The following is a 54921-nucleotide window of genomic DNA, read 5'->3' as shown; positions in this document are numbered from 1 at the left end:
GAAAATAAATATATGTATTTGTATAATTTTATGGTAATAATATGGTGTATATAATATTAGTCATATTTAAATAATTATGTATATCATATCACATTATTATAATTAGGTGTCATAAGTTATTTTGTTTAAAAACCTTATAGGCTTTTATACTTGTCGTATCCCTTACCGGGAGTGTGGGATGTCGTCTTAACATCCTCCCAGGATTTATAACAAGTTTTTGAAAAAATTATTTTTGTTATTTCTAATAATAACATTATATTATATATTAAATATATAAACAATAAATAAATAACAGTAAAATAAATATTATTACTTTTGTTACTTTTTTTTCTGTTCGGAGCTTGGAAAAATATGGAGGACTTTTAGAGCTTCGTGCTGATAACGTGTTGTGAAAAAGTAAAAATTTACGGTAAAAAGTAAAAATCTCAAACTCTTAAAATTATCACACTACACACTTTATAATATTTTTCTCTCAACTCAATTGTGTTTTTTTTCACAAATGAGAGATCTATTTATAGAAAATTTTTACAAATAATCCAAAAATAAAATATATCATTACCTACATCATCACACACTAATTTTCAACATTCAACACCTAATTTTACCTAATTTTCAACATTCAACATTCACATTTTCAACACAAATATTTTTCACATTTTTAAATAATTTTTCAACAAATAGTTTCTTCTATGATTTTCTTTCTTTTCTTATCTTTGCAGTCGCACACGTTGCTTATGCATTTGCAATGGCGGCTTTAAATTTACGCCAACTCACCCCTTTGTCCCCCTATTTATATTCTCTCGCAAAGCGACCCCGTAACTTATCATATTTACCCTTTCTCCCCATTTCTCGCAGTCGAACCAGAAGCTTCTCACTTTCGACCATGGCTTCCGTTGCTAAAAAGGTAACAACTTTTTCATCACTCCAATTGTTGTATCGTGTTTCACTGTGACTCTGTTGTTTCGTGTGTAGGTGTTGGTTCCGGTGGCGAATGGAACGGAGCCTCTGGAGGCGGTTGTGATGATAGATGTGCTGCGAAGAGCCGGCGCCGATGTGACGGTGGCTTCGGTGGAGAAGCAGCTACGCGTTGATGCTTGCCACGGTGTCAAATTAGTCGCCGATGCTCTCATTTCGGATTGTCACGATACTGCTTTCGATCTGATATCTCTTCCCGTACGCTATTATTTTCTGTTCTTTTACTCTGTGTGTGTGTGGGCGCGCGCGCTCGCGCCAACAAGGAAACAATCGTTTTGTGTAACTACTGTTGGTGCCGTGTTCCATTTCATTGTTTTTTTTTGTTCATCTGTTTTGAAGATCCCAAAATGGTGGTGAAACAAATGGCATTAGATACCTAAGTGCGCTTTCCTTTATTTCTCATTGGTTCGCAGCAGCCATTTATTTTCATCATAACTTGATAATTTGTTTCCTGAAATTTAGTACCAATGATATGGCATAGGGAGGAATGCCTGGTGCAGCCGCTCTTAGGGATAGCAAAACTTTGAAAAGTTTGGTCGAAAAGCAGTCTGAAGAAGGTCGGCCATATGCTGCAATATGTGCTGCTCCTGCTGTTGCACTAGGGTCGTGGGGCCTGTTGAAGGAGTTGAAGGTATCAAAATGTCAAATAATATGTCTGTTGCCATACTTCTACAGTTTATGTGGAAGACGTTCTCTAATGATTGCAACTCTTTATTCTTTTGGCAGGCAACTTGTTATCCACTGTTTATGGATCAATTATCATCCAAAGTTGCCGTTGAATCCAGAGTGCAGCAAGATGGCAAAGTTGTGACTAGTCGTGGACCTGGAACTGCATTCGAGTATGCTGTTGTGCTGGTTGAACTGTTATATGGGAAGGAAAAGGCTGATGAAGTTTCAAAGCCTCTGGTATTGCTACTTTGCCTTCTGATCTATGTTATTGAAAAGGTTGAACAATGAATAATTGGGTTGTAAATCACAGATAGCATAAGTTGAAGGTTTCTATTACTGATACAGAAAATTTCTAAGATACAAGGAAAGCGCTTTTTGCAAGTGTTAGGTACAATGCGTTGCTAATGTTGATGAGTTGTTAAAGTTTATGGTGGCCGTCCGAATTTATTTATATATGCTTGGCACTTCGGATAGTGTTATTTGGTCATTTATAGGTTGGTGTTAAGTTGATCCTCGCTAAGAAATTCTCTCTTGCCACCCCCAGCTTTGAGTCTGAACTCATTTAATGGTTTGTAACTTCTCATAGTACATTTTTGTGGCTTTGTGGGATATGATGCATTGATGCTTGCTGTAAGGAATAGCTGAAGCAAACAATGCTTTTTACAAGTAAAAAATTATACTCAAATTGGGCTGCAATAAACAGTGCTAATTTACGATAGATAAATTTTAAACGTAAAACTTTTGTCGTAATGTCTTCATTATTGTATTACAGAGTTTTAAATTGTATTTCATTTTTAAGTTACGCTCTTTTTGGCTAAATTCGTTTTCTGATTCATTAACTTGAGCAAATAAGTTTGTTGTACAGCATTTATAAACTTTTTTTTTGAAACTGATGGCTTCTACTTTTCCATTTAAAGGGAGTTTATAGTGAATAATATAATCTGGACTGTTTTCTCTGTTAATTTTTAATGAATTCTTTTGCATCGGAATGTCCAAAACTCCAATTGCTAGGACTTAAAAATGATCTTGACGTGTTTATGCTTGAATACTGTGCAACCAATAATTTGTGCTGCTGGTTTATTCCACATTCATCCCAGCAGCTCTAATTACTAACTTCAGATCTTTACAAGTAAAGAGTGCCTAGCTAGTAAGTAGGCACATGGTCTGGGGGTTTTACCAAAATTTGTGATATATTTCTAAGACAGCTAACTCATTTTTTTATCCAGGTCTTGCTTAGCAATCATGGGGATGAATATACCTTTACTGAGATAAATTCAGTCAAATGGACGTTTAATAATTCTCCCAAGGTAGCTAATATTGTATTTTATGTTGTATATTATACATATATCCCATGGTTCTATCTATTTGTTTATATTTTTATTTTTGTGTTAAATTAATGATACCTTACAGATATATCTTGAAAAGATGAGCAATAAAATACAATCTCTGAATGTGAATCTGCAGCTTACTGGTTAGGTTAGAGTTGCTCTGGGAACTGTTGGTCTGGTTGTTAAAACCATTATTTTATGTTGTATTTTGCATGATGCGACGAGATGGCATGCTATCCATCATAGTGAATGATGTAGTTTATACTTTTTTCTTCTCTCTTTTGAATCACTTGTGATTGGAGATTAGGGGAGAAGAAGAAATGTTACAGAGAGCCGCATATGGAGAGGCTCCAAAGATAAAACTGGAGGCATAATTTACTTCATGAACAATAGTCTAGCTCAGAAATTTATTTCCATATTCCCTAACAGATTCTTGTACCCATCGCTAATGGAACTGAGGAGATGGAAGCTGTTATTATAATTGATGTACTCCGACGAGCAAAAGCTGAGGTGGTGGTGGCCTCTGTTGAAGACAAACTGGAGATTTTAGCTTCAAGGAATGTTAAACTAGTTGCTGATGTACTTCTAGATGAAGTCATAAGTCATTCATATGACCTTGTTGTTTTACCTGTAAGTTGGCCATTAAACCACATTTATCAGATTTATGCTGCAAAACACGGTATAAATGTTTTAAATCTGCCATTCGAACAGGGGGGACTTGGTGGTGCTGAATCTTTTGCAAAGTCAGCGAAGCTGGTAAATTTGCTGAAGAAACGGAGAGAATCAAACAAATTATATGGAGCAATATGTGCTTCTCCAGCTTTGGTTCTTGAGCCTCACGGTTTGCTGAAGGTAATGTGTTAAGATACTCAGGACAGAACCTAGAGGGGAGGGGAGAGCTTTTGGCAGTTATCGCTACTCAATTTTTTTTAAATTAATGTTTTCGGTTGGAGTTTCTTTGTCATTTTCCAATCAATTACTTTAGGGTGTTTGGTAGGCTTCGCGGCAATATAAACTCTCCTAAAATAGTTTGCATAGTTCCAGTTAATTTCCTCATAAATCTTTGCTGGATGTCTCTCAGGGTAAGAAAGCTACCGCCTTTCCGGCTCTGTGCCACAAACTCTCGGACCCGAGTGAAATTGAAAACCGGGTGGTGATTGATGGAAATCTGATCACTAGCAGAGGACCAGGAACTGCAATGGAATTTTCGTTGGCTATTGCCGAAAAGTTTTTCGGAAGAGATAAAGCCCTCGAGGTTGCCAAGACCATGCTGTTTGTGCAGCACTAGAGTTCTTAGCGGCCATGACAATGTTTTGTGATGTATGTGGCCTGACGGCTGAACTGTATTACCGATAACTAGTTCAGAGCAATCAGAATTACGGTGAGATTCCCGTGTGATGTACATTGAAAAATAAAAAAATCTTGTGTGTTTATATTATCCGGTTGTGCAGAGTGTGTCTATTTTAATTATTGGTGTAGATAAAGTTGAAATTTTCAAATTGAGGGTGAAAGGAACAAAAAAATAACTTGGAAATACTTATAATTCCGTAGTGAATATGGATAGTATTGGTTGGACTATATTTCAATTTTAAATTGTGATAAATTTAGCGTACAAGTATGTATCAAAGATAAGTTTCTTGAATTTTGACATATTTACGTGATATTGCTGGGTTCATAATTTTAGTGTTTGGAGTGAAGCATTTTTTTACTTCAGATCAAGAACTAACCGATTTGGAAGTTTGTCTTTTCCGCATGTTTGTCTATGTCGGATTGACTATGTTGATCAACACTGTTAAATTGCTTTGGAATTTTTTCACCTGATTATAGGTGAAATATCGGAAGTACACTTGTTTATTGAAAATTAAATTGGTATCTTATACTTTTAACTTTTATAAAAGTACACGAAAACTTTCTCCATCAGAAAATCTGGTTAGTTGATGCATTTTAATGATATTTCGTATATCAATGATTAAAATATCAACGAACAAAACATTTAGAAATAAAATTCAATTTATTACAAATCATATTTCAGTTTGTAATTTATTCTAAATGAATGTTGTTGTTTCATCCAGTTGGATCTTACAAAATCCAATTAACATAAGTAATCAATATTTTATTAAAAATCATGATCAATATTCTTCATCTTCTTCGTGAAAAATAATATTTGGATATAAAGACATGACATTATCTCTACTCAAAATCTCAAAAACAATTATTATACTAATGATGATTTATGAAGAGTTAAAATTTTACAATATTTTATTCAGAATTTTTTTGTATATTAAATTATTTATTATTTTTTAATTATGGTAACTATTTATCCATTCTAAAAAAGGGTGGTTTCTGAAGAATTAAAATTTTACAATATTTTTTCCAGGAATTTTTTGCAGATTAAATTATTCACTATTTTTTAATTATGCAACCAGCTGTAATTTGTAGGTAGCTCTGGGGTATTCGACGCACAGACCTAAAACCCTCTTCTCACACCGACTTGTACGGTATCGCCAGGGTTTATCGAAAGCAAAATGACCACTATCTATGTGTCTCGATCACTGCGCTCCACCACCGCGCAATCTTTCGCCGCCCTTCTCCGCCGTTCCTGCGCCACCTTGCGCCCGCTTGTCTCAGCGTCGTCCAACTCCCATTTTCTCCACCTTTCTCCACGGTTTTCCGCCAGATGCTTCTCAACTAGACGGACCGCTTCTTCTCTCAACGATCCGAACCCTAACTGGTCGAACCGCCCGCCGAAGGAAACGATATTGCTCGATGGATGTGATTTCGAGCACTGGCTTGTGGTGGTGGAAAAGCCAGAAGGCGAACCTACTAGAGATGAGATCATAGACAGTTACATCAAAACACTTGCTACGGTGGTTGGCAGGTTTGACTTCTTGTTTTTCTGAATTTATTTTTTTTTTAAATTTATTTTGAAAGTTTGAAATAAAATTTGATTTTTTGAGGCTCAGGATAAGTTTATAGCCGATACATCGTTCAATCGTTAAGCTTTTGGCCACTGTTAGCTTGCTGGTGGTGTGGATGAAATGAATTAGAGATTATAAAATGAAGTAATTTGTAGTATGGATAAGTTTATAGCCGATACATCGTTCAATCGTTAAGCTTTTGGCCACTGTTAGCTTGCTGGTGGTGTGGATGAAATGAATTAGAGATTATAAAATGAAGTAATTTGTAGTATGTAACCACTGTAGACATGGGGATTTGTTTTATGGCAACTTACTATATTTTAGGGCAAAAACTATTCTTTTCCCCGTGGAGAAAGAATTTTTGTTCTCTCGAGCTGTCGCTTACTATGTTACTTGTTAAACTTTCGGACAAAAAGACACCATTCATGACAAGAGTTTATGATAACTAGTTGCTTCTGAAGAACATGGCGTGTGAAAATGTACTTTATATGGTTCTGAGCTGTTATGTCAAAGCCAACTCCGTGTTAATTTGAAATGGCGAACAGTTTTGGTTAATACCCTCTCAAGCTTGTGTCTTTTGGTTGATTTTGTTATGTTGTTTTGAAAGTTATGAAGCATGAGTTTCCTTGCGACCAAGCAGTTTGAATTTGCCATATGAGAAGATTTGTTCAATTAATTTTATTCCGTCCGTGTTTCATATCTGTGCTTATGTATGTATAAATTGTGATATCGGTGCTCATTTTTTCTTTTGTGGTGTATAATGTTTTCACTTATGAACTTTTCAGCGAGGAAGAGGCTAGGATGAAAATATACTCAGTTTCTACTAGGCATTACTTTGCATTTGGAGCCCTTGTCTCGGAAGAACTTTCATACAAGTTAAAAGGTGATATGAGTTTTATCAGAGTTGTTGGGTTGATGAGATTTTTGGGTTTTGCCTGAATTAGATTTTTATTTTTGGTCCAGAATTGCCGAAAGTTAGATGGGTGCTACCCGATTCATACTTGGATGTGAAGAACAAGGATTATGGAGGTACAAAGTTTGTGATGTTTGTGGCTTCACTTGGATGTTCTATGTTTATTGAATTTCTTTGTTGTTTATCTGGTCATGGTTGTCACTCTTATAATTTTTTTTTTCAATTCCTAATGGTTCCAGACATTGTTTTATGAAAGCTTAATCCCCTTTTTTCCTTTTTGAATAAGCCATTTATATCCAGTAGTCATTCTGGTAAATTTTCTTGGCTTCCAAAGCATGGACAGTCGCACACAATCACAAATATGCATATTGTTGATTTTATGTCTATATTTTCTTATGGATAGCATTTATCTGTTGGTCATCATCGTGCATTCAGGATAACATATACAAAGCCCCCAAAGCTTTGACTTTTTTTGGTGGTATATCAATCTACGGAGAGTCATGAAGAAGCTTCTTGAAGATTTTTCTGGTTGTCTTGTGTCCGTAGTACTCTTCCTAGAACATGTTCTGTTTTGCTAGCTAAGGTTGTGTCAAATGCTTTGATGTTTCTAATTCTGAACTTTTGTCCTCATACGTGTATTGCCTCTTGAAGGTTGGTACTTTGGTTTTCTGCCTTGCATATGTGATGATATTCAAATATGATCTCATAACTTTCACGTTTTGGTTAATGCAGGAGAGCCTTTTATCAATGGAGTAGCTGTTCCCTATGATCCTAAATATCATGAAGAGTGGGTAAGGAACAATGCGAGGGCAAATGAAAGGAACAGGCGCAATGACAGGCCTAGAAACTTTGACAGGTCTAGAAATTTTGAGCGACGAAGAGACATGCTAGTGAGTAATCAGAGCCCCGTAACCAATGTTGGAGGGCCAATAGGTAACATGGGAGGTTCTCAAAACATGTCTGCACCACCACCTAATGAGCCCAATATTGGTTCGCAACCGAACATGCACAACTATCCTAATAACATGGGAGGACAATCAAACTATGGGGGAGGCACGCCACCAAACTATAGGGCAGGGATGCCTCCTAGTAACATGGGAAGAGAGCCAAATTACGCCGGACGTGAATCTCCACTAATGGGAGGAGGGCCAACAGGTAACATGGGAGGTTCTCAAAACATGTCTGTACCACCACCTAATGAGCCCAATATTGGTTCGCAACCAAACATGCACAACTATCCTAATAACATGGGAGGACAATCAAACTATGGGGGAGGCACACCACCAAACTATAGGGCAGGGATGCCTCCTAGTAACATGGGAAGAGAGCCAAATTACGCCGGACGTGAATCTCCACTAATGGGAGGAGGGCCAACAGGTAACATGGGAGGTTCTCAAAACATGTCTGTACCACCACCTAATGAGCCCAATATTGGTTCGCAACCAAACATGCACAACTATCCTAATAACATGGGAGGACAATCAAACTATGGGGGAGGCACACCACCAAACTATGGGGGAGGCACACCTCCTAGTAACATGGGAAGAGAGCCAAATTATGCCGGACGTGAATCTCCACTAATGGGAGGAGGGCCAACAGGTAACATGGGAGGTTCTCAAAACATGTCTGCACCACCACCTAATGAGCCCAATATTGGTTCGCAACCGAACATGCACAACTATCCTAATAACATGGGAGGACAATCAAACTATGGGGGAGGCACGCCACCAAACTATAGGGCAGGGATGCCTCCTAGTAACATTGGAAGAGAGCCAAATTACGCCGGACGTGAATCTCCACTAATGGGAGGAGGGCCAACAGGTAACATGGGAGGTTCTCAAAACATGTCTGTACCACCACCTAATGAGCCCAATATTGGTTCGCAACCGAACATGCACAACTATCCTAATAACATGGGAGGACAATCAAACTATGGGGGAGGCACACCACCAAACTATAGGGCAGGGATGCCTCCTAGTAACATGGGAAGAGAGCCAAATTATGCCGGACATGAATCTCCACTAATGGGAGGACAACCAAATTACATGGGCGGACAGCCGAACTACGGGGGAGGCGCACCTCCACCCAATATCGGAGGGCAGCCGAACTACGGGGGAGGAGCACCTCGACCCAATATCGGAGGGCATCCAAACTACAGTGGAGGCATGCCTCCGAGCAACACAGGAAGCTATCCACCGAATAATTTCAGAGGAGTGCCCAATAATGCTTCGAACTCTCAGTATGCAACTAACAACGGAGGAATGCCATATCAATCTGGTCCAGGAACAAGTCATAACAACTTTGCTCCTCGTACAGGATCTGATCCAGGACAAAATGATAAAAGTTTTACCCCTGATATTGGATACAGTGCCGAGCAAAATCAGAACTCCACTCCAAATATCAGACCACCTGGTCCGGGACATCAGAATGGCAGTACTCCAATCACGGGTGGTGGAAATCCTTACCAAAACCAGAATCTACCTGGAAGAGACATACCTCCGCCTACAAACTATTGAGATATTAGTAGCGATCGAGGATGGAATTCCCAAGAACGAAGATTTTTGTTGTAGTTCAGAGGTTTTTGTGAGAAGCCTAGAATGTTTTATACTCTGATTGATACTGATATATAACTTGGTCAATGAAACTGAGATTTTGCGGTCCTTTGTTTTGCTAGGTGTCTGTCCTTTGGTGCCCTTTTCTGCAATTATGTATCTGCACACTGAATTCTTGTATTATTTTTGTTTAATTTTGTGAGAGAAGTCTTCGGTATTTAATGTGCATAAGTGCATGAATGGCTACTGTATTCGTCAGAAGCCAATACATGAATAGAAGTTACCTTGTATCTTGACCTGTGTAGTTGCCCCTGTGCTAAGTTTGTCATGGAGTTTTAGGTTAATACAGTTTCAATACGTTGCAAGGAAGTCTTACAAACCTGTAGAACTAAATGCATTAAGCCTGATAACAATTCCAAAATCTGTAGTTTGGGATCTAAAATGAGAGGCAAAATGGAAATTGAATCACTTGGATACAGTTCGGTTACGACTCAAATCGACCCACGAAAGAGTTGAACTATGATCTGTTCCAATGCCTGCTATCTTATTTGAACGACATACATGCATCAAGAAACTATGTTAGGAGCTTTTAAGGCTAAATCTTGTCTTGAAATTTGTGTTTGTTTTAGGTGACTGATGCTTTGTATGATTACGAGTCTAGCATTTCCATGCGCGATCTTCCCACGTTAAACAGTTGAGGGCTTAAAATTTGTCAGCCAAAACAAGAAAATGAAGGTGGCATTTGACGTATAAAGTTCTTCCTGGCTTTTCAAGTTTCTTCACAAAAAACAAATAAAAGGGTCTTTTTTGGGAGTACCTGTTAGAAATTAAAAAGAAACAGACAAAATATAAACGAGGCATCATTTATATTTTTGTAAAAATTACAATAGTTTATGCTTTTACGAGTTTAATTTATCAAAATTATTTTAATTAATAATTAATAAATTATTATCTATATTTTCTTTACAAATATATTTATATATAAGAACAGTATTGATTTGTTTTTTTTTATTATTTAAACATATCTATATATGTCCAATTTAATATATGTTAATATAATTTTAATAATTCAATTTTTGTAAACCTTGTAAATAAATTTTCCCCGTGGACTGTTATTTATTATCACTTTTAATTAAGGTAACTAATTTTTAGGTTGATTGTGAAGTCCTTTTTGCTTGACCTAAAATACTCTCATTATTTTTAAACTTTTTTCCCAATAGAGAAACAAAGATTAATAATTATTTTTAAAGTTATTTAAAATAATCCATCACTTAAAATTTTATTTTATTTATTTCTAATATTAATTTTTTAGTTTTTTTTTCAATTGATTTAAAGATTGTAAAAAATAAAAATATGAATTTAAATATATAAATTTATATTATATCTACTAGTTTTTACACGTACAACGTGTATAAAGAAAAAATACTAGTTATATAATGATAAAGAAAAAAATACTAATTATATAAGTCTCTGAGTATCCATTCAAACCTGATACCAGTACAGATAACACATCTAGAACTATGCTGGGGGCAGGGGTCTCTTGCCCAATTTAAATTTTGTTCATTTTTGTCAAAATATAAACGATGCCTCGTCTATAAAACCGACAGATGGAAGTGTAGGCAGTGGCGGAACCACATGCATGTATATTCGGGCTGTCCAATTTTTTTTTAAAAAATTTATATGTCAATTTTGTATAATTTTGGAATAATATGATATTAACCCGGATAGATTAATTTAAAATATTAAAACATTTTAGAGCTTAAAATTTTAATGCGGACAGAGTCATATTTCTGGCTCAGTGATAACCCAGAAAATAACTTTGAGCTCTGGACAAATGAGAAGAAATGAGCTTTGGCCCAACATGCATGTACATAAAACCGACAGATGGAACTTGATTAAGTTTTTGGTTATTAAGAAATCACTCCTTGCATGAATAGTCATGGAGAGCGGTTGTGGAGTATGGACATCATGGAGGAATCCGACTGTCGGAGAATCAGCATAACAAAAAGAACGAGGATCAATTAAAGAGGAGGAAACTCATCATTCTGCCGGCACTCTCCAGACAAAACCTGCAGAATTTTTGTTTAAGCGATCTTTTTAGTTTACTTAATTTGTATAATTGTAATTTCACTTATCTTCCCTAACTTTATAGTTTCAGTCCTTGGAATTTATTTCATAATCTTTGTTGTAAAACAGGTTCTTGTTATCTCTTATTGGCATAATTTCGTACTCATTCGTTTAAGAAGTTGTGTTTTCATTTCTTATATTTAAAGTCTTGCATTGCGTACGTAGCACACCCGCAAAATTCGAAGCAAATAATTTGGCACGTGAGGTGATCAGACCAAAAGATGCATCCAAGTCAAGTAGGTTTATGAACAATTGGAAGGAAATGCACTAAGTGGATACTCGAAATGAAGAATATATGATTTCGGATTTTTCAGATTCATATAATGATCTTTTACAAGATGAGATATATGGATTTCTCATGCAACGTTTTCACAAAAAAGATAGAAGGAAGATGTTGAATACTACTGAGATGTTACTACATCAACATGATGCACAAATAAATCCTTGAAACATGGAGAATATGTTAATCTTATTTCTTCATGTTTATATGGTGGATGAGAAATGCGTTTGTCAGACCTCTTTTACAGAGGAAATGAAGCAAAACATAGGTGAAAGATATAACAAAAAGATGAATTTAGAAGAATGAAATGCATTGTTTGATACTTGAGAATACATGGTTTCTGATTTTTCAAATCCATATGATTATGTTGTAGAATAAGAAATATGGGTTTCACATGAAGGACTAAAACAAGGATATAAAGAACAAGAAAGAACACTTGGATGAATCTTTCATGACACAGTGAAATACCAAAAAGAGCATCCCAAAAAAATTTCAGAGGAACCCTCAGTTCCTCATGTTAGACTTGGAGTACAATAAAAGAATCGAGAAATTGGATTTGAATATGTCAAGTGTCATGAAACTTATAGACGAAACCATGAGTTGCATGACAGAAAAGGTGAGCAAGATCATATCTATCACAATTAGTGGACTGAAAGAGGCTATGGAAATTTAGCAGAATTCTGCCAAGGCAAAGAAGGCTAGAATAGTGAGAAAGACCAGAATAGTGGCCACAAAAAATGTAGGGATAGGAGAATTATCAGGGAATTCTCATCACCTCTTTATCAATTCATTTCCATGGCACACAAATGTAGAGGAGGATTTCCACCACTTAGGAGATATAAAACACATTAATAATATGAAGGATAATTTATCTAAAAAATATGGTATAACAGTAGAGTTGTCACTTTCCAAGCCTGTATTTAAAAATATGGGTTGTTGGAAAATTTTGATACTTAATGAATGAAAGAAAATTAATCAATGTGTTTGATTAGAAAAATTCGAAATGAAGAACGAAGCTTAATGAACGAATATTAAGTTCGGTGGTTCTGAATTAAACTCGAAACAAGTTCATTGAATGTTGAAAGAACTTCAAACGAGTAGTCGGAACATGTAAGGGACGGAAACGAAAAAGAAAAAGAAAAAGAAAAAAAAAGGTTGTGAACAGTAGCAGGCGCGCACCTACGCGCGGATTTGCGTGCAGAGCAGGCGCGCGCCTGTCGAGAGATCTCAGCTGGTGCTGCCGAGAGCGCCCGACAGCGCGCGCGCGGGCGCCTGCACGTGTCCCTTTGCGTTTTTTCATGTCCCTTCGGATTTTTCTGATATTTTTTCATTTCCTTAACATTGTTTGATGATTGTAGTCAGTTACAATGGCCAAAGGACACCACTATGAATGAAAGATCATGTCCTTTTACATGAAAAACATTAAATGTTTGATTATTGAAAATCAAACACACATAACATCATTTTGCATATTTTCTTCTTCCTTCTTCCACAAGAGAGAGTTCCTTCATTTCTTTGTTATAGAACTTGAATATTTGAGTGCTCATTATTCAAGAGTTGTAGTTGTATCTTGGGAGAAGATTGCCACAAACCTCTAGCATATTGTGAGGGGCAAATTCTTCTTAAGGAAAAAGTGTTCAACACTTGCCTCTACAATCCATTTTCTTTGTTTTCTTCTTGCTTTTCCTCTCAAATTTGAATACCACATCAAACAATCTTAAGAAGAATTTTCAATGGCTTCATCGTCTACAACACAACATGCAACTGTTGCATCAGGAGAGAAACCAGAAAAGTTTTCCGGCGCAGATTTCAAAAGATGGCAACAAAAGATGCTCTTCTATCTCACAACCTTGAGTGTGTCAAGGTTCTTGAAGGAGGATCCTCCCACCGTTGCTGAAGACGCGACAGACACCAACAAGAGGGCCGCTTTGGATGCATGGAATCATAGTGAATTTCTGTGCAAGAACTACATCCTCAATGGACTTGACAATGCATTGTACAATGTGTATTGTCAAGTCAAGACCGCCAAAGAACTTTGGGATATGCTTGACAAGAAATACAGGGCGGAGGATGCGGGTTTGAAGAAGTTCATTGTTGGGAGATTTTTGGACTTCAAGATGGTGGACTCAAAATCTGTGATGAGTCAAGTGCAAGAATGACAACTTCTCTTGCACGAGATTCATGCGAAAGGAATGAGTCTAAGTGAGTCCTTCCAAGTTGTTGCTTTGATCAAGAAACTCCCTCCATTGTGGAAGGATTTCAAGAATTATTTGAAGCACAAAAGAAGGGAGATGGGATTGGAGGATCTCATTGTGAGATTGAGGATAGAAGAGGACAACAAGAGCACCGAGGCCAAGGCAAGTAAGATGGCAACAAGGGTGAATATTGTTGAAGCGAGTTTCAAGGGGAAGAAAAGAAAGTTTGAGAAGCAACTACAACAAGGCCAACAACCACCAAATAAAAAGAAGTTTAAAGGCACTTGTTATAACTGCGGAAAACCAAATCACATGGCTAAGGATTGTAGGAAGTCAAAGAAGGGAAATCCTCAAGCCAACGTAGTTCAAGAAAGGTCGGTACCATTTGATTTTTCTGAACTTGATTTATCTGCAGTTATTTTAGAAACAAATTTGGTGGAAAACCCCAATGAGTGGTGGGTTGATACTGGAGCAACTCGACACATATGCTTCAACAAGGGGTTGTTCTCCACATACACTCCATCGACCGGGAGAAAACTATACATGGAGAACTCCGCTACATCTGAGGTGGTGGGCACCAAAACTGTGGTACTGAAGATGACATCGGGTTTGGAAGTAGTACTTGTTGATGCACTTCATGTACCGGATATAAGAAAGAACCTCGTTTCGGGGTCTCTATTGGTCAAACATGGGTTTAGACTAGTATTTGAGTCTAACAACTTGTATTGACCAAGAATGGTCATTTTATTGGAAAAGGATATCTCGATGAGAACATTTTCAAGTTGAATGTAATGGGTATAAGCCAAAATATTGTTGAAAGCAATAAAGACAAAAGTTCTATTTACTTGCTTGAGTGTTCTCATTTATGGCATGTTCGTTTAGGACACGTAACTTTTAATACCTTGCAACGTTTAATGAAACTGGAATTATTGCCTAAACACAACGTCGATCCAACACACAAATGCGAGATATGTGTTGAAGCAAAAATGAACAAAATGCCTTACCACTCGATTGAAAGATGTACAACTCCTCTAGAACTAATACACACCGATCTTGGTGAATTAAAGTTTGTACAAACTAGAGGAGGGAAAAGATACTACGTGACATTCATTGATGATCATACGAGGTACTGTTACGTATATCTTTTGAGGTCTAAAGATGAAGCTCTTGAAGCATTCAAAGGTTATAAGACCGAAGTTGAGAATCAACTAGGCAAACAAATAAAAAGGGTTCGAAGCGATAGAGGAGGCGAATACGGAGCACCGTTTGATGAATTTTGCACATCTGTGGGCATAATACATGAAACAACTGCTCTTTATTCACCCAAATCGAATGGCATTGCCGAAAGAAAGAATCGAACTCTGAAAGATATGGTGAATGCTATGTTAATAAGTTCAGGACTACCCCAAAACTTGTGGGGGGAAGCAATACTATCGGCTAATCACATCTTGAACAAGATACCCCACAAGAAAAATGTCAAGTCACATTACGAATTGTGGAAAGGTCATAAGCCTTCTAACAAGTACCTCAAAGTGTGAGAGTGTCTAGCTAATGTTGAAATACCAAAGCCTAAACAAGAGCGAATTGGACCAAAGACGGTCGACTGCATATGCATCGGATATGCACATAATAGTAGTGCCTATATGTTTATTGTGCACAAATCTGAAAATGCAGAAATGAATACGGGCATGAAAATCGAGTCAAGAAATGCAGTATTTTTTGAAAATATATTTCCTTATAAAGAAAGGAAAGAAAGTGGCTCTAGCAAACGAAAACTTGAGACGGAGAATGCAAGTCAAGTACCTACACATGACCCAACTCTAAATGAAAATGCTACACCATTGGAAAGTTCTTCAAAGGAGCAAGAGCCAAGAAGAAGCAAAAGGGCTAGAATCACAATGTTTTTTGGTCCAGACTTCCATACTTTTATGTTGGAGAATGAACCAAAGGACATACAAGATGCTTTGGCTAGTCCTGAAGCTCCTTATTGGAAAGAAGCCATCAACGCTGAAATGGATTCCATTTTGCAAAACCATACTTGGGAACTAGTGGATCTTCTACCAGGTACCAAGCCATTGGGATGCAAATAGATATTGAAAAAGAAAACTAGAATTGATGGAAGTAATGAAAAATACAAAGCCAGACTTGTGGCCAAAGGCTATAGACAAAGAGAAGGTCATGATTTCTTCGACACGTATTCACCAGTTTCAAGAATAACGTCCATTCGTGTACTCATTGCCATTGCAGCTTTGCATAACCTAGAGATACATCAAATGGATGTCAAAACGGCATTTTTAAATGGTTAACTTGAAGAAGAAATATATATGGAGCAATCTGAAGGCTTCATTGTTAAAGGACAAGAAAGAAAGGTCTGTCGTTTAATTAAGTCACTATATGGACTTAAACAAGCGCCCAAGCAGTGGCACGAAAAATTTGACAATGTAGTATTGTCAAATGGATTTAAGATTAATGAGTGTGACAAATGTGTTTACATTGAAGGCACTCGAGAATCTTATGTGATAGTATGTCTATATGTGGATGACATGCTAATAATGGAGAATAGCCAAGAGTTGATTAAGGGTACAAAGAAAATGTTGACAAAACATTTTGATATGAAAGATATGGGTATTGCTGATGTAATTTTATGGATTAAAATCTTTAGAACTACAGAAGCAATAGTCTTATCTCAGTCTCATTATGTAGAAACAGTATTGAAGAAGTTTAATGCTTATGAATCTACCCCAGTAAAAACGCCTTTAGACATGAATGTCCATTTGACGAAGAATCGTGGAGAACCAGTTTCTCAATTGGAATACTCCATAATTATTGGAAGCCTTATGCACATCACTAAGTGTACTAGACCTGACATCGCTTGTGCGGTTAACAAGTTAAGTTGGTTTACAAGTAATCCTAGTGATGCACACTGGAAGGCGTGGAGAAGGGTGCTTAGATATTTAAAGCATACCTCAGAATATGGACTAAATTACACAAGGTAGCCTGCAGTACTTGAAGGATACTGTGATGCAAATTGGATTTCTGACACCAAGAACTCCAAATCCACCAGCGGCTATGTATTTAGCATTGGTGGAGGAGCAGTCTCTTTGAGGTCATCGAAACAAACTTGCATTGCTAGATCTATTATGGAATCGTAGTTCATAGCGCTAGATAAAGCTGCAGAAGAAGCTGAATGGCTTCGCAACTTTCTAGAGGACATTCCATGTTGGACAAGTCCAGTGCCAGCAATCTTGATACATTGCAACAGTCAGTCGGCAATTGCAAGGGCACAAAACAGTATGTACAATGACAAGTCTCGACACATTCGTCGAAGACATAATACTGTGCGACAGTTGATCTCTAATGGAATTATATCTGTTGATTATATTAAATCAAAGGATAACTTAGCGGATCCGCTTACAAAAGCATTAAATAGAGATCAAATGTACTGTCTTTCAAGATGAATGAGTTTAAAACCTACCAAATAAAGTTTTCATAGTGGCAATCCAATCTTGTTGATTGGAGATTTCAAGATCTTGGTTCAATGGGACAACTAAATTATGAGAATTTGAAGAATCACTCCTCGTTCCTAAGACGATGAGTGAAGTTGCCTACAAAGGTAGTGAGGTTAAGTATTGTATTTTTAATGATTCCGTAGCTTGCAAAAGCGGAGTAAGTAGGATACCCTTTCCATGGCCAAAACGGACACAACCGATAAAACAAAATGGAAATAGAAGAAAGGTTATCATGTGGGTACAGTTGTCTGGGTTTACATGAACCGCCAAGAAGTTAAAGACATCAAGTTCACTTCGTGGCTTAGTAAATCCGATTGTATTCCACTAGGGAAGGTTCCAAGCCAAAAGCCACCTCTCCTGATGTGATAATTTTTCGTATATACGCTCTCTTATGCATCACGAGCATTCATGCATTAATTTTATTCATGTGGGGGATTGTTGGAAAATTTTGATGCTTAATGAATGAAATTTAAGCAAATTAATCAATGTGTTTGATTAGAAAAATTCGAAACGAAGAACGAAGCTTAATGAACGAATATTAAGTTCGGTGTTTCTGAATTAAACTCGAAACAAGTTCATCGAATGTTGAAAGAACTTCAAACGAGTAGTCGGAACATGTAAGGGACGGAAACGAAAAAGAAAAAGAAAAAGAAAAAGAAAAAGAAAAGGTCGTGAACAGTAGTATGTGCGCGCGGATCTGCGCGCAGGCGCGCGCGCCTGCCGAGAGCGCGCGCGCGAGCGCCTGCACATGTCCCTTCGCGTTTTTTCGTGTCTCTTCGGATTTTTCTGATATTTTTTCATTTCCTTGGCATTGTTTGATGATTGTAGTCAGTTACAATGGCCAAATGACACCACTATGAATGAAAGATCATGTCCTTTCACATGAAAAACATTAAATGTTTGATTATTGAAAATCAAACACACATAACATCATTTTGCATATTTTCTTCCTCCTTCTTCAACAAGAGAGAGTTCCTTCATTTCTTTGTTATAGAACTTGAATATTTGAGTGCTCATTATTCAAGAGTTGTAGTTGTATCTTGGGAAAAGATTGCCACAAACCTATAGCACATTGTGAGGGCAAATTATTCTTAAGGAGAAAGTGTTCAACACTTCCTCTACAATCCATTTTCTTTGTTTTCTTCTAGCTTTTCCTCTCAAATTTGAATACCACATCAAACATGATCGTGGGGCAAAATAGAAGAACATGATATCTTGATTAATCAAGGGAAAAAAATAAAAATAAAAGCAGAGATAAGAAGGTGAGAAGAATAAAACAAAGAAAATGACTAAAAAGTATTGAATTTTTAAAGATATGATATTTGATATAAAAATTTGTTCCCAAATATGAAGAAAAAGAATCACCTCAAAGAAGCCATAAAGGGATTTTTGGGTATCAAAGAACAACATTTTTTAAATGAATTATAAATACTAACGAAATTTAGTAGAGAGAATAAATTTTACGAGAAGATGAATGCTAATTATGACAAGGTGTCTTCGATACATTATATGAGTCACCATTCATGGCGTCAAGGCCTAACAACCAAGACATTAATCATAAAGTCAAGAAACCAAAAATACCTGCAACCAAAGATCAATGCCCGAAAGATTGAGGATTGCTATTTATAGCGGGGATAAATGGGCTAGAAAGTTGAGGGATCGTCATCACAGAGGTTGGGGAATCCACAATCACTTCAAAGGAATCCTGAAAGTGTTAATCATACCCCCTCCGCAGTCCCTATGGAAAATGGAAGATGGTTGAACCTAGGAAATTCTCTCCACCACTTACTAAATTACAAAAAAACGAGGCTTTTTGAGTATGCTAATTTTCTCTTCAAATTTTTTGAGAAATGTTTCATTTTAGATCTCCATATGACCATAATCCCTTCACAGATTTAAGATTTGTTAATCACAAGGTATTATTACTTACTTTGATTTTGAATCTTTATTATGATGAAGTGGTGCCAACACATATTAAACTTAGGGTTATGTCACTTTTTATCTTCTTTTTTTTTTGAATTTTCTTGTTTTATTGGATTATACAATATATTTGTATCACTGTATGGTTGACTGTTAAATTTTGGGGTATTCCCAATTCCCGGATGTGTGCAATTGCTTTATTTTATTTGTTGTACATCAAGCGTTCGATGACATGTCAATGAGACAATTCTTGGTTTTGTTGAACAACTAAAACATTGCAACTTTCATGTTTCTGTCCGACTTCACAATTTGACCTTTGGAGTTTGTTCAAAATCATTGCTTTCGTGATGATTGCATTTCTAGTTCACTTGGATCATATACTAAAATATTGATTTTGAATATTAGATTGTTTTTCTCTATCTCTCCAGTAGGTTGTGCTCATTTTTTTTTTTTTTTTACATTCCTCTCCTATTTAAGTGGCTGTTGTGAAGGTTCAGAGCTACTATTTTTTTACATGATGCAATGTTAGTTTGACGTCTTCTTGTGAAGTTTCTTGAGGAGATTGAGCACACAAATTTGTTGGAAAATTAATGGATCATTTTTCAAAGGAAATTTCAGGAAAAATTTAATGATGGTAGGTGGCATGTATGTAGATGAAAGATTGACAGCTGAACATTAAAGATTGCAAATTTGACAAAGACAACATATTATTCATGTGTTCAGACGAACAAGGCATATTCCTTAATGGATTAATGCATCTCATTCTCGAGTTGAGAATTAATTTTTAAGTTTCTCTTTTCTCACATCTCAAATAATTTGAGAGTTTCTATAATATTTGTAAGTTGTTTGTTCTCATGTGTTAAAAGAGTGTTTTTGGAAATACAGTGAGTATTCGTACATCATAAAGTATTATAGTGAAATTCTTTTCATCTTACTCGTGGTTTTTATCCTAATAATTTTTAAGTTTTCCACATAAATCACTATGTCGAATTTTATTATTTATTTTTTATATTTATATATCAAGATTCTGCACCTGAGACCAACAAGTGGTATCAGAACCTTGATTTAAAATTTCTTAAAATTCTCAGTATACTCTGTGGTAGCAGCCTAGACTGATCTTCCACATTAGAAATATTTTTTTGAGATTTTTTATTAAGACGAGATTATTTTGTTCAGTCTACTAAATTGTTATAGACATAATGGCGGGCAGGTACAAGATAGCAAAGCTCAAAGAGAGCAATTTTATGTTGTGGAAAATACATATACATGCAGTTTTAAAAAAAGGAGAATTGCTTGACGGCTAATGGAGATGAACCGTGGGAAATGACGGACGATGGAAAGTAGATTGAGATGAATGATAACGGTGTTGCCAATTTACACTTAACTATAGCAAACAAAGTCCTGTGAAGTATCTCTGAGATAAAGACGACACAAATTATCTGAGATAATCTGACAAAGACGTATGAAGTCAATTCACTACACAATAAGATTTTACTCAAGAGAAGGCTTTATACTCTTCAGATGGCGGAATCACCATCAATGGCTGATCATGTCAACACTCTAAATACTCTATTTGCCCAACTCACATATATGATGAATAAAATAGAGGAAAAAGAACATGTAGAGCTTCTACTTCAAAGTTTACCAGATTCATATAATCAACTTATCATCAATTTAACCAACAATATCTTCACAAACTTTTTAAACTTCGACGATGTCTTAACTGCGGTTTTCGGAGAAGAAAGTTGACTCAAGAATAAGGAAGATAGGTTGGTAACTTCGAAGCACGCAGAGACTTTACCAATGCACATGACGTCTCGGAGAGAATTGTTCAATAAATATAAACCAGTCTCAGGAGGATCTGTGTTCATGAGACATGATCATGTCTTGGAAATTACTGGGGTAGGGACCATCAAAACAAAAAATGTTTGATGGCACTATTCGCACCATACAGGAGGTACGACATGTGAAGAGGCTGATGAAGAATTTTTGTTTTTAGGGCAATTGAATTATATCGGTTGCAAAACCCGTATCAGGAATGAGATCATTAAAATTGTGAAGGGGCGCACTTGTGGATATATGAAGGCGGAAAAGATTGCTGCAAATCTGTATGTATTTTTGGGAGAAATACACAAAGAGGTGGAACTAGCGGTTGCATCGATTGGTGCAGGAGAAGAATTATTATTGTTATGAAATAGAAAGCTCGGACATATGTCAAAACAATGGTTGAAAATTCTCTTAAAATGGAAGCTGTTGCTAGGGCTTACAAAAGTGTCTCCACTCTTTTGTGAGTATTGTGTTACTAGGAAACAACACACATTAAAGTTTGAAGTGCCAAAAGCAAATGCACATTGGAGCTAATTCGTTCGGATGTTTGGCAGGCGCTTGTTGTATTCCTAAGAGGAGCGAGATACTTTGTCTTGTTCATTGTGATTTCTTCAGGAGATGTTATATGTGTCCAATCAATAAGAAATCAGATGTTTTCCAGGTCTTCAAACATTTCAAAGCGCAAGTTGAATTTTATTTTGAAAAGAAAATCAAGTGTTTGAAGACTGACAATGAAGGAAATTATACCAATGATGAATTTGTTTCAATTTGTCAAGAGGGTATCAAAAGATAGTTCACGACGGCTATTATATCTCAACAGAATTGTGTGATAGAGCGGATGAACATGACCTTGTCGGACAGAACAAGAGCCATGTTGAAGATTGCGGGTCTAGCCAAGTCATTTTGGGTTCAGTAAAAAACACTTGTTATATCATTAATCATTCTCCTCCAGTGGCGATTGATCTAAAGACTCCGATGAAGATGTGGACTGGGAGGCCGTTTAATTATTCTCATTTGCATATATTTGGAAGTTTTGTGTACGTTCTGTACAATGAGGAAGAAAGATTGAAGTTGGATTTGAAATCCAGAAAATGTATCTTCTTGGTTATGCTGATGGAGTAAAGAGGTTTCTCTTGTAGGATCTATCGTCCAAAAACTTGTCATCATCAGTTATGTTATCTTCGATGAAGATAAAGTAAAGAGAGACAAAGACCCACTGAATTCAGAAACTACTATAATTCATGTTGAAAATAAGACGGACGAAAATCAAATTTCTTGTGAAGGAGTACCGGAGCACGAGGAACAAGACATGTTAAGTCTGGTGTTTCCAATTTGAGGAAATCAACTCGAGACAGAAGAACACCAGGTTGACTTTCAGATTATGTCACTAAAAGCAATATTGCATATTGTCTATTAACAGAGAATAATGAACCATTGAGCTTCCATGAAGCTAATCAAAGCTCGGATGTATCCATGCTTATGACGAAAATGTTGTAAGAATTAGAGGCATTAGACATAAATAAAACTTGAGATCTTGTCACACTACCACGAGAGAGAAAATACAATGGTAACAGATGAGTCTGTAAGATCAATCCTGATGACAATAACCTAGTGGAGCGGTATCATGCTAGATTAGTGATAAAAATGTATGCTCAGAAAGAAGACATTGACTTCAATTAAACATTTTCTCATGTGGTTCGACTTAAAACAGTCAGAGTATTGTTGGTTTTGTATGCGGTGTTTGACCATTATCTAGACCAACTAGATGTGAAAACTACATTTCTTCATGGAGATCTTGAAGAAGAAATCTATATGCTCCAGCCATAAGGTTTTGCGGAAAAAATCAAAGAGAACTTGGTTTGCAGGTTGAACAAATCTCTGTACGGTTTCAAACAAACGTCGAGGTATTGATACAAGAGATTTGATTCCTATATCATGAGGCTTCGATACAACAGACTGAGTGCAAACCTTTGTACATATTTCAAGAGGTCTGGTGATGATTATATCATTTTGCTATTGTATGTGGACGACATATTGGTAGCTGACCCTAACAAAGATCAGGTCCAAAAATTGAAAACAAAGTTGTCTAGGGAATTTGATATGAAAGACTTGAGACCACAAACAAGATTTTAGGGATGAAAGTTCACCAAGATAGAAGTAACAAAAAGATTTGGCTTCGTCATAACAATTATTTAAAGAAAGTCTTGTAATACTTTAAAATTAAAGATAGTAAGTAAATTTTTATCCCTCTTGCTGTTAACTTCAAGTTATCCTCCGAGATGTGTCATAGTAATGAAACATAGAAGATGAAGATTTCTCAAGTACCATATGCATCATCGGTCGGTACATGGCAAATCCTGGTCGAGAGCATTGGATTACTGTTAAGAGGATCCTTATATACATTAAGAATACCTGGAATGCTGCATTATGTTATGGAGGATCGAATTTTACAGTCATGGGCTATGTCAATTCAGATTATGCAGGTGATCCTGATAAGAGAAAATCTATTAATGATTATGTGTTTACACTATCAGATGGATCAATAATTTGGGTTTCAAAACTACAAACAGTTGTGGCGTTATCTACAATAGAGACAAAATATATGACGACTACTCAAGCTTGTAAGGAGACAATATGGATTAAAAGATAATTGGAGGAGATAGGACACAAACAAGATAAAGTTATTTTATTTTGTGATAGTCAAAGTGTCTTGCACATCGCAAAAAATGCAGCCTTTCATTTCAGGACTAAACACGTTGGAGTCCAGTTTCACTTTGTTAAAGAAGTAGTAGAGAAAGGAAGTGTGGATATGCAGAAGATCCATATAAAAGATAACATAGCTGATGTTCTGACCAAGCCAGTGAACACTGATAAGTTTGAATGATGTAGATCTTTATGTGGCCTAGCAGAAACATAAGCAGCGGAAAATGACAAGATTGAAATGATGCGTGTAAATGTGTTTGATTCTCAATCAAATCTCGAAGTGGGAGAAATGTCTGCAAATTAATAGAGCATTTTTCAAAGGAAATATTGGCAAAAATAAATGATGGTATGTGGCATGCAAGTGGGTGAAATATTGAAAATGAACATTAAAGGTTGCCAATTTGACAAAGGAAATATATTATTCATGTGTTCAGACCAGGAGTGCAGCTCCTTCATCGATTAATGCATCTCATTCTCGACTTGATAATTAATTTTTAAGTTTCTCTCTTCTTACATCTCAAATAGTTTGAGAGTTTCTAAAATATTTGTGATGTCTTCGTTCTCATGTATTAAGAGATTGTGTATTTCTTTTGGAAACACAGTGAGTGGTTGTAAACCATAAAATATTAGATTGAAATTCTTTTCATCTTACGCGTAGTTTTTACTATAATAATTTTTAGGGAGGATTTCACGTAAGTCTCGGTGTCGAATTTTATTATTTACTTTTCAAATTTATAACTCAACATGTTGTACCTAGGATCAACAAAAATGAATGGTCTTGGAATGTGTATACAAAACTCCTACCAAATTTTTTATCGAGGCCATGAATATTTGGAGAAATCGAGCAATATCTTGGAAATATACCGGGCAAATTGGCCTATTGCCTACGGGGGAAATTGTTAACCCATAAAAATAACTTTGAGCTCAAACAACATAACAGACAAATGAGAAAAATCGCCCAACATGTACATAAAATCGACAGATGGAAGTTGATCAAGTTTTTTGGTTATTGACTAACCACTCCTTGCATGACTAGTCATGGAGAGCAGAGCAGTTGCGGAGTACGAACATCATGGAGGAATCCAACTGTCGGATAATCAGCATTACAAAAGGAGGAGGGAGACCCATCAATCTACACACATTCTCCAAGCAAAATCTGCAGAATTCTTATTTTAGCAATCCTTTCAGTTTACTTAATTTTCATTGTAATTTCACTTACATTCCCTAGCTTTTAGTTTCAATCCTTCAAATTTATTTCATAATCTTTGTTGTAAAAAAGGTTCTTGTTATTTCTTAGTGTCACAATTTCTTATTCATGTCATTTAAGAATTTTGTTTCTGAATATCTTTTCAATACTAGTATCCGATCGAGGATGATAGAACTAACGGCTCAGTCGGAGATTCACGTCATATGATTCAGAAGTAAGATTTTCATTTCTCTCATTTAAATTTGTGACTTACGCACGTGGCACACCCACAAAATTCGGAGCAAACAGAATGATTCATTAATCTACATTAACTTCTAATTTGTATTAATAGGGAAAGTAAAATTTCAAAAACTAATAAACTTATTAAACTTTAATGGTCAAAATATATATTAACTTCACGAATTCTTTTTCTGCTTTTTTATTAAGCTTTTCTATTTTTATTAATAGATTATTGGCTACAAAAAGATTTTTTTTAGTGAACGTGTCACAACTAACTCCTATTTCTTTTATGTAACTACTATGGCGACGAACAATCAAATTATTATTATATTTATTCTTTTTTCTACTTCTTCTTCCAAGTACAGGATAACCCCAAGGGGTTGTCGGTTTTTTTCCTACCAATTGGGGCTCTTCCTTCCCCACCTCCATGGAGATAGTCTACAGGATTCATAACTACTCCTCTTGCTAAGGACGCTTACCTAGCCAACACTTGGATCCGGCTCTACCCAAACTTTTCTGGTTCACCCCCAACATTCCCCACTTGTCCGACTATAGCTGAGCAGTTTTTGATAAATTAATAAACTTACCTAATTAGATATTAATCAAAATACTAACTTAATGGAATTCTTAATTTTCTTATAACTCTTAAAAACAATCTTACATATTTGATATATTAATCAACTTATCTAATTTAAAACACTAAATTAACCTTGTTTTGTGTTTTTGTTTTTATTTTATTGAGTATCTTTATAGAAAGCTCTCAATTTTCTTAAAAAAATTACAATGAGACGAGGGCTTTGTTTTACCGTGAATTCAAACACACTACTATTTTCTATTAAAAAAAATTGTTTATGTCACTATACTATAAAATAACATAAGTCATACTTTTTTCAATGCGCAATTCCACCGCAATGAAGTGTTGCTACCAAATTTTTTTGATGATAATCTCCATTTGTGATTAATAAGAACCAAATATATGATATGAGTTTTAGGATTAGATATATTCTAAGTTATCAAAATTCAAATATCTGACCTTAAATACTTTGTTTGTATCCATTTTTTTTTGCAAAAACTTGTGTGAGACAGTCTCACGGGTTGTATTTTGTGAGACGGATCTCTTATTTGGATCATCCATGAAAAAATATTACTTTTTATGCTAATATTATTACTTTTTATTGTGAATATCGGTAGGTTGATCCGTCTCACAGATAAAAATTCATGAGACCGTCTCACAAGATAACTACATGAATTTTTGTTTATTGTTCTAGTGAAAATCCCCCTAATTCCACTCCCAAACCCAAAAAAAACCCTGCATAAACCTCGCACGTGCAAGTACGAAACTATAAATACCGATACCCGAACCTGGAAAATATTCATTAAAAAAGTACTTTTACCGAAAGGCCGTATATTACCGGCCGGTGGGTCCTCCGCCGTCTTTCGCGCTCTTTGACAACTAGGGTTCATCCTTGTCGGTAACATTTTTCATGCTTTTAGATTGTTCTTCAACAATTTTTGGGCTTCCTTTCAGCGTTGTTTGTGAAACTATAATCTAAAGATCAGTATGTATGTTTGCAAAAAAATATTCTTTTCTTTTTTTTTTTTTTGGATTTTAGCTTTTAATCTTTTGGTTTTCATATGAAAAGAAGAGAAGAATTCTGTGATAAACCATGGAAGATTGAAAAAACAAGGTCTTGTTATTTGGAAGCTCTTGAGTTGAGGATTTTCTTTTTGAATTTGATCAGAATTATTTGCAAGTAGTCTTATTTAACTACAGTGAATTGACTTTTCAAAATTTCCGTGTGATTTGTCGATAATTGGTCGTTGATGTATTATCACTTAGGAAAGTTTATTTAAGAGACAAGACTCGTATGGTCTTACATTTATTTTGGAATGAGTTTTACTTCTTTAATTTGGGTGGTGATTTATGTTAAAGCTTGGATATGGATATCTGCTCATAAATTTTGGGTCTTGCTAAATCATAAATGGCGCGCGTTCAAATTTCGTACTGTTCTCATATTGGTTCATTTTATTGCTGAGATAAGATTCACTGGCTTGTGAAATTGTACATGGAATCTTATCTTATGGTTTCAGGCTAACTCCAGTTTTCAAATTTATGGAAGTGTTGCCTTGATCCATTTTTGGCATCATCCTACATGTTCCCATGGATTTAAAAGGCAAGTCGTGGGTTGGGAGCATATATCAAAAGTTTGAGGCCATTTGTCAGGATGTTGACAACTTTGTGAGCAAGGTACTTCATCTATCATCATGATCTCAACTGAAAAATGATAATCTTGTACCCTGTCCATTGTCTGTTACATTCCCATGTGATAGGGACATTGCGAAATGTTTTTCCTTCACATTCATGTGTGCTCCTGTGGCCTGGTTATACCTGTCACACTTTTGGCGATCCTCTACCTTGTTTCTGTTACCCTTTGTCTGTGATGCCTGCTCTAGCTTCGTGGTCATTTCCTTCTGACATTCTATTCCATTGAGTGTATAATGATAGATGGGTTTGTGCGATGAAAAAATAATTATTGTTAACATAAAAAATTTGCTCAAGTTCTAAAATGATCAATTGTTCAGGACACCGTGAAGTTTGTTGAGAATCGGGCGCAGAATATTGGTGTGAGTGTCCAAAGACTTTATTCGGACATGGAGCAAGATGAAATTCCACCTTTAAAGTGTGATACGGAACCAGAGACACGATCAGGGATCGGTAAACAAGCTGACATAAGGGATCATAATACACCAATCTCAAGCAATATGACAAAGTTCTATTTAGATGATAAGCTATTACCTGTGGAGCAGGGTTCCAATGATTCTCTAAATAAATGTGGTACATCACGACGGAGTGATGTTGGCCTTGTAACAAGTCCTACAATGACACACGATGCAGATTCTTTCCACAAAACCAAGATCAGTGTATCATTGAAAGAAGATGGTAATACCATAGTTTGGAATGACTCAGGCGAGGGTGTTGAAGAAAAAATTTCTAAGGTCATGAGACCAGTCACTGTCAATCCAAGTTCTAAAAATCAAGTTTTGTGCGTAACATCTGATGAAGAAAATCACGATGAGTGCAATACCGCAGTGGATATGGCTTGTTCACCATCACTTTCAGTCCATGAAGATGAGATTTTAGCCTTCAAACAACAAGGAAGCATATGGAATAGCTTCTCAGACGAGGCAAAATATTTTTCGAATGTTCCAAGCAATGGTTGGTTATCTGAAGGTGAGTTACTGTTGGGTCCGGAGTTCAGTTTGGAAGAGGATAAAAGCCTACCTCAACAACTAGAGGCTTCAGCTGATAAAGGACATCAACATGATTCTCCACTTATGGATTCAACAACTTTATTAGCTTGTGATGCTGCTCAGAAACCATCACGGACTTGCGAGACTCTTCACGACAGCTTTTTGACAAAAGATGAGCAGAGTATGGACTTAAATGCTGTCCAGTCATCTGAAATTGAATCTTCTTGTTGTTCTCATGATGATGAAAAAGTGGAGAGTAGCGTTCTTTCTTCCAGTCAAGATACACCCTCAATATCATTAAATCTCTTGGATTCCACATCTGCAAATTATACTTTAACGGCAGAAAACATATGCAACACTCCAGTTGGGTCTAATGGTTACAATCATCATATTTCCGTTGTTCCAGTATGTTCTCCTTCTTCAGCAACTGTATCCAATGAAATCAAGGCTGTGGATATGCTTCCTCCTTGCTCAACCATAAAATCCAATGGTTGGTAAATATCAAAATATATTCTTGATTCCCAGATAATTAAACGGTCATATTTTTACTTATGTCATTTTCTTTAACTAAACTTTCATATTATTTTTTTTGCATATCAGCCCATTTTCCTCTGCTTCATTGTCTTTTAGAACATTTTTTTTAAAGAATTTTTCTTTGTACTAAAATTTCAACTTTGAAAGATTATAATGTTTCTGCCACTCATGGGTCGGTATCTGTGTTTTCATCTGAAAGCCAACACCCACAATGCTACAAGGGTGCTCAATCAACTTTGTTAATGTCACCTTCCGAAAGTGGTATGTTTTTTCTTGTGTATAACATCTTATTCCTTCTCTGTGTTTATCTTCTAGTTTTGACTTTAATCTGTCTATGATGGAAATCTTCCAGATTTATTAATGCACCATAATATACATGCTATAAATTCATTTTCTGAATTTTCTTATATGTTGCTCCATCATTGAACTTTTGCTACATGTCAATTTTCTCTCCAGTTGTTGCACTTGTTCGAATATAACTTTTAATCAAATATCGGTCTGTAGTTGGCATATTGCAACGTTGTTAACTAACTCATCTAGTCCATTTTATGAATTAACGGCATGGATGTTCATGTTTTGCTAAACGTAACATGCAGGGATCTCATGTCTTTATATCAATGACCTCAACATGGAAACGATCGATCTTTCCACTGATGAGAAACATGATGTTTTCAATACTAACTTTTACAGGGCTACCCTTTATAGACAAAAAAATTTCAGATACTTCAAGGTAGTATACCTACTACCCTTTTTCTTGATTTACGTTTGTTATATTTGAAACGCGAATGGCCTCAGTCTTGTATCTTGATTTATGGAACGCTCTTCTATTTATTCTCTAGAAATTATTGAAGGACGCATTTTCATCAAGAAAGAGGTTATCCAAGGAATACAAACACCTGGCTATACTACACGGAGACGTTGACATGGAATCAACGAATATTTTCAAGCCAAGTTCTTTACCTCCTTCCACAGCATCTCTAAACATGGCTACATCTCAACCATCCCATAAGATCAGCGATTCTGATTGGGAGGTACTCTAATTGTTATCTCCAATTTTCAAGAATTATTCCTGTATAGTTAATTTTAGGAGTCCAAATTTTTCATAGTTTTTCCATATAAAACGGAAGACAATATCTCGTCTGAATAATGTTGAGTGATCATTTCCCCTCCCACTTCTACGGTAGTCTTTTCTTGCATTCGTACTGTAAATTGTGAGGAATAATGATAGATAGGATTGATATGATACACGTGCACATTTCTCTGCCTTTCCGTCAATTGAAATTTCGCTAAAATTTTGTCTCATTTTTTAAATGTATGTTACCGACTAAGCCGTCTCGGCCCTCACCATCAGGCTCCTTCCCTGCAATTTTTCGGAATTTTTTCTGTATTTCATATAGTTTTGTGCCATATATCAGCTCTGCTTATGGAGAATTTACTTAACATGAAGGGCATATTTTAGTGAAAAAAAGATGAAAACAATAAATATTGGTGGAAAGGAGCAAAGGATTGATGCAAACCTTTGAATATTCAGTTTATTCCTTTTCATTTCTTTCTACTTCATTTATTAAAAAGATGGAGATCTTCAAGTCAATTACAAAGGAATATCCGCATCATCAAACTTATTTTCTATTGTTTTTCTATGTTGTTTTTTCTTTGTTTTCTATCTTGACGAAAAAAGTTAGAATATTTGGATTGAAAAATCTCATCGTTTGGAAATTCATAATTATAATTTGAACTGTCATCCCTTGTGTGAATAATTTTCAACTTTCAGTGGATCAAGTAAAGGATAATTTGCTAACTTTAAGAGCCTAATGAATAGTGGGGATTAGTTATATTTTGTGCCTAATCTTTACTTTAAGACAAATATGATTTTTATACTAAACTTTTGAAATATGAATGAATATGGGTTTATGTCTTCCACTTCTGTTGAAACTTTAACGTCCTAAAAATTGGATTGGACAATTACATTTTCAATCTATAATCTTTTATCCCAAGGTTTTAACATCCACCAAAGGTTCTTATCCTAAATTTCTTCTCTGAAATTGAGTTGAATGTGCACTCCAAAAATTAATATTTATTGTTGGGATAGAAAAAGTGATTAGAGAAGGTGAATAAATATTTTTAAACTTCTTGCTAAAAATGACATGGCTTTAACAATTTTTAAGCTGTTAAAATTCTTTCTTGAGCGGTTAGACTTTGTTGGACCACTAAAAATAAGTGCAGTGATAAAGTGTGTATATATATATATGTATATGTATTCAATACGAGCAACCATTAATAGCAACAATTAGAATGATTAAGCAAAATAAAATGCGTAGGTGAATGAGAATATTTTATGAATATTCGGAGATTAATACTCATATGTCACTCATTCTTTCACTTACGAAAAAATCTACTAAAAGATTTTGACTTTACAATTTTTGTAACAACCCACTTTGACTAGGACTTGTCACTGTCTAAGTCAAACGACCAGAAATAACAATACAATCTAATGGTTAGCTTTTGACGACTTGAGTTGGTAGGGTAACATAAATTGATCCTTAGATATGATACAATCCAATATGCGTGTGCTAAGATGAGTAGCTTGATATATGATAGCTTGAGAGTGCAAGAAGATCTTGGAGATTCTGAGAATTCTTGTATCAACGTCTTTTGTCTTGAGCCTGTATATTTATAGTTAAAAAGCTCAACAGTCGGAAATATTTTTAACGATCATCGGTACTAATTTCCGACAGAATGACCGAAAAATCTTATTTGACTTTAGACATTTTAGGAAATATTCTGTCAATCGGGAGTTAGTAGGATACTTGTATTTTGATTACTTTAACTTATAATCTCCGAACAGTTGGAGTTAGAGTATCAACTTTGATTTGCTAAAGTCTGACCGATTAGATTTGAATGGTTAGATATAGATCATTTCAATGGTTCGGTTTGAAGTAGATTCTTGAGATGATCTTTTGATGTTCTGCAGCTTGAACTTTTGATAAAATGTTGAGCGACTTGAGCTGGTCCAATGTTTTGAAGTCTTGTAATACAAAGAAAGCGACGGCTGGTTCTTGAAATAGCTCGATGTTGTTATTGTCATTACCAAACATAGGGTGATTTATATTTAACAATTTCTCATTTTTAGTGATGATAAAACCATGCTGCAAAACTAGTTACATAGTATTTAAATTAGGAAATAGGCAAAATAACTTGAAACATAAGAATGTTTTACTTTAATATAATGAAGAACATTTGTATAATTTTTCAGAATTTGATAAATCATACTACACCTACAAAAATTTTTTATGGAAAGTTGAACGGCTGCTTCCACCTTCTCTCCTTCTCCTAGCATATTCCTCATTTCTTCTTCTTTCATCGTATTTCATAGCTTCCTCATGTCTTGAATTCTCATTCTTTCTCTTCAGCTCTTCTGTTCTCTCGTAATATTCCCCATTTTTGGCATTACCGCCCAGCATGTAATCAAGAATTTCTTGAAACTGGCAGCCAAAGATAGCTTGAATGTGATGGAGTCGGGCATCCATATGGTGTCTGACTTCAGTGATTTCTTCTATATGAGGTTCTAGAGGAGACGAAGCGGTTCGAATGATTAACTCTCCATCGGATGGATTTGCAGAAGAACTGTCTTCATGCAAAACATGTATGGATTCAACTGCTGGTGTAATTATTTGAGTGGTCGGAGCTCAGTGGTTTGTATAGATACAGTATGCGGATCAGACACTTCTTCCATATGTGCATCATTTGGTATGAATGCACTACGAATTACCGACTATTTGCCGGTTAGATTCTCTGGAGAGGTAATATGATCTTCTTGCATATCTGCGCTGGCTAGAGTGGAAGGCATGGATTCTATGTTCACCCGTTCTTCTGTATAGACACCTTTTCTCTCATCTGGTTATTCTTGAGGCATGGGAAAGGAAGGGTTTGCTTGATCAAACTCAAATTGGGACAGATAACGAGCAACTTCATCCATAGATATTAAAGGCATCTCTAGGAAATCTCCGGTTTGGTTCCATGTAGTTGTAAGAGATAGAGCGATCAGAGTTACTGACTGCTCATAATACTTTTTTTGGGAGCTCAACTGTTGAAGGATTCTTAACTACAGTGATTGGTTCACTGATTGGAGTTTCCTTAAAAGAAGATTCAACCTCAGATAAGGGCTGGTTTCTGGCCAGAAGTATTCCAACCGCTATTTCTTCTTTTGTGTCAGCAGGCAGCAGCTCGAGTTCCCGCCTCTTGGCTTTGATAATCACGGAGATGGATAGAGCATCCATCTCTAGCTGACTTGTCAATGCAACATCATCTCTGGCTGTCAGGCAATGTGCATAGAAATTTTCTCGCTTTTGTCTGATAATTTGCCTTAGCACACTCTCATGCAATTCCATTTCGATTAAATCACGTCGTTGCAGTGCTTCAGAGGTCACTCCCCAGTGCAAAATCTTCTTCTCTAGTTTTGCAACCAATTCCAGCATTATTCCCTCCTTAATAACTGAAAAGTGAACTATTGTCCTGTAGGCCAGCAACTGGTCAAATATCCCAAGTTGTTCTTTTGCAATTTCATGATCTCGCTGAATTGTGATGTTTATGGATGCCTGAACATTTGAAAGCTTCATGACCAGCTCGACTAAAATCTCATTGCCTTTGGCTTTAGGATCGATAGAAGACAACCCAGGTCAAGTTGCCACATCTTTTTTTTTTTTTTTTTTTTTTTTTTTTTTTTTTTTTTTTNCTGGTTTGAAATAGGAATAGCTAGGATGAGCGTTATGCGAAGCGGCTCAGATACATGATTAATCTGCTTGATTTTATTTATTTTAGGCTTGTATGTCCTCTTCTTATTTTCAGTAAAGACTTGGGTGAGAGGGACCTTCTCTCGAGAATCTTATGAAACAATATCAGAAGAAAGAACCTGCTTTATCTTGGTATCTCTAGCCAGTGTCCTTGTATGCTTCACTTTAGTCTTCTTTTCTCAGTGGCAATAGCTTCCCCTTTCTCATTCTCGACTGCCAATAGCTCAGATCTGGTTGGAATTTGTTTCTTTTGGTATGCTTTCACTTCGGGCCAGTTGATGAGCATGGTCGGATGGAGCTTGGAAACACCTGGCAGCTTGATGTTGAGCTATTCCATCAGATACCATAAATGACGGAATGACAAATTGGTAGATTGATTTTTCTTCTTCACCATTAATAGAAAAATCTTTTAGAGCATATAAGACTAGCTGACATTGACTCTTGAGGCGATGCTTGTCATGGCCAGAAAATTTTATGTAGTAACTTTGTCTAATGCGCTGATGCCGACTGTCGGTAGATTAAATGTTTCGGTGAATAGTTTCTAAGTGATGCAGATGCCAGATCCTTGAATGGTGCACATCAACAATCCATGCTCGATATTGACAGTTTCAAATAGTTTGTCCTTCATGGCAAGAACTGATTAAAAGTGAACAAAAAATATCATTAGATCTCATTTTCGTGAGTAGAACTTAATCTGTGAAAAGATTATAGTGAAAGAAAACAAGAGTGCAATATAGAATGCCAAGAGTTGTTTATGTGATCAGAAAGAATAAATGAACTTAACCAATGAATATATATACTATCCGATTTAATAGATATGACAGTCCATATGTCTACACGTTACATGTTGAAGTTTTAGGGGTGTCAATCGGGTCGGGTTTCGGGTCAACCCGTGAAATTATTTTTTTTCAACCCGAAAACCCCTAACCTGAACATGAACCCGTCTAACCCGCCTCAACTCGTCTAACCCGCCTAACCTGAATTTTATTTATTTTTTAAAAAAAAATTAATGAAAAAAATTCGAAAAAATAAAAAATAATGATAATATTTTAATTCAAACGCATAATAACAAAATTTTCGATTTAAATTTGAAAGTTTAATTGTAGAAAATTAAAAGTATATTTACTAAATCAAATAAACAATTATTAAAAAATAAAAAATATACAAAATAAATATTAAATGATGAAAATTTATCATATAAATATACAATAAATTTTGTTCAAACATACAATATATAAAAATATAGATACTATTTTCAAAAAAAAAAAAGTTTTCGGGTCAACCCACGACCCAACCCAAAACCCGTCTAATCTGGCATTAACCCGAACCCACCCGACCCGAACTCGAAAAACCCCAACCCGAACCTGATTTTTTTCGTGTTGGGTCGTGTTGGGTTGACGGGTCGTGTTGCATTTTGCCACTCCTATGAATTTTGCATATTTGAAAAGTCAAAAAGTGATTTTAGACGGTTCATATATCCCAGTACAAATAAAAGTAATGTAAAAGTGTGTAATAACCAACATACCAATAAATATGAGATTTTAAAATAATTCAAAATTTGAACTATTAAAAATACATGACATCATATTGCTTAATTTGTCTTAGAATGAAATGATCAAAGCATGTGATAATGTTAAGTTTTCACAAACTCTAGCCAGAGCGATCGGAGTTTTGTACTAGCTTGACATACTGTTTTATCTACTTGACTTTTGTTCCTCATAAATTTATACATTAAATTAAATCTACTAAGCCAAGAATATTCAAAAATAAGAAAACTTAATGTCAGATAATAGCTTAGTGAAAATGTTTGCAGCTTGATTGTTTGTTGAAATGTGTTTTAGCCGGATGTCCTTTTTCATTATGATTTCAGATAAATGATATCTAATATCAATATGGTTGATCCAAGAATGCAAGACAAGATTGTAGATGATTGCTATGACACTTGTATTGTCACATAAAATTAGAGATTCAGCGGCTTGAATTTCATAATCTCTTAATTGTTGTTGAATCTATAGCAGTTTTGCACATCAACTCTCATTGGCTAGATATTCAGCTTCAACAATTGATGTAGAAATTGATGTTTGTTTCTTTTTGAACCAGGATATCAGTCTGCTCCCAAGAACTGAGATGATCCACTGGTACTTTTTCTATCAATATTACAATATGTATTATCTGCATTTGAATATCCAATGAGGCAAAAACTTGAGTCTTTGGAATACCAAAGACCGAAAACAAGGAGTACCTTTAAGATATTTAAGTATTTGTTTAGGTACAATATAATGATATTATTTAGGGTTAGCTTGAAAGCAAGCACACAGACAAACCACAAACATTATGTATGTCCGGCTAGCGGTCAGATATAGCAGTGATCCAATTAACCCTTAGTACATTGTTATGTCCACTGAGATTGCCTTTCATCGTTGTATAGTTTGATTGACAAGCTCATTGAGTGGCAGCTACAACACAATTCTCTATGCCAAACTTATTTAATAATCCTTTGGTGTGCGTGGCCTGGTTGATAAAATTCTTGTGTCTAGCTGCTTTAATTGCAATTCGAGGAAGAAAATTAATTCTCCCATCATGATCATTTCAAATTGCTTTTGCATTATTTTAGAGAATCTCTCATAATGTATAGGGTTAGTGAAACCAAATATAATGTCATCAACATAAATTTGTTATAACAGTGAATGTTCACTTTTATTAAATTTAGACAATATCTTATCAACATTTCCAATCACAAAATCATGATCAATCAAGCATAAATTTAGACAATGTATCATACCATGCACGATGGGCTTATTTTAATCCATATAAGGCTTTATCTAGTTTATGCACATAACTAAGATGAACGTGATTAACAAAACAGGAGGTAGTTCAACATAAAAATTTTCCTGCAACAGTCCAGTTAAGAATGTACTTTTAACATCCATTTGATAAACTTTAAAGTTCTTATATATAGCAAATGTAAAGAATATTCTAATGGCTTCAAGTCTAGCTACAAGAGCAAATGATTCATCAAAGTATAATCATTCTTCATGTCTATAATCTTGATCTACAAATCTAGTCTTATTTCTTACAACTAATCCAATTTCATTTAGTTTATTCTTAAATACCCATATAGTTAAGATAATATGTTGACCTGAATGTCTGGGAGTTATACGACAAACTTTATTTCTTTCAAACCGATTGATTTCTTCCTGTATAGATTCTATCCGGCTTGAGACTAATAAGGCTTCAACTATTTTTTTAGCTTCTATCTGTAAAATGAATGCAAAATGCAAGAATTCATCAATAATTTGTTTTCTAGTTATGAGATAAGCGGTCGATTACCAATTACTTGCTCGAGCTGATGATTCTTGTTCCACCATAGACTTGGTCCAAATGGATTTAGATATTTTTGTTGGATTGTTGAGTTTCCATTGATATCTGCAACATCCTATACTAGAGATATATCTGGCTGGTGGTTGTCCACTGGCTCAACTTCCTCAGCGGCTTGATTATGTGTGGTTAATTCATGTGTGATTGGATTTACTTCAGAAGTTGCTTCAGCAGTTCTTCTAAGGATCTCATTATCACTGTTTGGATCGAGGTTATTCGCATCCATTCTATTACTTAAATCATGTACATCATTGTTGTTGTTATCATGGCATATGGAAGCTTCATCGAAAACATGCATAGATTATTCAGTGGTTAGCGTTATAAACATTATATGCTTTACTAATAGAATAATAGTCTAATAAGAACACATCATCATCAGATTTGGCATCAAAAGCAGTTATTGTGAATAAAACACTTGCAACCAAATATACGAAAATAGGATATTTTTGGATGTTTGCCATTCTAGATCTTGTAGAGAGCCTTTTTGTGATTCTTGTTAATCATTGATTTGTTCTGTGTATAGAGTGCAATGTTAACAACTTGTGCCCAAAACCTTTGAAAGATATCAGATTCATCTAGCATGGTTCGAGCCGTTTCTTTGAGTGTTCTATTTGTTCTCTCCACAACCCATTTTGTCGAGGTGATATTACAGCTGAAAAATCATGCTTGATTCCATTATCATCCAGATAGGTTGAAAGGAGATTGTTTGTAAATTCAGTTACTATGTCGCACCTTATCTTATTGACTACTGAGTTTCTCGCATTTTGAAGCCTTTAAATCTTGATAATTTGGACAATGTTATGATCTTTAGAACTCAAGGAATGATCGATGTATATCTTGAAAATGCATCAATGATCACCAAAGTGTACTTATTTCTCCCTAAGCTCATCATGGGTATTGGACCAGATAGATCCATATGAAGAAGTTCCAAACATCGAGCCGTTGAATTGTTTCCCTTGTTCTTGAATGTTGATCTGACTTGATTTCCTAATTGGCATGCGAAAAACACTTTATATTTGGTAAATAAATGTTAGGAAACCCCAAGACCAATTTTTCCTTACTCAAATATATTTGAAGTTTAAGTGAATGAGCAGTTTATGCCATAACTAGTTCTTATTTCCATTTAATGCAACAAAACATATAGGAGTGGAAAGATTATCATCATTACAACTAATTTTATATGTATTTAATTCTCTTAACCCAGTTAGAATAATATCTCCATTAGATGATTTAATAGTGCATATTTTTGTGAAACTCAACAGAATAACTCTGGTCACAGAATTGACTGATGTTCATCAGGTTGTAGCAAAGATTCACAACTAAATAATACATATTTAATAATTATCTAGTCATAGATAATTTTACTCTTAACCACAATCTTATCCTCGTAATTATCTCCAAAATTGATTTTTGGTCCCTTCCGACTGATTAATTCATACAAAACTTGATATTGTATGTCGTATGTTTAGACATCTACTATCCAGATACCAGATCGATTGTTTGATAATCTTCTTCTTTAATACCTGCAATCATTTAAATAAGCCTTTGGTACCCAAATCTAGTTGGGTCTTGAATGGATTAACCCTTTCAGGATCATTAGTGTGTGTTGATAAAAGAGTGTGTGCTTGTGCAAAAACATGTGATGTTGTGTTTTGTGTTTTCTCTCAAAAAAATATTGTTTAAGTTGTTCATCTTTCTCATTAAGTATGTACCTCTTTGAACATGCATGAAGTTGTGGTAACAGCTATGTTTCCATTTTATAGAGTAATGTGCAGTTGGAGTTGGCTTTTTGCAAGACCACTTCAAGCCGTTGTTACCATCTTGAATTTGTCTGCACTTTAGCCATGTCTGTTTAGACTTAGAACTCTCCGATTCAACATATACGAGACCACGATGCTTTTCTTTGTTCTCATAAGATACATTCTGGCTTGGTTGAATTTTTGGCTTATCGTGTTCATATATCATGCTAAAATGGACGAAATTTCTCATCTTAGATTTTCTTTTATCCAGACACGATTGAGTCCCTGCATCAGAATTATTACACTTATTGTTGCCAAACCTTAAGCCAGTTTTGTCTCTGGCTGGTTTCTGCAACTCGTTTATTTTGTCAATGGAAACAAAATATTTATTCCAAGAACTGATTGATAGCTGCATCATTTGTTTATTTTCATTAATAGTGACTTAGAATGCTCTATGCAAATCGACATTCTTTGTTGCCAGTAGATTCAATTTTACTATCAGACTGTCAAGTTCCTTTTGGTGGGAAAAACTAGAGTTTCATGACTAGTCTATTACGGTTGTTTCCTTCTTTTACTTCTCCGAATGAGTGCGATAATCTTTTGAATTCATCTACCATGTCATGCATTGTCGTGACAAGATCCTCTTATGTGATTTCACTAGAGTTAAAGTCAAATAAATTAATGTCATCGGCAGTTTCCAGCTCGAGTTCTTTGGTTTCCAGCTCAACATCTGCCATGAGACACTGAACTTGTTCTTCTTCACTCTCACTGGAATAAATATTTGAGCTAGAATTTTTGAATCTTTATCATCTCAATTTCTCTTGCTTTCCTCATAAACGAGCACTTTTTGGTCCTTTTTCTTATACGATAATCTTTAATCTTAGAACTGTCACTTATCCAAGTGCTTCTCATTATATTTATTGGGAAATACCCTTTTTTCCCACAGTTAAAATAATTTTGACTATTATCAGCTTGATCTTTTCATGATAAGAATTAAATTCGGACTGATTTTTTCTCATAAATTTGCCAAAATTTTTATCAAATAAAAACATAATCTCATTGCTTATCTTAATAGCAGATTTCCTGCTGGAAGATTCTTCACCAGTCATCGGAGTTAAGGTTGTGGCGGCTAGAGCTTTGGTGTGTTGAGGACTGAAGGGCTCTTTTTCTGTCTTGATCTCCATATCAAACTCGTATGCTTTTAAATATGCAAATAGCTCGAGTTTGTTGAAATATTTGGACTCCCGCATAGTTGTGGTCTTTACATTTCATTCTCTTGGAAGAGCTACCACTGATTTCAATGCAACCTCTATGTTGTTGTACTCCTTCCCAAGAGCGCCTAGCTCGATCACAATGCTACTGAACCTCTCATCAAACTCACTCATGGTCTCTCCAGCCTTCGTTTTACGATGTCGAACTTCTGAATAGCCACAGTCAGGTTGCTCTCCTTATGCTGATCATTACCTTCACAAAATTGAGTTAGTTTCTCCTAAATTTTTTCGATAGTAGAACAAGTTTTAATCGTACTAAACATATGTTTATCAAGAATCTTATAAAGGATATCTTTGGTCACATTATCGAGATTGGTCTTTTTCTTTTCTTCTATTTTCCATTCCGACATGTGCTTTTCCACTATCTTTGGAGCACCTTCAGATACTGCTACTACTATATTGGCGTTTAGAATCTTCATTGGACCATCAATGATGACATAGCACTTGTCATCATCACGTGCAGCCAAATGCGTATGCATACGAATATTCCAATCATCATATTCTTCTTTTGAAAACCTTGACATTTTATTAAAAGATACCAGAATGAATATTTGTGTATCAAAGCTCAAGGAAAACCCCACGTTTATTCCATTTGTTGGAATCGAAAATGTGTCCTCTTTTAACTTCTTGCAAAAACGAGCTATCTTTAATAATTTTTAAGTCATAAAGTTATTTTTTGAGTGGCTAGACTTTGTTGTACTACTAAAATAAGTAAATACGAAAACGATACGGCTAGACTAGCGATAAAATATGTGTGTGTGTGTGTGTGTATGTATGTATTCAATACGAGCAGCAATTTAATAACTACTTTTAGATATGCTTAAGCAAAATAAAATGTGTAAGTAAATTATACAATATTTTATGGATGTTTAGATATTAATACTCCAATAACATCTTCTTTCACTTAGAAAAAAAATCAATTAAAAGACTTTTGTTTTACAACTTTTGTAACAGCTCATTTGGACTAGGACTTATTAATGCCTAAATCAAAGCTCTTAGTGTTCACACAACTTCTGGCTACTTAAGCACCATCGGTCCTCACTATTTTAGTGTGACTGTTTCCTTAGAGTTGAGAAAAAACAGATATTGCATAGATAACATTAACAAAACCGCTCGTAAAAATTTTAAAAAATGTTTATTCACTCCTCTTCTAAATACATTAACGATCTTTATATTTTAATAAATATAATTTTATTTTAATTATTGCATAAAATTTATCTAATAAATGGTTTGACATGAAATATATTCAGTGGATTATTATTTTAATTTTAAATAATATTAATAAATTTATAATATTTATTCCAATTACGATATATTTAATTTTTAAATTTCAAAATTCTAATTCGATTAACTATGCAAGTAAAAAATTTGAAATTCGAAAAATTGAAGACAACTTTGTTATTTTAAATTAAATAGTATAGTGTTTTCAATTTTAATTATTGCAAAAACTTATCTTGTAGATATAGAATTGGACTCTTTTTTATAATATATATATACATTTTTGATATGTTGTTCATCAACCGTACTCACCATTGAGGTGAATATCACCTCAATGTATGAAAAAGGTAAATGGACATCATATCAAAACTATATATAAATAATAATTCATAGTATAAAATTTTACTCATTATCCACATTCGTGTAACATACATAGATAGATTAATATTTTAGTTTATTATTTTTCTCCTTAAACTTGCTTATTAACAATAAAAAAAAAAGTTGATTTATTTTTTTTTATTTTAAGCAAAAAAGATTCATGTGTTGCACAAACAAGTGAGCGGTGAGCCGTTTAAGGTAGTTGCAAAAAAATGGAGAGTTCGGGAACATATTAATTTCAAACGTGAAATTGTGAAACTAATTGCAATTGTCAGTCGAGCTTGACATCTCCAAACAGAAGACGCCAATTTTAAAAACATTTTTGTCCAAGAAAATGACATCCAAAGATAATGTCTGTTGCATGCATCATGTTAAAAACACCCTGCAACAATTTACTTATTTATAAATAAAATTGGTAGCAACCAGGACAATTTACACCGGCAACCTCCCCCATCGCCGTCCCAACCAGACCAAAACTACAAATTCCTCTGTAGTACCAAAAAAACACAAAACCCCTTACACATAACTCAAAAGTTCAAATGATGGTAAAAATAAAAATCAAAGTTTTCAGTCATCTACGTAATTATGAACCATGACGTCTCGTTCTGCGAGTAGAATGGAACTTTCCAGTCATCAACCTAAATAACTAACCGAGACTCCAAGTTCATCACAAGCCACATGTTGCACAGCCAAATATCTTCAAAGCTTCAATGATTCAGCTGAGTTTCGGTCCAGTCAAATTGTCCCAGAGATGTCCCTTGATGCTATAAAACGAGTCCCAAAACTTACTTTCTGCAAACCATATTTAGGTAAACACACTGACGATGATTGGAATGAAAATCCAGTGAACAAGTCCTGCGGAAAAATAGTAACTATTCCATTATAGGTTGTTAATCTAGTACTGGTGGGGCATTTGGAGAAACAAGGGGTAAAATACATCACGTGCTGACTCATTGACATAAAATATCGCAAGTGTTTTTACAGTGTCAACAACTCATATGGATGGAATGAAAAATGCAGTATTAAAAGATAAAAGTATTCGGTTTTTTTGGGAAAAATCAATATCTTTCTAATGTCGAATCAAGATCAACTAGGGTAGAACTAAAGCAATGGAGACAAGAGAAGTAGTCACTACCACAACTGCTCAGTGCCATAGTGTTCATCATATCTTAAGGCCGTAGTTCATATTTTGTTTGTTTCATTTCACTCCACACACACACTTAACCCCAGAAAATAAGTTTGCAAACCAACAGCTCCACCTTTGAACTAATTGGCTGGCCACATTTAATGGTCAAACAAAAAGAAATGAGCTCTGCTAATGTGAGAGGAATGAATTTACTGACAGTCGACAAAAGGTAGCACTTAATGATATAATACATAAACAGGATATTTTTATAACTGAAATGTTCAACCTATCTCAACAAGACAGTAAACCCCGTAATTCTGGTAGTAGCATCATTTAATACAGCTGCAGTTTTTTATTTGAAAATAAAAAAGTACTTGATTTAGGCAGTCCTTGTCCAGAGCAAGGAGTAGCAACAGGTCAAGTCAACCATATAAAGCATGCATCTTCACAATGAAGATTGAAGTATTTGATATTGACAGCACCACACCCTGTTACGGAATTCTTTTTGAGTCCAAATATACAAAAATAAGCCAAACAAGCTTTTGGAACAATCTGGTTTTCTTGGTGCAGAGTCTTAAACATGGAATCCCCCAAAACAGGAACTTGTATTAATTGGTTCAGAAATCCAAATTATTTTTTGGTAGATAATCCAAAAATTGAGTAATTCCTCCGCTATAATAATGAGAAATTTTTCTACAGAATCCATATTGTATATTTGAAAGAGGTTGACCTTCTAAATCTTTCTTCCTACAGTTATATCCATAATTGAATATAATATTTACCAACAGTATGGCGATATGCCACTTGTTCAATACATCTTCTAACCTTTCAAGCAGCTAAGGTTAAATTTGGAAGCACTTTGATGAGCCTCTAGATTTGCCTTGTCTGGACAGGTGAATGTGATTCCCTATGGCTAAAGCTTGGGTGCTATTAAAAGAAAAGAAGTGAAATAAAATAGTAGCCTAGTTAATTTTAGTCAATGTTACAATTAAAGATTTAGATCTATTAAAAGGAAAAAAAGAACAAAAATACCTTAAAATGCCTAAGGAAATCAGTATAAAACCTGCCAGCATCCACTAACATCATTGGAGGATTGGTTTAGTTGGAGGACGGTAAATTATAGTAAGTTGTTGTCAAACTTCTTTTTAACTCTAAATACATTAACACCTTAATTTTTGTGGAGAAAAAATAATAAGCATAGGACAAGCATACTGCACCCCGGCCACGCCCTGAGCGTCAGCAGAAACGTGTGCCTTTTGATGTCAATGGACCTGGAGGTGTCTCCAAGCGCATTGATTTTTCATTGTTGTCTTTGGCAGCTCTTATTGTAGTTCATTTTGTTTATTTCATCAATTTTTATTAAATTAATATTTTAGCTATCAGATCAGAACATGCAATTATACTAGCACTAGATTCAGACACTTCTGAGATAGTAACTAGGGGTGAGCAAAACCGGATTGGTTTGATTTATGATAAAAGCTCAAACCAAAGCAATTCTATCGGAAAGTTGCAAACCAAGCCAAACCCTCAACAGTTAAAAACCAAAATGTTTGGTTTAGTTTGGTTCGGCTTGGTTGGATGATTGTTTTTAAATTCTAATTTTGTTCAAACAAATTATTAACTAGCTATTATAAATAAATATTAAACACTTTACGTTATAATGTATGATAATGACATTACAAATTTCGTCCAAAATATATAAATACTCAAAATGAAGTAGTTCAGCTTCAAAAGAAAAAACTTCACCATCATCCGTCATATTTAAAAAAGGAGAGACTTTTATTTTCTGTGCTCATTCAACTTCAATCATCGGTAACAGTAGATTCATTCGCATCCAATATTTTTTACTCAAGTTTTTCAATCTCATCCTAACCTTCAAGAAGATCAATTCATACCGACGAAGAATGCACGGGTTAATGGATAGATTTTTGTGCCAATGAAATGAACTAGTTTAATAAATGGAAAGCCTAAAATTTATAAAATTCATATCGATTATCAATTTTTCATTATCGTAATGATATGATCATAGTTGTCAAAAGCGCACGAAGCACACAACCTACACTTCATGCACTTTAAAGCGCACAGCTTCCATGAAGAGCGCTTCAGAGAAAAACAGCTTTTCTTTTTAAAAAAATATGACAAAGGAGAAATCACTCGTGAAAAGTGTGATTTTTGTTTTATTTATTAAAAATACAGCATAGGAAACCCTAAAATCACTTTGCCACTGCCCTTTGCCCTCACGTTTTAATATTTGATAATTGGGTGATGAATATGACGATGATTTTAATATTTGATATCTCATGTTTCATATTTTTGAAAAAAAATTGATTTTATTTTTATATGTTCAGAATAAGTTACTTTTTCAACTTTATTTCCGTAAAATATGTGTTGTTTCGCTTTGCGCTTTATTCCCCAGGATACCTGAGCGCTTCAATGGACCTTGCGCTTTTGATTACTAGGGATATGACATAAACCACAGTTGTTAAAGGCGCAAGACGCACTAAGGCGCAAAGAGGTCCTGAAGCCAGAGGCACCGCGGGCTCGCGTCTTATCGAAGCAAGGCGCACAGTTAATTTTTTAAAATAATATATTTATTTACTACTTTTTTATTACAAAACAATATCATAGAAATAATTAAGCTAAGCAAAAATATATTTAATTATTTATCTACTACTGCTATTATCTTTCATTATTGGCAGATTTCTGCCCTACTTTTATTATAGAATGTTATGTAGCACTTTGGCCAACAAATCTGCTATTACTGACAGAATGTTTTCCTTATTTGAAATTTCTTCGTACAATAGCAAGTGTAAGGATTTTCTCCACTAGTTTGTCCAGTCAATCAATTTAGATTTTATTAACTAGCTCTATCTATATATGTAATTTTCGAATTTTAGGAAATAAAGCCTCAATTAAATTTTTTTAGAAAAGGAAATGTATATGAGTTTTCTTGCCGTGCTTATTTTTTCCTAGGGCTTGGTAGGCTTTTCTTTTCTATTTTTTCTTTTAAAAATTTTACGAGAATAAAACAAAAAAGGAAAAGATCACTTGGGCTTCAAAGGTGAGGCCAGGACCACTGCGCCTGGGTGTATACCCTGGCGTAGAGAGATAATCCAGTGGCGCCCCTCGCTCTCGCCCTCGCCTTTAAAAAATATGATATAAACTAAAAATCAAGTAATCTACATATATAATTAAAAATGTTATATATTTTAAAAAATCAGTTTGGTTTGATTTTGTTTGGTTTTTTTTAACCAAAACTTTGAACTAAACCGATTTTGTCAGTTTGGTTAATTTAAAACAAATCCAAACCGCAATTAACTAAAAACCAATCCAAACCAACGGTTTTGTTTGGTTTTTGCTCACCCCTATTAACGGTCAAGCACATGCAAATCGAGGTATAATTGGAGCAAACAAGTTTCCACATATCAAATACCTAATAAATTCCACACAGACAACACCCAATGTTTACACAGGATCCACAAACGTGCTAATATTGTCTGCATCTCAAAGTGGCATCATTGCAAGTTCTATATACATTTCTCTATCAATATGATAATACAAATGAAACTACTCAAAAGACCAAAACATATCATGGATCCAAGAAGCTGGTGGGACGTGGTAAGCAAGAAAAAAGGTTTCTAGAGAAAGTTTAGGCTCTAATACATGATAATTAAATCACAAAAAGACAAATCCAATCAACAGTTTACCTTAATGTCATTCAGGTCCAAATGATTATCCTGCATCCGGTCCATCCGCAGAGGAATGGCCACTGTCAGAATCTGTAGGTTAAATACAAAGAAATGAACATACATCAGTCATTTTAATGAAGAAACGATATATAAAGATCATGACAAGTGACAACATAAGAATTACATCTAGGTCTGAAACATGCTATCCTACAAAGACTAATTATGAAGGCAAAGTATCAATCATAAAAGAATAAACATCAAACATAGATAACTTAGATGGATTACGATAAACATTTACCACTGGAAGACGCTCCAGAATCGCTGCCGGAACTGGCTGAACTACTAGACCTACTTACATCATTACCATGCTTTTCACCTTCAACAGCATGTGTGTCCTGCTTATCAATGACTTCAGAAAAAGTAGATAACAATCCTCAGTTCTCCCAAAACAGAATTTATATTTATAATCCATAAAAAGTGTCAACAGAAAACTGAAAATACAAGAGTAAACTAACACCTGTTCCACTTTCAACCTGGACCTCCGGTACAGTTGGGGTGGTGGTCTGAAACAATTTGCAAATAAAATTTTCATCGCCTTGTAATGACACATTATTTAAGCATTGGGCTATATTTCAAATTATTCACCAATGCTTACCATCAGTGAAACAGACTGATTAGATACTGTTCTAACTTGAAGAGCAAGTTCAGCTTTTCTTTTTTTCTTGCTCAAGCCCTTTTTGTAATTACTCACAAACCGATCGAGCTCCCACAGTGTTTCTTGATCGACACTATCAATGTCAACTTCAATCTCATCATCATGTTGAGAAAGTGCAGTATTATTCTTCTTAATGATTTGAATAATGGCATCAAGCTTATCAGAAGCCAAGCTCTGAAGGTTAGTGCTAAGTCTTTGCTTCTCCTCGTAAGTCATGTCCCTTTTATTCAGATCCTTAGCTTTAGGTTTCTTAGGAACGGGCATCCTGCCAACATGCGAACGTTGAATTTTTGTATCAATAGTCATAGGTGCAGTAGGTGCGAAGGCATGAACAGAGGCTGGAGCAATTGGTTCTAAATAAGGCTGAGGAAACTTTCTCGAAGTGGGAGTAGGCAACCCTGCGTCCTGGTACACATGATATTTCAAATAGGGATTATACTTTGTCTCCATAACAGCCCACTTCTCCTCAAAAATACCTGACAATTCTTCTGCCATAACATGAACATCCTGACCCTTCGGGTTATAAGTCATGGCATTGTGAAACACAAGTCTCACATCCTCTGCAAATTCTCTAGGTGACTTATACCAGTTTTGCGATAATCTAGTTTTAATTGTACCCAAGTCCATTGGATGATTAATGACAACATGATAATCATGCAGCCCAAGGGCCTTGGCATCCACTGGCTCGTTAAAAACCCAACCATGCTTATGCTTCATCAACCTCTGAAGTATACTGCTACAGCTTTTAAACACTTGATTCCTGTTCTTATCAAACCCAAAACCGAAATCAGGTGCTTGTTCTGATCGACCACCATGCTTCCTCCCATGATTGGTTTTCAATTTCTTGTTACTTTCAGGAGGCAGTCTGTCCTTCCCTAGCAGGAACTCCGAATTTCTGTAATACTGATTTGCCTTTGGAGTTCTCTTCTCCTTGTCAATAATTTCACCAGCATCATGAGTGTTCTCCATTACAGCAATGCTGAGCTGCCTACTGTACAGCTTTGGGTCTAGAGTTCCTGCAGTACCCACATCAGAACTCAGTCTAGCTAATTTCATAGGCGTAGTTTCTTGGATCCCCATCACACTCATCTCCGAATTAATTCTCACCAATGGCCTCCTCTCCGCTGCACCATTAGGCACATTTCCTGGTTGAGGATGATAACATCCACCAATTTCACTGCCGTCAACACCAGAGTCTATATTATTGAAAACACCATTGCTAACATGGGCATTAGATGAAGCAAGTTCATGCTCTTTGACTTCAAGCTGATTGAACAACTTCCTAATCTGATCAAGCTCATGCTCTAACTTGCTCCTAAGCTCCTTGATATCATCTTTCTGTGTTGCTTTTGATAACCTAAACAAAACCCTATCATTTATCCTAGTTATCACCAGCGGCTGCACCAGTTTATTCGTGTTTGCAGGCCGATTGCTAGAGGGAGCTGGCGGTAGCACTGACATTGAACTTTCATCATTCTGCAGCTTAATCTGACTGTCGTTAGGCAGATCGTTCTCACCAGATAATGGAGATGATTCCCTCAAATTCTGTTGCCCATTCTCGCTTATCTGCAGTTTCTCATTCTCACTATGAGACGAACGGGTTTCCTTTGGACTCTGGGCTTCAGCATCAATATGAAACAAGGGAGTTTCCTTTGGACTCTGGGTTTCAGTATCATTCAGCAATGGAGACAACCTGCTCCGATTCTGCTGCCCCAAACTTTGACAGCAACTGCCTTGCCGCAATACATTCTGACTCGAAAAATCATTCTTAGACACTGATGGTCTCAGCTCATCATGCTTTACTTGTCCTGACAGCTGCTGAGACTGGAAGGAATCAACATCTCTGTCTGCCAGTGTTTGTGAAGGAGTCTGTTGAAGAATAGGGGACTGCACTTGCAGCCTTCCCCGAGAGGAATCAATATCCTCCGCCACTGATGCTTCCACACATTCTTGCAGAATATTGTTACCCAAATACCTGGGGAATGTGGCTGTTGTGGCTGCAATGCCATTAATGGGCTTCAGAGACGAGGCAACCGCAGAGTGGATATGCTCCTCGGTGGAGGCAGCTGCGGCAATAATGGGAGCGAAAACCTCCGTGGATGCAGCAGTGGTTGAGGGATTCTCGGTGCTGGCAGAGGCAGCTGTGGACGTTCCAGTTCCTATGTTTTCTGTATCGATGTCGACGCTAGTTTTTGGGAGTTTCTTGCGGACTCTTCGTGTATAAACTTTGCTATTTTCATTCCATAAAACCGTACTCATCGATTTCAAATTATCATAATTGAAATCCCCAGGGGTGCCAGACGCCATACATGTAACACCAACTATTGATCAAGAACCAAAATTTTTCCAAATCAAACCTCGACCAATCCTAAGATAACCCTAGCGGCCTGTAACCAGAACAAAAAATAAAAACCAACCCCGATTCAAAAGAACAAACAGGAAACTTGAGCTCGGAAACTAGCCAATCGACATATAAACGCAGATCCAACGCTCGTTAACAAAAAAAAACCAGACGTTAGAACTGAGAAAAGCGGAAGATTCAAGGATTATGATGAATTAAGATTACATGTGGAGAAAACAGAAATTCAAACAATTATGTCCCAACCTCTAGGGTTTGAAGGTAGCCGGAGGCGGAGGGCGTGGTTCAGTTCAAAATCTCCTCTCTTTCTCTCTCTAGCTACGCGCTTTTTCTCTCTCTAAACTCTCTGCCACCCGTACTGCGTCTTAACCGCACGCGCGGGGCACCAGTCAAAAGGCGGTGAGCGTCCGCCACGTTGCTAGCGCGTTGGATTCGCCGAGAAGGAATCCAATGAGTTTGAAAGATTGGGATCTCACGCGCTGTGGGATGATGTTGACCACCTGTATAGCCTCTCATCATACTCTCAACTATTTGTCCCAAGTACCACTACCAACCCCACCACTTGTTGATTAATATTAATTTTAATTAATACGCGATGCGTACAATATTTTTTATTATTATCGATAGACTAAAGTGAAATTTGACAAATTATGGAAGGATTAAATTGATATTTGAATTGTTCAAATAAAAATAAAAGTGTGTGTTGAAATTAAAACCAAAAAAAACAAAAACAAAAAACAAAAGCGTAATATTAATATCATATAAGAGTAAAATTAGAAAAAAAAATTGGTGTCCTCTCTATGTAGTTATTATGATGTCCTCACACTTAATATAGAAGTATAGATTAATATTTCTCTGATTTAAGACAATTTCATTAGGGATATAAATATAAATATAAATATGTCTTAATAACAAAATTTGATTTAAATTAAAAGAATAGCGAAAAAACAATAATAAAAATATGTTTATTTTTCTAAATTATGAATATATATACAATATTTTTAGTGTTAAACGAATTGAAACATAATCACTGAGAATTTATATTAATATTATAAACTTGCAGGGATGATTTTTTTGTAAAGTTTTAATGAGCTACAATGATTTTTTAAGTAGGGTTATTTACCGGTTTTTTTATTATTAATTTAAAAAAAATATTTTAAAAAATAATGTGCAAAACGTTAATGATAATAGTGGACGCTGCAATTTTTTGCATCGTTTGCTGCAGTACATAAGCATTGTGCGTAACGTCCGACAGAGACAGCGGAGCGGACACTGCTCAGTTTTATTTTTTGTTTCCTTGTACTCAAAACCTTTACAATTTCTAAAATTATTTATCTACAATTTCTTTCTTTTTTACACTTCTTCAATCCAAAATTTTTCTGTCAATTTATTTAAATTTTATCTATATTCGAAATTTCTTCATCCAAATGGCTACTATCGATGTGCTTTTATATTTTGACGATCACTTTATTGTCGGGAATGGAACGGTTGAATACAATATTCTTTATATTAGAACGATATGAGTTTTATGATCTATTACTATGTTGGAGTTTGTTCAAGTTGTCCATAAAATGTTAGGAATCGATCCAATGAAGTTTACTATAAAATTGTCAACAAAATATTCATTTATGGAGATATCATCTTGACATGAAATTCAAATGAATCTTGTTGATGATGACGCTTTAGAGTTTACAATGCAATGTCCCAATATGCAAATGTTGCATTTATACGTAGAAACAAATCCAATTGATCATTATGTTGATTTTGGTGAACATGAATCATATGTTCCACACATCTCCGATTCAGGGTTCAATAACCTATCTAATACCTCTACATCTGGGGCTTTTAATGAGCCAAGAGCATATGTTGCATACGTCACTGAAGGATTGAGCAGTATATATTGTTGACGTGTTTGTTGTTATATTGTTTGTTGTTATATTAGAATTTCGGTAAAAAAAAAGATGAAATTATTTTAAAAAATAAATATAAAATTAGTGTATTGAGACTGAAAATGGAGCAATTAAAGGGAAAAAAATAATAAATTATATGCCTAAGTTTCTATAAGCTATATATAATAAACTTTATTGAATTATTAAGGCTGTTGAAAAGTGAAAACAAAATTGAAAATAGCAGCACTTGTGCAAATTGTGACGCATACTGCAAGTCGTTGGACAATTTCGCATGGAACTAATCAAACACATTTTCCAATGAAATTGCTTGTAATAAATTAGAGTTTTTAAATCCTCTTGAAAGCATAAATAAGAGTTATCAAAAAAATATCCCTTGGCTTAATTTTACGTACTTTAAAATATAAAAAATTTCTTAGTTATAGTTTTATTAAAAAAACATTTGTAATCTTAAAAAAAAAAAGGGAAAAATAATTTTTTTAGTACATTAAATTGTTCAATTTTGGGTTTTGGTCAATTAAATTTCAAATATTGGGTTTTGTACATTAATTTTTAATTTTTTACTAGTTTGGTCTAATTGTCGAATGAACATCGGATAAATCAATAATCTATGATGTCATGTCAGCGTTTTTTGTTGTCAAATCATTACTCAAGAAGTGTATATGTGTTCCCGTTCGACGTTTTAGTTTGCGATTTACGTTCACAACGACCGATTAAAAATGCGTCATAAAACTTACTGTGCAGATATTTCAGCCATGGGTACAAAGGAGACGACTTGCCTATCCAAAGCGAAAGCATGTGATATTTGGGATCTTGAAGCATTTTAACTGGGGAGGCTTCTTGTCACGCCCTGAGTCCGAACCCACGCCTGCGTGACTGCACAATGGGCCCCTATAACAACTACTTCGTATTCATCCTCGCTTAACGAAAATGATTAACCCAAGTTGCTATAGAAGTCCATTGAAAGCCATTATAAACTCATTTTAAATCTTCGATTTTTTTGATGTGGGACAAGAGTATCACAATCACCCCTCCTTCAGAACTCGACGTCCTCGTCGCGGCCTGACCCCTCGATCCACCAGCACCGAGAATCTAGAGGTGGCTCGTACAGGTTCAAGAGGTGGCTCCCGTCATGTAGCACTTTGCCCCGCAGGTTCAAGAGGTGGCTCCCATGCATGTAGCACTTTGCCCTGCATAGCACTTATTTCCCGGTGTTCCATGCCGGTGACCGACTCTGATACCATTCTGTCACACCCCGAGCCCGAGCCCGCGCCTGCGTGATTGCACAATGGGCCCCTATAGCAACTACTTAATATTCGTCCTCGCTTTACGAAAATGATTAACCTAAGTTGATATAGAAGTCCATTGTAAGCCATTATAAACTCATTTTAAATCTTTGATTTTTTTGATGTGGGACAAGGGTATCACACTTCTGGCCGATGATGGAAGGCCTGATGAAGAAGTGGTGAAAATGTAAGCTTACTGTTTCTAAGCTTATATATATTATCTTCATTTTTTGGGTTTTTTCTTTCCTAACTTTTTTCATTTGTAGTCACTTTTATGTTAGCTTCTATACAATTTATAAGCTGGAAACACATTTATTCATATGTTAGCCTGATGTTGACTAAGGAGCAAATAACATCTTCGCTTTTGTGTAATTATTATTTTTTTCTTTCTGCATTTATTAATCAATTTTGTGTTCCTTATGCTTCTATCATTTCAGTCTTTTCCATGATGTTGATGAAAATAAGGATGGTTTTCTTTCACATTCGGAGTTAAGAGCTCTGATTATTGGGATTCAGATTGATGAAATTAACTTAGAAGAGAATGATGCCATTGAGAGAGTGATAAAAGATTTTGATACCACGATTGATTCAAGAGTTAGTGTAAATGAGTTCACTGCTGGAGTTGGTAGATGGATTGAAGAAGCTAATCGTGCTCGAATTGGTATTCTTGCTAGTCCGAATACCATGATGTCCCGAGATCACCATCACGAGGTGCCTAAACTAGAGCCCCATCCTCACCTCGTGTGCTACGATTTGGCTTTAATTTTCACAATTCAAACCCAAAGAACAAGGATTTTGTTCTTTGTCACCATGCACACGTGCTGATAATTTCTTTATTCTTTTGTTTGTGCAGCAAACAAGAAGAGAAAATAATATAGATGAGGATGTCGAACTTGTTAAGAATCCTCGATGGATCACGCTTAAAGCTATATTACTGCTGCTGCTTGGAACCGCAACTGCAGCCGCATTCGCCAACCCTCTGGTGGATGCTGTCAACAATTTCTCCAATGCCACAAAGATTCCTACATTTTTCATCTCAGTCATCGCTCTGCCCCTGGCTACGAATTCCAGCGAGGCAGTATCTGCAATTATATTCGCCAGCAGGAAGAAGCTAAGATCAACCTCGTTGACATTCTCCGAGGTTTGTATATATTGTTCTTCGTGATTTCCTTGACAGTACTTCTTTCGAGCTAAATCGAAAAAATGTGTTCTGTTTCCTTAGTTATACGGGGCCATTTCAATTAACAATATGATGTGCCTGTCAGTGTTCCTGGCGCTAGTTTATGTAAGGTGTTTGGCGTGGAACTTCACCTCGGAAGTTTTGGTTATCTTGGTGGTGTGCATTGTGATGGGGTTGTTTGCGAGCACTCGCACCACTTTCCCCCTTTGGACTTGTTTCTTGGCCTTTTCATTGTATCCATTTTCCTTGGCACTTGTGTATGTTCTTGATTATGTCTTTCACTGCTCCTAGATGCTGCCAATGGTTATAATCTTATTCCAATGTTCTGTTTTATAATATGTCGAATCAGAAAACTTGTATTAGCAGAAAACATGCACGTATGTAGAAAATTTTTAGTCCTTTCATGTGAATGAATTTAAATCGATTAACTATTATCCAATGGTCAGTGGATATCATGAATACAAACAAACATTACTTCTATTTGGGATGTGAAATTTTGTCTGCTTTGAGCCTCGACCCTGGCCAGAAGACCGTGAGTTCTAAACTCAATTGTAACAATCTCGCACCCCTTCAACTCAGGTAAGCCTCCGAGAATGATCATACCAAATTCCAAATTGATGGTAATTTGAGTATAATGTACTCGCACGTGGTGTCATTATGGCTAAACTCAAATAATAACATTGGAAGATCAATGGCTCAGTCAATACATGAATCAGTTTGGTCTCGCCGGCTGGAATTCGACAAGCATACTTTCGTG

General features: G+C 35.5%; 5 protein-coding genes across 12 annotated transcripts; 4 read left to right on the top strand and 1 right to left on the bottom strand.

Moving 5' to 3' along the window:
* Positions 1-693: 693 nt before the first annotated feature.
* LOC140981038 (protein DJ-1 homolog A-like) lies at positions 694-4410 on the top strand. Its single transcript, XM_073447253.1, has 8 exons — positions 694-904; positions 973-1173; positions 1457-1606; positions 1702-1881; positions 2871-2951; positions 3402-3602; positions 3684-3824; positions 4054-4410. Exons 1-8 carry the CDS (start codon positions 746-748, stop codon positions 4258-4260), a joined length of 1320 nt encoding a protein of 439 aa, XP_073303354.1. The 5' UTR covers positions 694-745; the 3' UTR covers positions 4261-4410.
* A 996-nt stretch (positions 4411-5406) lies between these two features.
* LOC140981162 (uncharacterized) lies at positions 5407-9577 on the top strand. The gene is made up of 4 exons (XM_073447463.1): positions 5407-5850; positions 6676-6773; positions 6854-6919; positions 7536-9577. The coding sequence occupies exons 1-4, from the start codon at positions 5498-5500 to the stop codon at positions 9317-9319; spliced, it is 2301 nt and encodes a 766-aa protein (XP_073303564.1). The 5' UTR covers positions 5407-5497; the 3' UTR covers positions 9320-9577.
* A 17077-nt stretch (positions 9578-26654) lies between these two features.
* LOC140981867 (uncharacterized) lies at positions 26655-30445 on the top strand. Of its 5 annotated transcripts, none has more exons than XM_073448360.1 (6): positions 26655-26810; positions 27434-27590; positions 27926-29084; positions 29276-29389; positions 29725-29858; positions 29968-30445. In XM_073448360.1, exons 2-6 carry the CDS (start codon positions 27504-27506, stop codon positions 30166-30168), a joined length of 1695 nt encoding a protein of 564 aa, XP_073304461.1. In that variant the 5' UTR covers positions 26655-26810; positions 27434-27503; the 3' UTR covers positions 30169-30445. The 5 variants fall into 5 exon arrangements, with proteins under 5 accessions (XP_073304461.1, XP_073304460.1, XP_073304463.1 ...); XM_073448359.1 differs by having other exon boundaries at positions 26655-26814; positions 29968-30444; XM_073448362.1 differs by lacking the exon at positions 26655-26810 and adding an exon at positions 26883-26901.
* An 11840-nt stretch (positions 30446-42285) lies between these two features.
* LOC140980420 (uncharacterized) lies at positions 42286-50273 on the bottom strand. 4 transcript variants are annotated; one of them, XM_073446225.1, is made up of 6 exons: positions 50038-50271; positions 47373-49953; positions 47235-47280; positions 47016-47126; positions 46736-46807; positions 42286-42757 (listed from the first exon to the last, which is right to left on the bottom strand). In XM_073446225.1, exons 2-5 carry the CDS (start codon positions 49737-49739, stop codon positions 46761-46763), a joined length of 2571 nt encoding a protein of 856 aa, XP_073302326.1. In that variant the 5' UTR covers positions 49740-49953; positions 50038-50271; the 3' UTR covers positions 42286-42757; positions 46736-46760. The 4 variants fall into 4 exon arrangements, with proteins under 4 accessions (XP_073302326.1, XP_073302325.1, XP_073302324.1 ...); XM_073446224.1 differs by having other exon boundaries at positions 47373-49819; XM_073446223.1 differs by having other exon boundaries at positions 47373-50271.
* Positions 50274-51449: 1176 nt separating this feature from the next.
* LOC140981668 (sodium/calcium exchanger NCL-like) lies at positions 51450-54455 on the top strand. The gene is made up of 6 exons (XM_073448086.1): positions 51450-51665; positions 52443-52525; positions 53112-53171; positions 53422-53695; positions 53838-54125; positions 54207-54455. Exons 1-6 carry the CDS (start codon positions 51450-51452, stop codon positions 54453-54455), a joined length of 1170 nt encoding a protein of 389 aa, XP_073304187.1.
* The last annotated feature ends 466 nt before the right edge of the window (positions 54456-54921 follow it).

This window comes from Primulina huaijiensis, chromosome 7, assembly GCF_012295235.1.
Source record: "Primulina huaijiensis isolate GDHJ02 chromosome 7, ASM1229523v2, whole genome shotgun sequence".
In the NCBI taxonomy this organism is placed as follows: domain Eukaryota; kingdom Viridiplantae; phylum Streptophyta; class Magnoliopsida; order Lamiales; family Gesneriaceae; genus Primulina; species Primulina huaijiensis.
The sequence above is the reverse complement of the archived record's forward strand: the minus strand, read 5'-3'. Positions and strand labels throughout refer to the sequence as shown.

Coding starts and splice junctions, on each gene's coding strand:
- LOC140981038 (XM_073447253.1), top strand. CDS start 746: ATGGCGGCTTTAAATTTACGCCAACTCACCCCTTTGTCCCCCTATTTA. Junction 1,174..1,456: donor TCGATCTGATATCTCTTCCC/GTACGCTATTAT, acceptor GATATGGCATAG/GGAGGAATGCCTGGTGCAGC. Junction 3,603..3,683: donor ATGACCTTGTTGTTTTACCT/GTAAGTTGGCCA, acceptor CCATTCGAACAG/GGGGGACTTGGTGGTGCTGA.
- LOC140981162 (XM_073447463.1), top strand. CDS start 5,498: ATGACCACTATCTATGTGTCTCGATCACTGCGCTCCACCACCGCGCAA. Junction 5,851..6,675: donor CTTGCTACGGTGGTTGGCAG/GTTTGACTTCTT, acceptor TGAACTTTTCAG/CGAGGAAGAGGCTAGGATGA. Junction 6,774..6,853: donor ACTTTCATACAAGTTAAAAG/GTGATATGAGTT, acceptor TTTTTGGTCCAG/AATTGCCGAAAGTTAGATGG.
- LOC140981867 (XM_073448360.1), top strand. CDS start 27,504: ATGGATTTAAAAGGCAAGTCGTGGGTTGGGAGCATATATCAAAAGTTT. Junction 27,591..27,925: donor TTGACAACTTTGTGAGCAAG/GTACTTCATCTA, acceptor TCAATTGTTCAG/GACACCGTGAAGTTTGTTGA. Junction 29,085..29,275: donor CTCAACCATAAAATCCAATG/GTTGGTAAATAT, acceptor CAACTTTGAAAG/ATTATAATGTTTCTGCCACT.
- LOC140980420 (XM_073446223.1), bottom strand. CDS start 49,739: ATGGCGTCTGGCACCCCTGGGGATTTCAATTATGATAATTTGAAATCG. Junction 47,127..47,234: donor CCAGGTTGAAAGTGGAACAG/GTGTTAGTTTAC, acceptor CTTTTTCTGAAG/TCATTGATAAGCAGGACACA. Junction 46,808..47,015: donor TTCTGGAGCGTCTTCCAGTG/GTAAATGTTTAT, acceptor TTTAACCTACAG/ATTCTGACAGTGGCCATTCC.
- LOC140981668 (XM_073448086.1), top strand. CDS start 51,450: ATGAATCTTGTTGATGATGACGCTTTAGAGTTTACAATGCAATGTCCC. Junction 53,172..53,421: donor GATGAAGAAGTGGTGAAAAT/GTAAGCTTACTG, acceptor CTATCATTTCAG/TCTTTTCCATGATGTTGATG. Junction 53,696..53,837: donor CCCGAGATCACCATCACGAG/GTGCCTAAACTA, acceptor TTGTTTGTGCAG/CAAACAAGAAGAGAAAATAA.